This window comes from Haliotis cracherodii, unplaced genomic scaffold (assembly GCF_022045235.1).
Source record: "Haliotis cracherodii isolate W230 unplaced genomic scaffold, xgHalCrac1.p SCAF_12, whole genome shotgun sequence".
Taxonomy (NCBI): domain Eukaryota; kingdom Metazoa; phylum Mollusca; class Gastropoda; order Lepetellida; family Haliotidae; genus Haliotis; species Haliotis cracherodii.
Window position 1 is genome coordinate 27,203,288 of NW_027266267.1, and position 72,089 is coordinate 27,275,376.

The 72,089-nt window shown below is 39.7% G+C and overlaps 3 protein-coding genes and 1 long non-coding RNA gene across 5 annotated transcripts; 3 read left to right on the forward strand and 1 right to left on the reverse strand.

Moving 5' to 3' along the window:
• Positions 1 to 1,168: 1,168 nt before the first annotated feature.
• Positions 1,169 to 10,550, reverse strand: LOC139457738 (hepatitis A virus cellular receptor 1 homolog). The gene is made up of 5 exons (XM_071239089.1): positions 10,481 to 10,550; positions 5,146 to 5,466; positions 2,677 to 2,973; positions 1,760 to 1,882; positions 1,169 to 1,362 (listed from the first exon to the last, which is right to left on the reverse strand). The coding sequence occupies exons 1-5, from the start codon at positions 10,548 to 10,550 to the stop codon at positions 1,280 to 1,282; spliced, it is 894 nt and encodes a 297-aa protein (XP_071095190.1). The 3' UTR covers positions 1,169 to 1,279.
• A 3,260-nt stretch (positions 10,551 to 13,810) lies between these two features.
• Positions 13,811 to 24,934, forward strand: LOC139457739 (uncharacterized). 2 transcript variants are annotated; one of them, XM_071239090.1, is made up of 4 exons: positions 13,811 to 14,028; positions 18,019 to 18,354; positions 22,695 to 22,988; positions 24,329 to 24,934. In XM_071239090.1, exons 1-4 carry the CDS (start codon positions 13,974 to 13,976, stop codon positions 24,481 to 24,483), a joined length of 840 nt encoding a protein of 279 aa, XP_071095191.1. In that variant the 5' UTR covers positions 13,811 to 13,973; the 3' UTR covers positions 24,484 to 24,934. The 2 variants fall into 2 exon arrangements, with proteins under 2 accessions (XP_071095191.1, XP_071095192.1); XM_071239091.1 differs by having other exon boundaries at positions 18,019 to 18,306.
• Positions 24,935 to 51,490: 26,556 nt separating this feature from the next.
• Positions 51,491 to 55,554, forward strand: LOC139457741 (uncharacterized). Its single transcript, XR_011652626.1, has 4 exons — positions 51,491 to 51,588; positions 52,546 to 52,742; positions 54,301 to 54,404; positions 55,362 to 55,554. It is a non-coding gene; the product is annotated as an uncharacterized lncRNA (long non-coding RNA).
• A 3,184-nt stretch (positions 55,555 to 58,738) lies between these two features.
• On the forward strand, positions 58,739 to 68,223 carry LOC139457742 (uncharacterized). Its single transcript, XM_071239092.1, has 6 exons — positions 58,739 to 58,778; positions 63,967 to 64,040; positions 65,208 to 65,513; positions 66,480 to 66,598; positions 67,216 to 67,384; positions 68,114 to 68,223. The coding sequence occupies exons 1-6, from the start codon at positions 58,768 to 58,770 to the stop codon at positions 68,221 to 68,223; spliced, it is 789 nt and encodes a 262-aa protein (XP_071095193.1). The 5' UTR covers positions 58,739 to 58,767.
• Positions 68,224 to 72,089: the final 3,866 nt, after the last annotated feature.

The following is a 72,089-nucleotide window of genomic DNA, read 5'->3' on the forward strand; positions in this document are numbered from 1 at the left end:
CCATTGTATTCCAGAAAGAGCAAATAAGGTATTGTTAGTTTTGTTGCAGTCACTTGACGAGTTCTGTTAGAACAACAATCAACAACCGAATATGGAGCTGACAAACCAATCAGACTGAATATAGGATTCGAACCCACAATTTAGATTTATGGAAAAGCCTACAGTACAGTAACTCTGCACAGCGCAGTGAAGAGCCTTAGAAGAGGTGGCCAAAAGCGTCCACTAAATATCTCAATTGTGTACATTTAGTAGTTCAATGTTCTGACATAGCAACAACGTTAACACACTGTGCACTTGTGTCCAAAACATGATAGACCGCCTCCGTGGTCTAGTGGTGGAGCAGAAGGTCCGGGGTTCGATCCACGGCCGCGTCATACCAAAAGACGTTAAAAGATGATACTTGTTTAATTGTCACCCTGAATGGCGCTCAAAATTAAGGGGCTAAAACAAGGACTGGGCGGCTCGGAGTCAGTAGACAAGAACCATAAAGTCGGCATTAGTCTGGACTAGTACAAGCAGCCATATGCATGTCGCTATATAAGTATTCTTGCGACGTTAAACCACATTTCACCTTATCTATGCATGTTATCCATAAATGCAGGGATGCATTGATTTTCTTATCGTTATGGGCGCACGGGTTGATCCTCACATTATCAATCACTTTATTTTACGGTCAAGACTCGATTATTCACTGGTCGCCGATCGTCCTTGATCATTGCATGAAAAGAGAGTCAGAAGTTACCTTTAACATTATATAGCTGAACATCTAATAGTTGTGTTGGGTAGTCCTGTGCCATGCCTGTGAGTGAGTGAGTGAGTGAGTTGGTTTTAACGCCGCTTTTAACAATATTCCAGTTATATCGCGGCGTGTCAGCTTATTGTGGGAGGAAAGCCCGAAGTGATGCAGGTCTCAGACGTTTACCACTTCGGTGAAACCCACGAGCACGGGTATGGTGCTGACAAACCTAGAAACATAATCGGGGCGAACCAGGATTCGAACCCACAATCATAGGTTTCTGGCGTGCCCAAGGGGCCATGCCTGTGAAGCATACCCACTTGATGATAAGGGATGGTAATCAGCATCAGAAATAGAGACGAGAGAAATGGATTGTGCAGTGCACGGTTTTATCAACAAAATGTTAGTCCAGCTTTCGGAGGAAATGTTGAAATACGACATATGTTGTTGGATCCATGGCACCGTTTTCTTCCCGATAAAAGGAAAATTGAAACCTAACCGTTAACCTTCACATCGGGTCCTGCCTACGGAAGTGGCACCTGCCTACACAGATTCGACATCCAGCTGCACAGCTTGGTTAAGGTAAAAGTGGTTTGTTTCTTCCGACTGCATGATGGCTGCACTTTCTGAAACAAAATCGCCCATATCACCCTCGTCATATAGAGCACACACACACACACACACACACACACACACACACACACACACACACACACACACACACACACACAGTGAGTGAGATCGTTTTACAGTATTCCATTATATCAGGGCGTGTCAGTATAATATGTGAGGAAAGCTCGAAGTGATGCAGGTCTCAGACGTTTACCCCTTTGGTGAAACACACGAGCACGGGTCTGGTTCTGACAAACCTGAAAACATAATAAGGGCAATCTGGGATTCGAACTCGCAATCGTAGGTTTCTGACGTGTCCAAAGGCGGTAACTCTGCATCGCAAATTGCGGCGCCTTAGACGACTCGGTCAACACACAGACACCTACACACCTACACACACACAACACATACCTTCCTTCTGTTTGTTTCTACGTTTTGTCCACAATATGAGGATGGCTGCTGTGAGGACAATAGCTACAGCAGCGCCACACACTGATCCAGCAACCAGATAAAAGTGTTGTACGTCAGGGTCTCCTGTAGGTGCACAAACATCATCTTGAGAATCTTGAAGTGATGATGTGGGATGAGAGCTCTCCAACATACAGCTTAACTTAAAATATTAAATATATTCTACGATGGATAGAAGACGGTACGAATCACGACATCGTGTGACATGTGAGCTATGATCATATAACTGTGAGGTAAGTGAATATAAGTGCATCCACCACATTTCCAGGCCTCTCATTTCGGTAAGCCTACACGAACCCCTGGATCCTGTAGCTCTTGCTCCCTTACCATTCGTCACCACTCGCCCCTTTCCGTAGCCTGCAAGAAGAATCGCTATTCGGCTTGTCCAGGAATAACACGAGTTGGTCACGAATGGCTATCTTACATTACTTGTCTTTAATGTCATTAACATTTTACCGACAAATCAAACGCCGAGATAAGGAAAAAATGGAAATGGGTAAGGGAGGTGGACACAGAGACATCCTTTCAGTCAAAAATATTTTTGAGGGCTTTCTTTAGCGTGTCAGTGAGATTTTCAGTGGTGAAATTCTCGCAAACGCTATCGTTGCCAATGAGACTGGCTGCCCGGTTGTTCATATCGCCAACCAAAAACTGAGGTCGAGTTGTGTCTCGCATTCTGATTGGTCCGTTTGACCGAGTAGCGTAGCAAATCAAACTGGCTGAAAATCAAGAGCAGGTAATTTGAGATTGGGAGAACCACGGGAAAGGAACTGAAATGGGAACCCTAAAGATATAGAAGAATATGTAAATGTGATTACAGTTTAAGGCTAAAACACATGATTAATTTCCGTGTTTTGTACCTTTCCCGTGTTCCTCTGTAATATTGTTTCCAGCCGTGTGACTTGTGTTTAACTTTGTTGGCGGAGTGTGATCAGGGCTGGTTGCAAAGGGCGACCTTCGTGTAGATAGATATGGTGATTCATGTTTTGCTGTCAAGGTTGATCTGCTTGCAGAGGTCGACGGTGAAACATCATGTCTGACTGTGAACGTTGCCCTGCTTGTGGAGGTTGTGGGGAGGGAAGATGTCGGTATAGATGTTGAGACAGGTGTTGTCGGCAATGACGGCGGTGATTGCAAAAATGCTGAAGAATTCATTCCTGTCGAAATGCATTTAAGAACGTGTTTGCTCTTTGTTGCCAAAATATGTTAAAATACCTGAGGCATTTGTACATACTTACTTAGGGTCCACAAGAATTAATACTACAGTCAGATAATCGGAGCGAGTCGGGATGATTCAACGTTAAGTTTGTATTAATAACTGTGAGGGTTTCGGGTACGAGATTAATAAAAGGCTCATCAGGTGATCAGGTTCAGAGACATGACTGCGTGGTTGCATGTCACTGTATGCCAATTGCGTGGACCAACGCTCGTCATGTCTGTCACTGGATTGTCTGGTCCAGACTCGATTACTTACGGACCTTCGTCATATAGATGGGATATTGCTGAGTGTGGCGTTAAATAACAGATAAACAAATAATGGTTATTATGCATTATTATGCCTCAACGGGAAACTGCCCAATCAGAACTTCTTCCACAATATGAGTCTGTGTACCGTTAGTGACAACCATCTTGGATTGTTTAACACTCACCTCACATATTTCACATGAAAATTCTGGTACGGAAATTCATTAATTGTGCAATTTTAAAAAAAAATGACGTTCGTGACTATATTGATAAAGATTGTAGTTCAACAAGGTTTGGCCTCTAAGGTTTGAAGAGTAGTCTCCCTTTGAACCTTGGCGTCACGGCTGTTAGTAACACGTTTTTATTTTTATATGACCTGTGCGATAAAGATACCTAATTATATGATCTTAGTGAACACATTTCGGCATAATAAATCTGTTTGGTGTCTTAATTAGTTGCCGTATACGGTGTCATATTAGGTTAGCAGAAAAACATTGTGCTCGGCTGACGAAAGACACCATAACTAACAAGCATGAAATACTCCTATCCCCCGCCAATATGACACATCCGGTTGTGTGCAATGCATTAGCTCCTGTGAACTATGTTGACTAGGCCTTTTGTAAATGACCTAATCTGCAGCACTCAGTTACACTGTTGTATTTGTAATGAGTTGTGTTTCTGCATGAAGTTAGTCAGTGAATGCAACAACTGTGTCCATGACACTTTTGGAGGAACATACACTCAAGCAATGCAGAACTTACCAACAAGAAAGGAAATGTATTCAATACTGCGAGATGACATTATGTGCCAAGTTTGGTGAAGGAATATGGTCCGGTTTTTTTAAGATCTGCTCCGGAAACGAAATGTGACGGACGGACGGACGGACGGCTCCGATTCCTATATCCCCCTTCCACTTCTTGGCGGGGTGTAATAATATTACAATGATGTAACATAGAAGCACTCTAAACGTATACCTGTTTGGATTTGGATAATACAGGTCAGGCAAAATATAGTCTTATAGTCTTATTATCTTTTAAAGGTCACATATGTATGTATTCATCTTCAATCACTTGGTTACAAAGTGGACATACACGTGGACATATTGATCCCAAACCAGCTACCTTCATCACCTTTCTTAACATTCCTGTTCCAAGTCTCGTATAACCGTTACGTTGGAAATGATCAATCACAGAGTGAGAGTGAGGGAGTGAGCTGGGTTTCAACGCCGCTTTGAATGGTATTGCTCTTATATCGCGGCGTATCAGCTTAAGGTGGGAGGAAATCCCGAAATGATGCAGGTCTAAGACCTTTACACTTTGGTGAAACCCACGAGCACGGGTATGGTTTTGACAAAACCGAGAAACATAATCGGGGCGAACCGGGATTCGAACTCACAATCATAGGTTTCTGGCGTAACTAATGGACTCAACTCTGCACGGCGAATTGCAGCGCCTTAGACGCCTGGGCCCCCCGTGCTCCCAATCAAGTCCAGAGGAGACAAGTACAATGACAGTTTGACACAAAACCCTGATCCCCATCAACTCTTCCTATGATACGAATGGGTCAACAGGCTCCTGGTCACCTATAGCGGACACAGGTCGATATATTCTTTAAAATGTCCAGGAAATTTCATTATCATACTCATAAACTCATTTAACTACACATTCATTTCGATATTTGTTTCTTAGACATTTCAGATCTCTCGCTCATAGGCTTCACCAATGTGGTAACCGTCTCAGACTTGCATCACTTCGGGCTCCCCGAACATCATCTTTCGTGATATAACTGGAATACCGATCTTTTAGTTGGTAATGAGCAATAGTTGCTGTGTTTGTAACAGACAAAATATTTGAAGTGTCACTTGCGTATTGTGATGTTGTTGCTTTCCCCCTCCACCACGCACCACCACACAGATCCGTCGTCGAGGTGGGAGTCAATCGTGAGGGTCACGTTGTGTTGGTGGACGTCGCAACTGACATTGACCCGCCCTGACAGATACTCGCTGTACAAATCTTTGTTCAGTATGGACGTATCGTACAAAGATGAAGAAGATGGGGCTGTGAAGAAGATGAGGTCCCCGTTACGGAACCAGTAGTCGTCGCGTGCGTCCCCCGTGTTGTTGCAGGTCAGAGTAAGGGGCTCCCCGTGTGTGGCTACTGAGGGGGCGCTTGTCAGCTCTACAGAACCTGGTTAGGAATACACATAAGTATTGCCTGTTGAAATACGACATAAGTTGGTGAGCCAAACAGCCAAATTAACTAATGAAATATGACCACGAGAGGCGTGTGGCTCCAATATTACTGTAAAATCAAGAGTGATTGTGGCTGCCACGTTACTATTAAATGCTTGTGGTCCCCATAGTACTGTCATAGTGTAAACACTCGCTTAATAATTCATATCAAAATATGCTTAAAGCGTGCAGCCAGCTTATGTTAAATAACTTAATCGTGTCTCTCGCCTTACCCCGGTATACTGCGCTTACGGCATACAACTAAAGGTACCGTATGACATTGGCCATCTATCCCCTTAAGTATGACACTTGCAGTATGTCCAAAACCTGCAATTCCTCTATTATATTGATGTAAACCCCTAATATTAAGTTATCATTACCCCTGATTGTTTTTATCGGATATTTTGGTTTCTCGAACCGAGAAAACTATGTTTGTGTTATTCATTCTCTTTTTCATCTGGTCTTTGTTGTTGTACAAGAAAAGAAAACCAAAATAGTGCTGATTGATGTATCTTGTACCGAGCCATATCTGTAGCTGGTGTGTGTCTGTGTAATTGTTCATTTCTATTGAGACCCACTGTGTCTTTGTGTATCATACTGACATTCCATGTCGATTGACATATCACAACATAGACAAGCAGTGGGTACATTGACAGTTCATGTTAAATACTCATTTAAGTTTCTGTTTCTTGCACTTATTTCCATATTTCGATGTTTGTATAATCTGCGATTACCAATTTTCTTTATTTTTCTTCTCCTCTGCTGTGGAGATGTTCACCCTCATCCTGTACCTAAATACCTGAACGACTTAAATATTATAATTTATAACCTATATGTTCGTAGTCTTAGGGAGAAATGAAATATTTTTTATGCACAGAATTTGGGTCGTACGATGTAATTTGTTTGTAAAGATATTCGAAACAATGACATACAGATCCCCATTTAGAAAAGACAGAACAACACGTGGTGGTGGGGTTGCGGCTTATGTTAAAAATAATCTATGCGCTAAAATTATGGGAAATTTAGAACTTGCCGAGCTTGAAGCGATATGGATACAGGTTAAATGTAAAACTCGAAATTACTTAATTGGTACATTTTATATATACCATGCTGATAAATGTGTCCATTATTGGAATTTAATTGATGAGTCAATCGGGAATGCTGTTGATCTTAATATGTTTACTATTGTTTCTGGCGACTTCAATCTAGATATTCTATGCGAAACCACTCAAAAGATTGAACATTCACAAACTATGTACGGATTAAAACAAATAATTACAGATCCTACACGTGAGTGAGTTGGGTTTAACGCCGCTTTTAACAGTATTCCATTCATATAACGGCGTGTCAGCTTAATGTGGGAGGAAATCCCGAAGTGATATGCAGGTCTCAGACGTTTATCAATTCGGTGAAAACCACGAGCACGGATATGGTGCTGACACACCTAGAAACATAATCGGGTCGAACCGGGATTCGAACCCACAATCATAGGTGTCTGGCGTGCCCAAGGGACGCAACTCTGCACAGCGAATCGCGGCCACCCGTGCCCCAGATCCTACAAGCATAACCCCTAATTTTAAAACTCTGATTGATTTAACGACATTGTCGGAGGTATTGGGAGTAACATACGCCTATTTGCAGATGATACGTCCATATATGTCATCATTGAAGATCAACTCTCTGCAGCAAATTGTATCAATAATGATTTTGCAAAAAATTCAAACTGGGCCCGAAAATGGCAAGATGATTTAATCCCGATAAGACCAAAACTAGAACATTCAGTCGCAACGTCGATTCTGGTTTTACACCAAATTTATACATGGAGCGTACTATTATTGATGAAGTACAAAGTCATAAACATTTAGGAATTACTCTTTAATCTGAGAGTTCATGGAAAATACAGATCAAGGAAATCATTAGAAAAGTTAGTCCAACGATCAACAGCCTAAAGAGTTTTAGATACGGTCTAACAAGAAATACGCTTGTAATTATGTATACATCGTTTGTCCTACCTAACGGTACGAACGAACAATCATTGTTACTCAAGAATTTATATTTGGACGCACTGATGGGGTCGGTTCGTGGTACCAGTCATGTTAAAATTTATAACGAAACAAATTTTCGATCTTTAACATGTACAGAACGAAGTCACTGCTTCAAATTGATTACATTTTACAAAATGAAAAACGGTATTTCACTGTATATCTCAACAATCTCACTCCAAGTCAAGTCTCTGATAATAGCAATTATAACCTTCGAAATAGATCTAACATACAAACAATCAAATGTCGAAACTCAGACCTACGCTAAATCGTTTCTTCTTGATACGATTAACCTGTGGAACACTCTACCCGATGAAGTAACTGATGCTCGCTCATTAAAAGAATATTTATCCTTAATTAATTGTTCTGATACAATTATTAATAATTTAGACTTAAATACGGTCATAGATCATGCCAAATTGTCCACTGTCGCCTTACGCTGATAAGTTTAGACGACATGTATCAGGCATACCAGACTCCACTTGTTGGTATCACTTTGAAGACGCAATTCACTTTTTCTATACCTGTCAAAAATACGATAATATCAGAAACACTACGTATTTCTACACACATGGGTATGATTTAAAAACGATATTACATGGCAGTAGTTCAGTCAGCAGTTCTACAAACATGGCTATTCTTTCAATCAGTTCACGATTTCATTGACAAAAGCAAAAGATTTAAGTAGCTTCATTTTATGCATGTAGTAATGGAAAGACGCATTATGTTATTCCAGAGACGCCACTTGCTTCGATGTATTGGCTTCATGTATTTCATTTGTGCATTATATACCCAGCTGTTAGTTATTACCTGGAGAGATATTTACATAAGCAAGTGTTACTTTTTTACCGATCATTTGAAATAAAAATATGTTTAAATCATCTAAAAATATAAAAAATAGTATTCAAAATTATATAAAATACACAAACGTATCTTTACAGTCAAACCTCGGACATCTCACATAAATGGCAGTAACTCACTTAGGTTGTAAAAACATGCCGCGAGACATAATTCAGACATTAGATGTTTTGGGCATAATAGTCACCGGATGCGGGTCGGAAAGCGCATGTTAATTTACCAATTTAAGAGTAACTGTTAGTCAGCTTGGTATTCCGAGCGCTGGTGTAAGGACGACCTCGAGCAGGATGTGCCGCTCGTAGGAAACGTTCTGAGGTTGAGCTCGCCTCATGTGTGCGCACATGCCTGAGTTGGAAGGTCCGCTCATCGCCGTGTTTGTGTTGTCAGAGCAGGTATTCCGCTCATTGTGTATTTGTTGTTCATTGTCTATATGCATAAAACGTTCCGGGACTGTGATGTCGATTTTGTCATTGATTCCCCCAAGAGCTACTTCTCCGTCATCATGCGCGTTGACAACTTAAAAATTCATATAACAATATAAAAAAATATTCAAAATTTATAAAATACACAAACGTATCTTTGAGATTGACACGCTGATCTATAACAATACAAGTCAAATAAACGACAGCCTTTTTGTTTGTTACCTCAATCCACTATAGGTAGACATAAGTAAGGTAACCTATGATAATATTGTATCAACCAGTGTTTTATGATTATTGTTTCAGATTGTTTTAATGGTTGATTTAAAAAATGTTGAATGTGTGTTATGATCATTGCCTTAGATATCTCGAACATTGTATATTTTCAACTACAGATAGATAGATAGATAGATAGATAGATAGATAGACAGATAGATAGATAGATAGATAGATTGTCTTTATTTCCTCCAGTACTGAAGATACGTTATATAAGATACATTGCGTTGGTTCATTGTCAAGTTTTGTTCAATGTATTTTTGAATCTTCGATAACGTTTGAACACTAAAGTAATTCCAACTATATGTGTCAATGTGAAGTAATTTCGATCACCAAAATATGAAAATAATTATTCCTGATCAACATCTTGATAACCGTTTGATAAATAAGAAATCTAGTACAAATATCAGCAAACATCGTAAAGTAAAATATGTCATGAATATGTGCAGATTCATTGCAAGCAGTAATGCTGGACTTATTTAATAGTCAGTCAGGACATGATGAAATACCCGTAACTTAATGTTTGTAGCTAAATGCAAAACGCTCGTATTCTGATACTTTTTGTGTATAATGTATTTATGTATGCTTATTGGATATGTTTATAAGAGAAATTGAAGCGAAATGCTATTGATTTATATTCTGCCATCATGAGAAGTTATGTAATTAGAAACCAAGACGTTATGGCAGTCATCTGTAATAATATAATTTAGAAATATTTATATGATTAATTGAATTGAAATGTTTATTGATTGGCACACTGCTTCTAAATAAATCTTGGAACGTTAGCAACTCTGATATAATCATTTATCCTCAATTCATCTATTCTATTTTAAGGAAAAATAAACGTGAGACAACACGTTCGCAGTAATATAAAATACTTTAGGTTCCCATGTCTCGATAGAATCATGAATGCTTGTGGTCCCAATATCAATATAGAAGCATGGACGCTTGTGGCTACAATATGAGGCATACATACAGATACATACATGCATACATGTGTGACATACATACATACACACACACACACACACATCTGACATACATGCATACAGATTTGACCTACATACAAAGACACACAATATTTGGCATACACACAGACACACGCACACATATATTTGACATACACACAGACAAACAGAGAGAAACGGAGAGATATGACATGCATACAGGGACGTGCATACAGATTTGACATACATACATTGTGATACATACATATAACTTGACATACTAGTATACAGAGACACACACACAGAGATTTGACATACATATACTACTTCACAAAGAAAAACATCAAACATCATGTAAACTTCAAAGTTAACAACGCTAACATACAAAACAAGATGTTCGACATGAAATTATTTCAGGTATTACTTACAAGTTGCTAGCAGGAGAAGCTCCCCGAGTAAGAGGAGGGATAAGGCACACTGTAGGTTGAAGACATCCATTGTTACACCTGCAGATGGTTTTCATCAAGGTGAAACCAGTGCACTTGAAATGTGGAACACCGAGATAGATACGTAGTTATGTTGTTGTGCGAGACATACCCACCGCACCACAGTAGGTTATCCGCGGTATGTGAAGGTATATATACCCGTTGTGTTGATGATACGGAGACAATACCATTTTCACTATCCAAATTACATATGTTCTGAAGGCAGAGTTCGTTGTACAAGTCCAACAGAATCATTGGCCTGTGTGTATGGTTCACTATCAAGCAGTGATAACACCGGGTGTTCGCACAAGTGTGAGTGTACCCTGCTCCACCAGTGGGACCCGCTACACACGCACACGCACACACACACACACAATGAAAACGCTAAAGGTGATTAGCTCACCTGAAATTCCAGCAAAACATTCGTTGAATTCACATTGAAATGAAAGGTGGTTGGGACTGCATCACCACTTAAGAATAAACACAGTCCAATAAACGCAGACAATTCATATTGCTTACATAATGTGATACCAAATCAGAGAAATCCAAACTACAACGCAAGCATTCCAAGAACTCCAGAAGTTTCTCACAAAACACTCCTATCTCACAAAATATATAGCAACTGCCAGTTGCAGCATAGGATATGTTAGTAACAGAGTGTTCTGGTTATCATAAATTTCAATTCTGCAATATTTTCATTCTTTTTATACACTGGAACAATACGCTGATTGATAGAGGGGGGCGTCAATATCACAAGTTGCCCGAATGTTTGGCAAATCATAAAGTGTAGTTTCTCCTCTGTAGGGAAGGTACCGGGTGGGGTTTCAATTAGACCTGTGAGTAGCCGGCCTTAAAAACGACAGAAAGACAAGATTGTCTAATTACATTAACTGTATAACGTAACAGATTCAAATGTGCTCCTGTTATCAATATACAGCAATAACAGGGAGGCGAATGTCAACATTTACCGTTGAATACCGTCTTTACACAGCCCACCTGAAAGCAAGGCGTCCTGTGAAGGGTATCATCCCAACAGTTTACCATAGGCGGCAAAGATCGGGATTGGCAAGGCAACAGAAGGGATGGGCTATGGGCCAATGGCGTTACACAATCCTTACAGACGAATCAACATTTTGTCTCCCAGGGAAACATTTCTTGACCATGATCGGTAGGGGGCGGTAGTGTCATGGTGTGAGGCGGTATCACCGATGGCAGGCGAACAGATCTGGTTATTGTGAATGGACATTTGACTGCCCAGCGATACGTTGACGAAATTTAGCGTCCTGTCGTTGTTCCAGTCGCTCGAATTTCAGGCAGAAAGTTTCAACTGCAAGACGACAGTGCCAGAACACATTGTGCCCAGGTCGTCACTGATATATCCGACGAGAGGGCATACCTACTTGGACTTAAGGGCATGGGCTGACACGCTAAGTCCCGTGACATAGCCCCAAAAGAGCACCCGCCAACATGGCCAAGATTGGAGCAATGCCAAGGGCAACAATACACCAGTTTATCAAATATTGATCTACACGGCGAAAATAATTTAAAGACATTTATCGTCATTATACCTTCACTAATATTTCATCAGTTCCCTTATTTTTGTCAGACATATAGATGTCTATAATTCTATATTCTATATATATCCAACAAGCTGAAGTGATGATTTCTAAAAAGAGTCCATGATATCAGTTATGATATCAGTTATCAGTTATGATATATCAACACTCCGACTCACGATGAACAAGGCTGTTGTCAACAAGGCTGTTGTGAAGCCGCTTCAGCCGGGTCACAAACCTTGGACCGTACTGGCATCAACTCATATAAACAAATGTAACTTCGATACATTTTCAAAAGGTATACGATGTCAGCATAGTTTTTATGTCTATTAATGAAACATTGATTGCTTGTGTCCATGTATTTCATGTTATTAAATTTATTGACCCAATAGTTAGGTTATCTACAACGAAAGAAACAGGAATGAAAGTTAAGGGTTAATTAGGTACGTTTCTCAATATTCAGTTTTTGTTCAATGTTTGGTGCATGGCAGACTATAGCTTTTAATCACAGTTGCTAAACTTTACACTAATCGACATAATAGCCCTGTCCTTAAGAATTTTAAATAATTGAAGTCAAACACATTTGCAGTCTCTAAAGTGAATGAGTGAGTGAGTTGGATTTAACACCGCTTTGAACAGTATTCCGATTATTTCACGGCGTGTCACGTGGAAAGAAAGCCTGAAGTGATGCAGTGTCTGAGACGACTACCACTGTGTTGAAACTCACGAAAGATCAAAGGTATAATGCTGACAAACCTAGAAACATAATCGGGGCGAATCTGGATTCGAACCAACGAACATAGATTTCTGGCGTGCCCAAGGGACGCAACTGTGCACAGCAAATTGCTCCCTCGTGACCAGGCTTTTGGGGGTAATTTGAACATCGAAGTTGGTGTCCATGGCAGTAAACGTGCAGAGCTGTCGTTTGTCATTGCATTGTGTAGATGTGAGTTCCATCGAATCGAAGCATTGTCGGGCCGGTAATAGGCTCTTTGTGGCCCTATTATACATACCTTAGAATTAACACGGATTAGATAAGTTTAGAGCTGTTCTGCATTTAACATTATAGACGGCGTAAGGGACCGACGATTTCATTTTTCTGGTGTGTGTGTGTGTGTGTGTGTGCGTGCGCGCGTGTGTGTGTGTTGGTGGGGTTGGGGTGGCTTAAGGCTGAATTGGCCCTGAAAAAATGAATCATGCCACAAATATACATAGGTTCATAGTTTTAAGTTAAAAATATCTGGTTTTGCAGGTGAAGCTGAAAATATATCTTATCTTGATACAAATACCCAGCCTCCCAAATAATGGAATTCTTAACACACTTCTCAAATGCAATGTTAAACAAGATTAATGTTTGCGCTGAGCTCGTAGCATTACATAACGCTGAACAGCCGTCATATTGATAATACGAAGTTTCCCGCTAACCTTCTGGAAACATTATTTCTATTCATTAAGCATGTAACGGTTGACTTAACGTCGAGGTAGTGGAGTTCACCTACGTGCAGATGACACATCACAAGAGGTATATGTTTGATAACGATGTGTGAAGCAGAATATGTCAACACTTGACACAATTTGAGTGTTGCGTTCATAGAAAACGTGTATATGTTTACATAGACAAGCGTAGGCGCATGGCAAATATGAGCATACAGAATTGTTGTATAATAAGCTTCTCCGAAATGAGAAACAAAATGTTATCATTTGCTACAGATTCACATTGGATGACGAAGAGCTCTGGTGGTGTTTTAGGAAAGCGTTTGCATCAAGAATCCCTACCCGACATCTAACATGACAAGTTTCCAGATCTAGATAGATGTGTGAACATTATGGTGTCGATCAAGGAGCCTGTATAGTCGCGTGTCTTTCACTAAATATACAACATGTGTGTTAGTACGCTAATACTTGTATGGAGTGTACTAGCGATACTTACAAAAGGTAAGTGTGTGGGTGCTTGCGTTTAGTGTGAGATTAGTGTGATTTACATTGGGGACCTTCATTCATGGTGCGATGGCATTCTTTTCCAAAATAGACGACAAAATATCTTTTTTTCATTAAACATTTTTTGCTGGACATGCCGTCTGTCTTGCAAATAGACATGTTATTCAGAATTGCTACCACCTGTAACAAATGTTATATTTGGGATAACACTTTCTTGGTACAGATTCTCGTACTTTTTTGGTCCGAGTCCCGTCCGGAATTCGAACCCACACCGCCAGAGTGAGGCACCTAATCGCCAGTACACAAAGTCGGCGATCTAACTCACTCAGCCACCGAGGCTTCCACAAAAAATGAAAGTCCAACAACTGGTTGTCAAGATCACGTACTTTGAGTACCCCTCTGACAAGTGTGAATATGCACGGCTCCGAAAGCTATGAACACACAATGCCATTTAGAAAGTGGTCAAATGTAAGATATGTACAGTTATATTTTGGGATATATTGCTACCATCTTTCGGATAAAAACATGAACCAGATCCATATAACAAAAATACTTTCACTAATTTTTATTACTCAATGAATCCTTTTTAGTAGAGTCATATCCCTGGAATCCGTGACCACTTTGTTCCTACCTTTTTTCATGATGGACTTGTTTAACTGGCATGTTTAACTTAAAGTTTAGCCCCCATGACCCTCTGGAAAATGACGACTAACTCTGCCAGAACGCAAAATTCAAAATGGCCGTCGACGTCATTTTTAATAGCATGAAATAGTATATCTCTGGAAGAATATCAGCCACAGACACATATAAGGTGTCTAATTCCACTAATTTGAACATGCTAAATGAATGTTGAATTCCAAGATGGCCACCGGAACATATCATATATCTCGAATACTAGATGGGCTACGAGAACAAATGAGATGTCTTATCTAACTAATTTTAACATGATAAAACTATTGGAATGGTTAATTTTATCCTTGGGATCATATTTATCTCAATATTCAAAATTGTCACCATATATGAATTTATTTGGGTGTTTGAAATACTTATAATTATATGAGGAGGTAAAACTGTACTAAGAACTACAGAACGCAAGTAAAAAGATGCTTTGGAAACTCCTTACACTTATTCACTACATGAGTCATTGCATGATCTCTCATCACTGCCATCATCAGAATCACTAGATAGATCACTGTCATTATCGTCTGCTGGTGAGATTGCAGGTACGGTAATTGTTGAAGGTAAAGCAGGCTGTGTGTAATGATCAGGCAGGTAAAGGCCAGGATCACAATGCCAACCATGACCTATTGGAGAGGGGTGCAAATATACCAACTAGTTTACCCGTTCAAAGTGATGGCGGAGACTGTCCAAATCAGGGGAAATACCTGAACCCTTAAACCTCTTGTAAATGGCATAGATGAATGACATTTGGATGTGGAAGGGTGCAATGAATGGCAAAATTTTGCTGAACTGAACCGCCTTCTCACTTTTCAAGTCCAGTAAGAGCAAGTCGACCGGATAATCACCTACAATGATTGCGGAAGGCATCTTTTTTCATTAATTGACTTAGCAAGTTTGCACATCACATCATAGAGGATGGTCTTACTAGGAGGGTCAGAATATGTCATGTGGTATATTGCGCGGCTCTTGACATGGTTGTGACATGTTAGCATGAAACCCTTTTTAACCAGGCACTTGCTGTTCTTCTGGCTTTGGTCTTGAGAGGTCATCTTGGGCTCTGGCCAGTGCATGAATAACACCACGTGTCCTCTGAGTAGATGTGTCCAAAAGAATACTGTTGTTATCTGTCTCTGTCCTGATGGGTGGCTCTCCACGCTTAACTGTCTTGTATGGATCAATCTTCTGCATTTCACTTCCAAGTTCCTTGAGAGAGGCAGAGAAAGATGAGGCCAGTTTTGCACTGGGAACTGGACGAGTTTCATGACTCTCCAACGGTTTCGAATCAAAAGATTCTGGTTGAACAAACAACATGTTAGTGCGGTGTGGTTAATCAGCACCAGTGAGTGTGTCACTATTGAAGTCATCATTGTCTACTATAGCCACAGCAGTTTTGCCTTCAGAAAGCTCGAAAGGACAATTCAATGAATGCTTTAGGTCAGTCGCTACCCAGAAATCCTGCAGCATAAGAACATCATTGTAGCTGATGCCAAAATCATCTTTGTGCATTACATCAATGATCTCCCTACGTTTTGTCAGATCATGTAGCATGACTGACATTTTCGTCTCAAATGCAGCGTGTTTTCTGGTGATGTAACTTGTGATGACAGAAGCAATTGAACGGACAGTTGGACAATCATCAATGACAGCCATCTTTGGATGCTTCTTCTATCTCCAATTCATGGATGTATGGAGGCCAGGGGTCAGTGTTAATGCTCATGACTTGCTCCTTGAGTCGTGCTGCAACATTCATAGCTAGCTGATCATTGCTGACACCAAGTGAATATATTGCAGCCTCAACATATGTTCCTCCTGCTGTGGTGTGATCATAGACCAGTTCACTCTGATTCTTCTGATTGCGTTGACGAAACCCGATGCTTTCACAAAATTCTTTGATCAGAAGATCTTGAAGTAGCTTGATTTAATTATTGAATTATGCCCAAAATTTGAGATGATGCCTTAGTAATCATTCAGGAGACTTTGTACGGTAACGAATTCATGATCTTTGAAAATTACTTCATGAACATGATTGAAGAAAATACTCTGTGCTTCTCAGAGGTTCATCCGTTGAAGATGCTGAGCGCTTTCATCAGTGATATCCTTATGGTCACTATTAGCACTACAGAAGCTTTATTTAGATCTATTACTACAATGCAGTGACTAATAGGCACCTGAATCCGAATCAAATATAGCAAAATGTTTTCCTTGGCATCTGAAAATAATATATCCTTTGCAGAATTTATTATAACTACCTTAGCATTAAGTTATTTGCTTTAACATTCACAATCAGTTTTTGGTCTTTGATGTTGTGCTTCAAACAAATTGTTGAGGTCAAACAGATAATTTCCCCTCAATCCTTAGATATTGACCAATATCACATTACAGTGGTATTGGATGAAGATGACAGATAGATAGGGCATATACAACTATGTACATTTAAATTCATACCAAGATCATTACTATCGGTTAATCATTTCTTAAGGTATGACAATACTATACCCAACTGTTAAAGAAACGCATTACTAAAAAACCCAGCACAATTAATGTTTAATACTTTAGCATGATCAATTTTGGTCGTTACTAATAGTTTTGTTAAATTCAACATTTCAGCTTTTATCACCTACAAAAATATCTTTCAAGCTCATATAGTTTCCAAGATATAACCCTTCAAAATTATCCGGCACGCGCATGCGTTTCTTTTGTAGTTGTGTATATACCTTATATCCTACATTGTTGGTGACCATCGAATATTGAGATAAATATGATCCTAAGGATAAAATTAACCATTCCAATAGTTTTATCATGTTTAAATTAGTCAGATAAGACACCTCATTTGTTCTTGTAGCCCATCTAGTAATCGAGATATGATATGTTGTTTTTCAAGATGGCAGCCGGCGGCCATCTTGGAATTCAAGGTCAGAATTGCTTCTAATGTAAAAAATAACAATTCCAATGGATTTAGCATGTTCAAATTAGTGGAATTAGACAACTTATATGTGTCTGTGGCTGATATTCTTCCAGAGATAAACTATTTCATGCTATTAAAAATGGCGTCGACGGCCATTTTGAATTTTGCGTTCTGGCAGAGTTAGTCGTCAGTTTCCAGAGGGTCATGGGGGCTAAATTTTAAGTTAAACATGTCAGTTAAACAAGTCCATCATAAAAAAAAGGTAGGAACAAAGTGGTCACGGATTCCAGGGATATGACTCTACTATTTTGTAGAAGTCATTACAAGTTGAGAAAGTCATGTTGATAAATATCCTCATATTTAACAAAAACATAACAACGTTCTTTTATTTTCGTATCAAGCTGATAGACCGTTTCTGACCATTGACCCTTTAAGGGTTGAGAAAGGTTCGACCTTCACATTGATATGCACGACGACAGAAAAATATATTTGGTACATCAACTGGAAGAGAAACGCCAAGGATATTTTCGGCTTGGGCCCAGATACGGGTTTGGCCAAAACAAATGATGACTTCGAGAGCTTGAAGGATCGAGTCGTGTACAGCATAAACCCAGGGAAGCAGTACAATGTGACCTTGACCTCTGTAACGGAAGCGGATCATGGGTCATCGTGGACGTGTCGGGTCAGAGGTGAAGACAGCAACTCGGTACTCTTGATGGTTGGAGATCTGCCTTTGGGTAATTTACAAGCATTGTCGTTCTGGTTTGGCTTCTGAACTCTGTCTTTGCAATGTGAAGTGATATGGGGATAAACGTCGCGTTCATGATTATTTCACTAATGTAGGGACGTGCCTGTACGTGTGTGTGGCTGCTTGTACTGGTACGATTTTACAGTGCTAGCCCACTGAGATACCATGCCGCAGTTAAACATGGATACCCCACTCAGACACAGACATACCGATCGGTCCTTGCTTGGCCCCGTAATGCCAAGCGCAGGTAGGGTAACAAGTACAATCTTTCAACGCCTTTTCGTATGACGTGGCCGGAGATCGAATCGTGTACAACATTCCAATTTCTACACACAGTGCAACCAAATTGCATAACATTCAACTAGAGTTGATTGTCTCTCCAACAGAATGTAAATTCAGAAAATTGATAAGGCATATGAACCGCCTCGCCATCGAAGAACGTGCTGGTATTCTAAGTTTGCTATTTTTTTTACATTAACTGTAATATTGAAGCACACGCATGTGGCAAGGAAAGTCTATCAAGCGCCCTTGTTTGAAATCTAGATCTCCAATAATTCATATCATTGTAAAAACAGGTATCCTAACAATGATACACATATGTCATTTATGTCAAAGTATACAGTAATTCATTGAGAATTGTCCGTGAGTGTAATTTACCGATAAAAATCCCGTTGAAATGGTCTGGGTTTTCTTTCCTCAAAACAAAATTGAGGGAAGTGGTCGTGATTTCGAAAGAGTTCATGCGCAGACTGTTTCAAAGATTGTGTTACAATACGAACGACACTTTGGATTATGTACCTTGAAGAAATCCCGGTTAAGCCCATATATGTTTCAGTGTCATTCGTGATAAAAACAAGTTCGGGGTGATTGACATCGGACATTTTCAAAGGACAAAATATAACAGATGGCGAAACAGCTCAAACAATCCTCAAATTGACATCGCTCAATATCCGACATTATCATTAATATTTTATTGTATTATTAACAAGATAAAACTAACGTACTGTCACTCAAGAGTAGCTACACGTAAATTTAATCAAAGTCGTCGAAACGTTTTTCATTGGCAGCGAGTCTATTCGACAAACCTATATTCGATCACTCGTAACTCGAGCGCCATGTCATACATCGATTCGTTGTACAATCACGCAGGCCGCTTATGTTTTCTTCGGGTGTTATGATGTGTTGTTAATAAAAAGATAAAAAGCTTGAAACGTGATGTAATTGGACAATTTTAATACTTGAAATCTCAGGTAGTGTGGAGTGGGCTTTATTTAATGCAAGGAAACGATAAGCTAACCTTCGCAGGTGAAAGAAGGAAATATTATCATTAAAAAAAATGTTCTTTGATATTTTTTTCTTTTTATAAATTCGACTTTACACCTTCGTATACATGAACATTTAAAGACATACGTGATAGTTTATTTCAAGTAAAGTTCCCATTTCATTCTATTCTACAAAAGAAAACGTATGACATAGATAATGGTCATAGGTGAATGAAACTATTGGAATTATATATCACAAAGGGGAAAGCAGAATATGAAACTGTTCTTAGAAAATAAAACTTGCAAAATCGTTAATATAAAATTAATGGTTTTCAGTCATTTTGTTTTTCCCTTTTGGCCTAGCTACAGCATGGGGGAACAGATTATGTTGAATTATGTGCCACGATACTTGTAGAACCACCTTTATATATTTCCTTAACAAAAACATTAGTTTTGAGCAAAGGATAATATTCTCGCGCATGGGCCACACTTTTTCGCCCATTGTCGAAATATTTCAAAGTTTAAGTTTTCGACAACATTTGTTTTTATTTTTTCTTCCTTAGTATGAACCTAGGAAAACAGCATGTTGAATTTTGGAAATACCTTTGACCGAGACCGGTCACAGCATGGAGATTTTCTGGACAAAATGGTTTCCAGAATTAAAATGGGACGTGTTTATGTTATTTAAACTTGTTCAATAAACACAAGAATATGCATTCATCTTGCTCCTTGACAAGATGTTCTTATAACAAATGTCATTAAGGATACAAATAAAACACAAAAACACAGCGCTATCACTATCCCCTACCGCGGGGCACAGACGAATTTTGTCTGTTCGCATAGTAGTGACCAATGAGGAAGTTAATGTCAACAATAAAAAACAAAACAGTCCTATAAAGCCTAAGACGAGATAGGCACTAGGGTCGCTTTATGTCATCAGACAAAATGATGAAATGTGATATTAATACACACAAAAGTCCCTTTCACTGGGAAAAAATAATTTATATGACCAATTTTGGAACTCAGTCTTGACAAGTATCAGTTAGATAGGCATGCAAACTTTCATTCCTGTCTATTCAGAAGTTTCTCAGAAAACTTGTCCCCATTTGATGCAGTATGGACTCAGTTGGAAGTCTGTAAAATATAATTTACGATACCTTTTTTCTGAACTCACATGAGATGGTGACCAGTGACATCTGTGTGTAAATTTCATTTCTCTTACTCAAATAGTGTTTGAGAAAAATTACCCCCATTGAGAAGCGGACGGAAATAAATTAGACCTCATATCCATTGCAGAATGTTTGAAAAACGAACCCTACTTATGATAATATATTCCATTTTCTGAGTAGATATATAATCATATTTGATCAAATATACCATACATAATTAGATGTCAGTTACCTTGTCCAATCACAGCATGTTACATGTACACTAGACCCACGAAAAATACTATTTCAGTAAACTAATCATTGCGCCATTATCAGTTTCAATGGAAGGAAAAACAAATCGAAATCGAACTATCCAGCACATCGAATCCATAAGCGGTTAACCCAAATGCGAAAAGGTATTGCTGTCATCATTGTAGAAGTTATGTTGATATTTTCAGTAGTTGTATTGTGTTTGTATCGCGTGTACCATCGACAGCAACTAGGGCTAAGGTACAGATTACACACAACCAAATGTTTTCCCATAGACTTCTAGAGTACCGTTATATCTTTTTTAAAAATAACTAGGCATTCAACAGCCATTACATTTACATATATGCACAGTATGGCCTTAAAGCTGCATAAAAAACACAAATTTTGGCTAGGTTAGTCAGCTCCTTTTCCGAGTACAGGAAGCTGAACACACCAACCCCAGTTCCGCACCAAATGTCGCCTACTTGAAAATATTTGTGCTCACATAAAGCACAAGTCATCTTGTTAAAAAGTCAGCACCAAATATTGAAAAATATGGGCAGTTTTAATTGCTGGATGGATGTACATTTAAAAGACATAAAAATCTTACACAATATCATCCAATCACAGCCTGCAGATGTCTCTTGATCTGCGCTGATTGCTCCCCTACGAAAACCGCACTGTCACAACCAGTTCTGATTAGGTGTAGTAGAACCTACCACATGTGATGCCGACCTCAACACAATTTGTTTACAATCACGTTTAGATGTCGTGGCCACACTTTTGAAATCTCTTCTTGCGACAAAATGTGAAAAGGTTAGGCTGTTTCATTCGCACGGTTAGGTAGTTTGATCAATCCCACATGACTCTTCGCCATTTCATATGATAAAAAGCCGCAGTTATTTGTCTAAACGGGCGAGCATTTAGGACAACTGGTAGACAATTCGTGGCACAGCTATGATGCGAATGTGCCCTGTCGATCACTTCGGGCTTGACCATTCAATGTTTATGTGTTGATCATGAACTTCCTGCCTTTTAATAAACATTACCTTGCTTTAATGTTCACGATCATAGCTATCTTTCCATATCTTAGATTTGAATATTTTGTGTAAATCAGCGTCATAAACAGAACGACAATCTGCATTCGCCTGAAGTTCAAATATTGCAGCAAATGGTCACAATCCATAGCACTGTATTAAATATGAGTTACAGGATATTAAAGCTGAGATGATTAGGGTGATGATGGTTATAATTTTTGCGCACTCGGTGTTTACCATCTTAATTCACAGATTAAAAGGGACATTTTCACGGGACTATAAATGGTCCCGTGGCACCAAGAGGGTTAAAACTGAGATGATTGGGGTGATGATGGTTATTACAATGACGTCACAATCAAATGACATCACTAATCTCTGTGCCACTAAAGCTGGTTAGCTGTACATTGTACGCTGGTGACACTGGTTAATACTATTTGCAAACCTTTATAGTTGGATGAATGATTTTGGAGGATACATTGAATCTCACACTTGTGTCATTTTTTATCAAATATATGAAAACTCGTCGATGAGGCCGCGTTTTAAAGCTTTACCGGGTCGTCTTCATATAGTCGGTATAAAAAGTAACTCGAGTGAGAATCACTATGTATGAACCATACACTTGTACACTGACAGTTTCAACAACGGTTCCACCATCAACCATGGCTACTTCAACTAGTCCGACAACAACCATGACAACAACGATGAACGTGACAACTTCGACCAAATCGTCGACGACTACAAAACCATCATCTACCACAAAGACACACGTGGCTACATCGACGACCGTGGCATCAGAAACTACAGCAGAACGTTCAACTACAGCAGAAAGTTCAACTACAGCAGAAAGTTCAACGTCAACCGAATCAACAGTACAGACCTTTTCCAATGGAACGTCCACACCTATGACAACTATCCCAATTGAAAGAGGTGAGTGAGACTTGCCCCAAATCCATAAAAAACAACAAATATTGGAGGGAGACTATGTTTCACGATAAGTCCCCCATTTCCAGACGAGGTCATAATCCTTTGAAAGTAGGACTCTAAAACTTAGGACTTATTGCTTTGATCTATGTCAGTGCCAATTATCTTGCTGGCTTCCATTTACGCATCGCTATCTCTGTTCCTTTACCTATCAGCGCTAATTACCCCCGGCCTCCCGTTTACCCATTGTCCATTGCCATTTACCTATCAGTGATAATTTAGTCCTGGCTTCCATACTGTCAGCGCTAATTACTGTAAAGTGTTGGCTGCTAATGTCTAATGCTAATTGCCTTTCAACGTCAATTATCTGTTTGGCGTCCCTTGTCAAGTTTCCACCTTTATTACTTTTGTTGTTCTTGTACAGTCAAGTCCCGCTAATCCGACATGGTTGGTTGCATATGATTTTGTCATATGACTTCTATACCTGTAAAAAATACCATAATATCAGAAACACTATGTACTTCTACACACATGGGTATGATTTAAAAACGGTGTTACATGGCAAAAGTTCAGTTAGCAGTTCTACAAACATGACTATTCTTAAATCAGTTCACGATTTCATTGTCAAAAGCAAAAGATTCGAGTAGCTTAATTTTATGCATGTAGTAATGGAAAACTGCTATATCTTATTTCACAGACCCCACTTGTAATGGCTTCATATATTTCATTTGTGCAATTAGTATGTTTATGTTTAGCACTATTTTACATATAATCTGATATGTAACCAGCTGTTGTAAAGTTATTACCTGGAGAGGTATTTACATAAGCAAGTTTTGCTTGTTTACCGATCCAGATTTCTTTTGAAATAGAAATATGTTTAAACCATATGATTATGTCGGATTAACGAAATTAAGTAGTATCATCGTTTGTGATCGAAAATCGGACAACTACACGATAAATAACGATACAAACGCGTAATAAAAAATAAAAAATAAATATTCATATTGTTATGTAACATTGTTAGCGGAATATGTTTTCTAATCATGCAACTTATAAAACTCAACACAAAACTGATAACGTAAAGCTTAAGAAAGCTTTCTAAGTGGCTAACTGGGACTTCCTGTTAGGCAATTATTGGATTATTGGAATCCTAGATTCACTAACCCCCCCACCCACTCCTCGGCCACACAAACACCACCACACCACACACACAGTGCTAGCTTAATTTGCATCATGTAATAGTATTGTGTACATGCCATGATAGGCAGGTCGAAAACAAAATCCCAAATCACTGATACAGTTGATTGTTATTACAAAACTAGGTTTAGTCTTGTTTCTCATTTCAGCCGCCCGGAATTCAACGTCTCCCGCTACCACCAGCGGCCCAAACTTTGACTTCGCCTTGATAGCAGCGGGGGTCATTGGCGTCATCATCCTTCTGGCCGTGGCCTTCTGCATCGCTGTAGTCGTCAGAAGACGCCTGAGAGATTCCTACATGTGATGGTCACTGAACCACTGAGACATTTATGTGATGCTCTGATCAGACGTTCATTATTTACTATTTAGTGCTACTGAGGAGGTGCGTATGTGTGTGATAGCTAATGGGAAATGAAATGTTCCCACCGGCTTATGTTGGTTTTTTTGTTTGTTGTGTAACGCCGCACTCAGCAATATTCCAGCTATATAGGCAGCGGTCTGTAAATAATCGAGTCCGGACCAGACAATCCAGTGATTCGCACCATGATCATCGATCTACGCAATTGGGATACGATGACATGCATCAGCCAAGTCATCAAGCCTGACCACCTGATCCCGTTAGTTGCCTCTCACGGGAAGCAAGGGTTGCTGAAGACCTATTCTGACCCGTATCTTCCCTGGTGCCACAAGCTTGCGAATATATCTTACAATTTAACAAAACATTTCGGTTATAGAATAGTTAATAAATAAAGAATATTAGCCGAGTGTGTTTTCGTGTCGTAAATATCATATAGTCGTAATATATATTTTATCAAATATATGAGCTTTGTGCCAGCGTATTATACACATTGTTTTAAGTTCCTTAAGACATATTGCTATTCATTACAATCACTTTAGAAACTAGTTTGGAATACAAAGCCTGAATGAGCACCTCATTTATGATATAATACCATGTTAGCCATGTTTGTGTAACATTCGTCCATCGACAAGCCACTGACGAATGTTAAGCGTAAATATTTCAGCAAACAGGCATCAAATCGATGTACAGAGCTTACGAAAAGTAGATCTTCCCAGGTGTTGAGAGATACATGTTCTTGTCCCCACTCCTTTTGCAGCACATCGTCCAGTTCCGCTGCCATAGCGAGTGGCCTTTAACGTCGTCTCCCGATCATGTCTCACACGTGACCTATGGGGAAGATGTCAGGACGCATGGCTGGACATTCCTGTCTGGTGTTATTTTGATGCCCGGGTGTGTGTGTGTTTGTGTGTGTGTGTGGGTGGGTGGGGGTAGTCAGTTGTGATACGTGAACTGTGTGCACGAGCGTAAATCGGCATGACGCGCTAACGACACAACTATTGGCGCCTCTATGTTTTCTCGGTAGTGCTGTCCAGAGACCCTTCCGTGGATAATTAGTCACAACGATCTCTCCCAATATCAACTTCCGGTTACTGTTACTTCTATTTTCTGGCCGCTGCACACGGCAAACACGTACGGCAGTTGACATTCTCACGATCTTACCAAACTGAGAAAGACATGTTTTATTGACTGCACTGATTGTACAAACTCCCGGACGTCTGATGAAACCTCCAGGACGTTTCCGGACGTCTGATGAAACCTCCAGGACGTTTCCGGACGCCCTCGGACGTTAAAGGGGCACTGATCTAACGCAATTCCCCGGGACTGGTTGTTGCCTTTGTTATTGTTTTTTCCCAGTGAGTACCCGGATGTAGAGCAGAAATCTAGACTAGCTCGCGACCTCTGTTGCGCCATTCGTAAGCGCATTAGTCACTTTTATGGATACCGGTAGTAATAAGAGCGTATGGTCACATTGATCAACAAAATGTAATACAGTTTTCGAGATAATAAGGAAATGTAGGCATCTTAGTGGGTAGCATCGGTAATCGTGACGAAGTTTTGATAAGTCACTTGCTTGGTAATTTTGCGATTTTCGTTTACACTATTTTGACTTGCAACACAAAGTAAATATTTCACCTGAGCATTGCTTTTTTTATAGTGTGTATATTTTTTTACTGTCAAAATGTGTAACATATTTATTAAACGTCTAAATATTCAGTTATTTTACAAAGTGACTGAAAAACATTTCCATCTGTATTATTATGATAACGAATTCCAAACATTTTGATGTTTAATGTCATCACCAAGAGACTGAAAATGTTACGTTGAAAGTACATTTCTATGTTGTTTGGCTTCTAATCCTACATAATAATCTGTTGTGATGTTTGTAGGCCCTTTTGATCGTCTTAATCAATCTGGACAGATTTTTTAGTCAAAATGACTGAAATATTTACACATTTTAAAAATTGCCTGAGAATCACATTTCACAAATTGACGGTAATCTATACACGCTTACAAAGGAAATGACCTGTGAAAACAACGTCTATCGCGCATTGAAGAATTTCCCAACCAAGACGTAGAAAAACAAGAACGAATCGGTTCAAATGAAGGAAAACAAAATGCAAATACCATAATTACAACTTACCAAATTTATGTGTATAAATAGGCAGCTTCCTTATTCGAGGAATGTATCCGTGAATATCCACACAAAGGAATAATATCCCACTCGTCTGCAGCTATACAAAATAACTTATTCGATGTCACGTGTCTCTGTAACTATCAAATATTCTAAAAGATATATATCGTTTCGGGTGTCAAGTCTCAAGGGTCGGCTGAGAAAGGCCACGTGACAACTATTTTCATTACGTCGACGGTTCCTAAAAAAATCTATTGAGTTTGATAACAATGAGCAACCAATCAACGCATTATCAGTTAACCCTTTGAACAAATTGTATGTTGTTTTTACATCGGCACTTCACGCCATGATATGAGTGTATTCCCTTTGTTTTAGTAAACCTAGACATGTAAACACTCACTTTTGACATATCCACTGTGCAAGATAACAGTGATTAATCAATCAACGTATTTTCTGTTGATCCTTTGATGACTAGGAACGATCCGTTGATTTACAAAAACAAGTAAATCAACTGATCATTCATCTCTTGCTGGGCTGCCACGTGCATATTACATAACCTCACTTCAAACCTGGATTTAGATTGAATAATTACCCCAGACACAATAAATGCCAAATGAGAACCTTTGTCAGGTAATCTAAGTGGTGCTACCACTAATTGTACCTGTAATAAATTCATTAACTGAGCATCAAGTGAATGACGACAAATACACAAGTGTAGGGTTATACGAGAAAACGTGTATGACAACAAGGGAGTAGTAATCGTATTACACAATCCGAAATCCGAAAATGCTTTCACTGCATGGATACTTTTTTTAGTATTAAGCTATAACCATCTGGGTTTTTTCCAAATGACGACTTCCGATGAGCTCCGCCGTTCTTTTTGTCTGTTTGTTTAGGCTGAAGAAATTTTTTAACATGCGCCCTTTGTCGAATCTTTATAGATCACAGTTAACCAATCAGTGTTTATGCAAAAATGCGTAAAACAAATATTGCCTCCAAGTTTATTTAGCTGTCCTTGCAGACGGTAGCCCAGTCTCTGGTCACGCTCAGTTGCGTTGCGTATCATCCGGGTACTCACGGGGGAAAAAACAATAACAAAGGCAACAACCAGTCCGGGGAATGGCGTTAGATCAGTGCCCCTTTAAATAGTAGGACCCAACCAGACCACCGGCGATTCCCCAAGTTGTTTGCTCTAAGCACTATTGGCGTCTGGTTAGATTGTGTTGATTTGGTAATGGAGGGACAACACCTGGTTGCCGAACACCAACACCTGATGCAGACCCTTTCTTATCTGATCAGTAGCATGCACCCCGGGGGCCTGCAACAGTGAACAGCAGTGATTGACTGTGTGGGATCCATTTATTAAAGCCTGTATGGTGATTTAACGATCCTTGACTTCGGTTTTTTTACCTAGGGCGATCTGTGCGGAGCCCACCATTGACATTTTGTCTGGGTGGGTGGGAATAATAAGTACAGTCTTATTGAAGCGGGTTTTTTGGGATGTGTGCGTGCGTGCGTGTGCACGTGTGAGTGTGTGTGTGTGTGTGTGTGTGTGGAGGGGTGGGGAAGACGGAATGTTTACCTTTTAAGTTTTAGAGTACTACTTTCAAATGATTAGGACCTCGTTTGAAAAGGGGGCCTTATCTTGAAACATAGTCTCCCTCTAATACGTGTTGGTTTTATAGATCTGGGGTAAGTCTCACTCACCTCGTTTAATTGGTAAAGTTGTTCATGGGAGTTAACGTTCCCTGGTCAAAGTACTGGATCCACTTTGGTCTTTTACTTTATTTCGAAAACTTTCTACGGTGACTGCACGGTTTGTATTTTTTTGCGTAGCTACGCGGTGACTGTTGGTAAAATTGCAGCGTAGCTACGCGGTGACTGTTGGTCAAATTGCAGCGTAGCTACGCGGTGACTGTTGGTCAAATTGCAGCGTAGCTACGCGGTGACTGTTGGTCAAATTGCAGCGTAGCTCGGCAGAAACTCTGCGGAGTATCTGCGAAACTAATTGCCCTTTTATGGGACCAATTTGTTTAATGACCCGTGGGCGTCGGCACAAGCGTAGTGTTGGAAGACAAGTTATACTTGCACATTGGTGATTGGAAGCAGAAGTCTGACTGTCCCGAGAGCATGCGAGGCAAGGGAGGTAATAAACTTCTTCGACAGTATCGAACCTTCAAGTTTGACTTCGGAGCTGAATCATACTTGAGACGTGACATACCAAGGAGCCACAGGCGAGTCCTCTCCTTGTTCAGATGTGGAGTAGTAACCCCCCCCCTTCCAGATAGATACTGGACGGTACTGCAACAAACCGGTTGAAGAATGAACCTGGTTAAACTGCCCGGGTTCTGTGGAGGATGTGATGCATGTGTTACGCCACTGCCTATAAGCATTTAACAATAGATCTGTTTACACTATGTTGTCAGTTTTATCCTGATTTTATTATGTCTTGCCCGAATATTTTGAAAGTTTGTGCCAAACCCTGCAAGTGTGTTTTCGATTTTGGTAGTACGTGTGTGTATAGATAGTACGGATGATTACATTGTGTATTATATTTTATACTAAATATTAATTACGTCTCTCATAATCCCGTAAGGGATGACGCAATCTATATATTGTTGTTTTTTATCGGCGTCTGAGGTGAGACGAAAATAAAATATTCTGTCTGTCACATTACATATGGTGACTGTTTTTGACTATTCATATTCTAACTAATTTCATTCATAATACCACACCATTAAAGTTCTCCTGGAAAGTTAAAGCTGACTTCACATGTTAAGTACAATAGATTGAACGAGAAGAAATAATGAACTACCCATTGATCATTCAGTGAATGTCTCTTTTAGCCGCTCCGTTTGTATTGTGTGCATTGCAAAATAAGGATTTTGTCTGTAATCTTGCAGATTTAGACACATAATGTGTTCATTCGAATTAAAAACGAGAATAATTGATTATCATGAATATATATTATGTAGTTAAAAAATAGACATACACATGTACACTGTAAAAGAATTCACTTTGAAAGTCGTACACGACCTTCGCGAGCGAGTTGAATGATCCAGGCCCATTGGAACGAAATGTAGAACGGCTGTATAAGTTTTCAATTTGGTAAATACATGTAGGTTTGTTAAAATATGATTATGTGGAGACACATTGCACCGACTACAGCACACATGTCGGCTCTTTGTTCAAGCGGTAATATACAGGGAATGCGATGTAACAACTCTCTGTGAACTAATTACATGTTTGGATGTCATCAGTTCTGCGTTCTGAGATACAGTGATGTAAGTATCGACCACAATTAACAATGCATGTAGATATTAAAGTAAAAGAAGTAAACTCTCTGCTAATGTATATATGCTAATTATTCGATGGGGTAAGAATCGTAAAGTATATGAATGGACGAATCAACTATTCATGCCCGATGAAAAAACTGCCAGATTTTAGTAACAGTACTAGTGCTATTACACGACAAGAGAAAATACTAACGAGCAGATTAATTAGAGAAAGTGACCTCATGTAAATCAGAGCTGTCCATAAAATGCCAATCATATTAATAGGAGGCAACCAGTTTAAGTTTTGTTTGTTTGTTGTTTAACGCCGCACTCAGCATTATTCCAGCTATATGACGGCAGTCTGTAAATAATCGAGTCTGGACCAGACAATCAAGTGATTGATGTGATCAAGTTGTATACAAATTTATTTCAACTACTATATGCTGCTAAAAGCTCTCAATAAAAGTGCCAATCATATTAATAGGAGGCAACCAGTTTAAGTAACAAGTTGTATTCAATAGTATATCAATTACAATTTGATAGAGATACGCGTTTTTAAGGAGCGTACACACAACTGGTGAATAGTATTTCTCCGTGTGTGAAAGCGATAGAGATATATTGTCACATGTTGTACAGACATGGTATATCAGTGTACACGTTAAAAGACTCGGCCATATATGACCTACGAGTCATAAAAACAACGAAATCACAGATCAAAGTTATCTGCCTCTGGGTGGCGTAAGACGTGTTTCGATCGTCTCCCTCACGATTGAAAACAAATCTGAAATAATCGGCTCACCAAGTGACCATCCATTGAAAATAACGGCATATTTGTGTGAAATTCTGTCCAAAGATCTAAAGGGGTAGTTTTATCTTGGATTTGAAAGTATTGAAGGCCTAACGTTGGAATATGGCGAATATGAATGAAGATGTCGCAACCTCGTGTTGTTGAAGGTGAAGAATGTCTATGTCCACCTTCAGCTGCCTATAAAGCGAAAACATGTAATACAGACACAAATACTCTTGTGTCAACCAACGGTGAACTCATGGATGCAACTTCGTGCCCGTTGTCGAGAGGAAATAGTCCAGTCGTCGTTACGAACGTACGACAAGCAATCACAAACGAAGAGCTTCTCACTGCAATCAGCGGTATGAGATCTTTTCCCAGTGAACAGTTGGCAGAAAATGAAAACAGAGTTTACACAACGGCTGACCGAAGTTCTTAAGCAGGAAACGGAAAAGTTGAAAAAAAGACCTTGACGCCAAAATTGTTAGTTTTAGTGAGAAGATTAGGCTGGTTTCTCAAGAAAATACCAATCAAAGTAATATGAAGGAAATAGACACTGCCGAAAAGAAATTTAACGTTCTTAAGACAATGTTCGCTGAGGTGGTTAAGAGGTCCGGTAAAGACAGAGACTGAACGTAGCATTGTTTTGAGAAATTTACCTGTTGACAGCCTTGAACCGACAGACAGGTCGAGGAAAACCCCCAACTGGTGACATTGAACCCAACTGGTGTCAATACCCCTAACTGATAGAATAAACTGGCCCTGTGTGGCTATAAAAACAAGCGATTTTTGTCCGTGCGTTGTCTGTTCAACTTGGCGCATGAAGGTGGGTATAAAATACACATGATGTCAATGTTCATTACGAAAACTTGTTTCATTCATCGATTCTTATAACATTACCCCGTTTGTTGCGCAGGTTATTGTGATCCGAGTACCCCTCCGCCATTTGGACACACTCCATGCTTTAAATCAGTCCAAAAACACTACATTGAAAGTAAAAATTACCTGAAATGTACTTTGTCAACCCCGGTCTCTGTCCACCATGCTCCCTCCCCTGCTGCGCCACCTACAGTCCTGACAAGGGAGGTAACGCCCAAATCGTGTGCCAACGCCCACTAAAACTATGGAAGACAATACATCGTCGCAGAAATGAATGCAGCGTTCGTAATTTGGACACATGGTTTTACGGCGCTTGCCTTGGATTTAAAGATTGGAGTATTATTTTCCAATGTCCTTTTTCTTGCCAACAATAAGCCATGGAAGAAAACAAATGTAAGCAATATAACATTGTAATACTATTTATTGTAATGTTAGAGGTATATATCTTAAAATTTCAACATGGGCGGAAAATGCAGTTGCAGCGAGCATGAAATCTTTTCTCAAATTCAATATTTCCAAGGGTACATAAAAATCAAGAAAAATCGCCAAAAAAGTTGAAGAGGAACTAAAAGAGCTAAAGTACCTTCAGCCCAGATCAACCTACTTGTGCACTACCTGTGCGAAGTATACAACTGATTAATTAATCTCCATTCCTGAGACAAACTGAATGAAAACGTACAAAGTGTTTAGGATGATTTGTCCAATGATAAACTGTCGGAGTAGGAACTCACTTGTTTATCACGTGGCCTTGGCAGCTACATCAATTCCCAATTAGAAGATGACATAAAAGAAGTTGGAGATCAATATAAAATCTTCCCATTTTTATGACAATTTAAACATTCAGGACTGGGTGAAAAGAAGAAATGTCCTCTTGTTGACATTCTTATGTGCATTAGTTTCTCACACAGTTGAGGATACCGTTTTCAGTCTGTCAAGTGAGCAAGATGTGTTGAATTCCTTTATTTTGCTGTGCTTCCCACAATCATCACGCCGATATTTCAATACTCACTTACTTCATATCTGGTAGCCAACACTATGTTAATGTACTTAGTTCCACCTCACCCTGTGGTTCCTATCCATCACTTACATCCTGGTTGAAGGTTGGCACTGAAACACCTCTCGTAGCCCCTAAAAAGGCTCTTTAGCAGTTTTCTTTGATAATAACCAAGTCATTGGTAGATCCTGGCATGTATCAATAAATCATAGACCAAAATGCAGTGTCATGACAAATATTATGTACATAAATGACCCCAGCAGTGAAATCCAATGTTGTCCCCAATTATCACCAATCGCTTGGTTACAAATATGTAATTATAATTTGGGCGATGATATGGCACAGGCTTTGGATGATGCTAGTAATATAAGAAGCTTCATTATGAATTGTCATCACCAGTGAATACATTCTTGGAAAGCAGGTTGGAAATAGTTGACAGCTTGACATGTAGAAATGGTTTGTTCAGTGACAATATTGAGGAATGTCCTCAAACTGTTCTGGATAAAATATGTTCAGATAGTGACTTCGGTAACAGTAGAAAGTGGCTAGTTCTCGGATGCGATGGTTCTCCCTTCAATTTATTTTGCCGAATGCTTTCTAAATGTTACAAATGTCAAGTTTGTCAGGCTATTGTCTAAAAGGGCTTGCATGGTTTGAGTAAACACTGTGGTATTGATCACCCCATTGATAATGCTGTTGTGGATTCCAGTCACCCACTTTACAGGCATATTCTGGTTGTACCTGGGGCAGGACACATTGAGATGAATGGTTTGAGGGCTATTTTAAAATTTCTATAGTGGCCATGTTTACAACATGTTGTAAAGTTGCTTGGCTTCTCTTCTCCAGCTGCTGTAAATATGGCTTAGTCAGCCACCAACCACCACAAGTCTTTGGAAATACTCGTTACATTGCTATATGGTTCACCGACGAACTTCTGTATAGTTTCTTACTGTCAAAGGCATCGGAGCATCATTTGTGCATTTCATGCTTGGCTGAAGCAACATTAAAACCCCAATGTCGAATTCGTGTCCAGCATTTTGTTTGAACTCATCATTCCATTATTCATGCATCGGTAGAATAGGTCTTTAGCAACCCATGCTTGCCGTAAAAGGTGACTATGCTTGTCGTAAAAGGCGACTAACGGGATCGGGTGGTCAGGCTCGCTGACGTGGTTGATATATGTCATCGATCCCAATTTCGTGGATCGATGCTCATGATATTAATAACTGGATTGTCTGGTCCAGACTCGATTATTTACAGACCGCCGTCATATAGCTGGAATATTGCTGAGTGCGGCGTTAAACAACAAACCAACCAACCAACCAACCAACATCGTTCTGCTGTTAGGAGAAACAACAGCCAAGCAATGATACACAGCAATGCACGAATAACACCTCCTATGAAGAACTCATTCTAAGAGATGAAATTATGAGATTACAAGCTCCACCAGAAATTGTCACGTATCTTCATCAGTGTGAGGTAATTTCTCCCTCTGGACATCACAGTAAAGGTGAAGGTGATGCTGTATTGGAGAATCACAACAGAAAAGTGAAAATGTGGATGCCTCCAGGTGTACCCACAGATGATGCATGGCTGAGAAGCTGCAGAAATCTACCCAAATTGGAACACATATATACACATGAATAACTTAACCATAATAAGAATGAAGTAAATTATACTATGCCGTTATGTACATAATGGTGTATAAGTGTTATTTTATATTCATAGCAATCTGTAGTAAAAGTATGTACTTTTAAATGTGCACAAGCTCACATATGCAAAAAGTATTATGCAAAATAACAACTTTCGTTTTTTTAGTAATACCTGTAATGCACAATTATTTTTTTATGGGACAAAAATAACAAAATTCATTATATTAGTCTTCATTTTATTTACACCTTACAGTTTTATGATCGAGGCATAGACAGGTGATGTTTAGTAAATCACCAACTTTCCTTACGTAAATGCCGATACATTCACAATGCACCCAATAGTTGCAAATCGATTTCTTATCGTCACAACCAATCCACTTGGCATTATTGTCCTTAGTGCACTTATAAACTATGTCACAAATAGGACAAATAGTTTGGTTATGACTGCTTTGTTTCTGTTTACGTCTTTTGCTGGACCTTTTTGGGGGATGTGGTGTTAGTTGTGGTTTCAACCGTGGGAGTCCTTGATTGGGGTTAGTGGTAGAAGTCGAGGGTTGGGGGTTTGAAGTCGAACATACAGTGTTGGAAGTTGGAAGTGTTTCAGGAGATGTTTGGGTACTGACATGAGAGGGTTTTGAAATTGGTGCAGCCAGAGTTTGCGATACATGTGTGGGTTTCATTAAAGGAATCGTTTCATTGTTAATTGGAATACGTGTGTTAAGCTGGGAAAAAAGAAAGAAAAACATTGCTCTATGCATATTTCCGGTACATTAAACCTACATAATGTGTTTTAAGTTGACTTAAAACTTGGTAAAATTGATCATAGTATATCACAACATATGAAATACCTTTGGGACCCTTTGATACCCCGGGGTGGCCACCTGATGGGGATCACTTGCATCCGATCCTTTTATCTCCAAGTAGGCTTCAGCCCCAGTCGTTGTATGTAAATCAACCACCTAAAACATACTCTATAATCAATCATTTTGGATCACAGTACCATTTCAAACAGTCACTGACAATTCCCTGTCGTCGGTGATAGCAGGGTGGAGATCCTGGCCCAGACAAAGCAAGCATTTAGAGACAAGCCCTTGCACACCGCACGTAACTGGCCTGGACGAAAATCACGTGTTAGATCCTGATGTTATGCAGTGGCACGTCATTGCAACAATCAACAGGAGAAAATATAGGTATTTACATATACGCCATCCTCTCTGTCTCTCTCTCTCTCTCTGTCCCCCCCCCCCTATTTATCTATCTATCTATCTATCTCAGACACACACACGCACACACACACAGATATTATTTTTTTGTTTATTAGGAAAATAGTGACATTTATTTCCTAAATTATTTCAGAGAAATAATGATTAAGGAGAACCTTCTAGAAAAGGGTGGAAGACCCAGACTGAAGAAACTCTTCATTACGCCACAAGATCGCAGAGAGTCGGAAAAGCCCACCCACAATAGCACAATTGGTGGAACGCATCCAGAAGACACTTAAAGGCATTCCGGTTTGTTTTAAGGGTTATACAGACGTATCAACATGTGGCAATTTTCAGTAAAATAATTTCTTTAAATTCCATAATTGTAGTTAACATCATAATGTACTATGATATATGCCTTTGGAAAGCCATAAAATTAATTCATGATGTAGAACCTTCATTTACGGAGTACTGAAGACATCCACTACCGGTGGAAAAGAACCACACGCAACAGAAATGCGTTGAGTAATTTCCTTACGGAAATTGACGATTATATAGAGGAGGAGGTGGAGGCAGACAGTAACAATTACTTACACCCTTCGTTAAGGTCTGTAATTTTTTGTTGAAACTTTTGGACCTTTTTAAAGGATCAGAAAAAAGGTCCCACCCCCACCCTGAGGCCCTGTCTGATGGGCATTACCAACATTGCCTTTCTTTTTTTTCTTTTTTTTTGGGGGGGTGGGGACTTCTGCAATTGATTCCTCTTTGTTGATTGTGTTACGTTAACATCCTAAAACAAATGTAAACCACCAAACTTTATTTTATACTTCTTTTCATAAATAACAAATACATTTATTGGTAATATGTATACGTGTATATTCAACAGTTAAATGTCCCTAAAAACATTTATGATGTAGCAAAAAGAAAATGAACTGCGTACACTTATGACCACTTTTAGCAATGCAGCGGGAAGTATTTCAAATTTTGTCCCGTTTAATCTTCCATAGATTTACTGACGCCAAGACCCGATTTGAGCGTTACCTCTCTTGTCGGGACTACAGGTGGCGTGGCAGAGTAGGAGGTGAGGTTAGGTGAAATGGGGTTTCACGTCGCGTCCAAGATTATTGCTTTGTTTGTTTGTTTTTATACGCCGCACCAAGCAATATTTCAGCTATATGACGGCGGTCTGTAAATATTCGAATCTGGACCAGACAATCATGTAATTTACAGCATGAGCATCGATCCACGCAATTGGGATCGATGACATGCATCAACCAAGAGCCTGACCACCCGATCCCGTTAGTCGCCTTTTACGGCAAGCATGGGTTGCTGAAGACCTATTCTACCCCGGATCTTCACGGGTCTCAAGATTATTGCAGTTATATAGCGGCGTGCGTGCACGTGTATGTGTGTGTGTGGCTGCTTGTACTAGTCCGGACTGATGCCGATGTATATTTATATATAATGTACTATGATATATCAAGTTGGAAATCCATTAACTCAATTCATTATATAGAACATGATTTACGGAGTACTGATGACATCCACTACCGGTGGAAAAGAACCTAACACAACAGAAATGCGTTGAGTAATTTCCTCATGGAAATTGACGATTATATACAGGAGGATGTTGATGAGCAAGACCTAGGTCAGTAATAATTCTGCCATTGATTTCTTTTTGTAGATTTTGTTACTTTTCTATCCTAAAACAAATCTTACCAACATAACTTTATTTTATACTTTTTTTCATAAATAACAAATCCATTTATTGGTAATATATATACATGTATATTCAACAGTTAAATGTCCCTAAAACATTATGATATAGTACAAAGAAAATGAATTGGGTACACTTATGACCACTTTTAGCAATGCAGCGCGAAGTATTTCAAATTTTGTCCCGTTTGGCCATGGTTTTCCATAGACTTACTGACGCCAAGGCCCGATTTAGGCGTTACCTCCCTTGTCGGGACTGCTGGTGCCGTGGCAGAATAGGAGGTGAGGAGAAAAAATTGGGTTTAACGTCGCTTCCAAGATTATTGCACTTATATAGCGACGTGCATGCACGTGTGTGTGTCTGTGTGGCTGCTTGTACTAGTCCGGACTGATGCCGATTTATAGTGCTAGCACACTGAGATACCATGCCGCAGTTAAACATGAATACCTCACTCAGACATAGTGTACTGACTCCGAGCCGACCTGTCCTTGTTTTAGCCCCTTAATGCCAAGCGCCAGACAGGTTAACAACAAATACCATCTTTTAACGTCTTTTGGTATGACGCGGCCGGGGATCGAACCCCGGACCTTCCGCTCTCCGGGTGGACGCTCTACCATTTAACCACGGAGATGGTCGGGCAAGTAGGAAGCATGGTGATCAGAGAGAGGGGTTGACAAAGTACATTTCAGGTAATTTCCGACTTTCAATGTAGTGTTTTTGACTGATTTAAAGCATAGAATGTTTCCAAATTGCGGAAGGGTACTCGGATTCACAATAACCTCCGCAACAAACGGGGTAATGTTATAAGAATCGATGAATGAAAGAGGTTTTTGTAATGAACATTGACATGTTTTTTATACCCACCATCATGCGCCAAGTAGTACAGACAACGCACGGACCAAAAATCGCATGTTTTTAAAGCTACAGAGGACCAGTTTATTCTATCAGTTCTATTGACACCAGTTGGGTTAATTGTCACCAGTTGGGGGTTTTCCCCGACCTGACAGACCCTAATGTCAGAATGTCAGTCACACACTTTGCAACGGATTGAAATTGAGAGATGCTCGTGCAACGCGTGTAATTCGGAAGAAACGGGACGACAACAAACCCGGCGTTGTTGTGGTCACACTTGATACTGTTGGTCAGCAGAGGAAAGTAGGCCCCTACTCCAGATTAAGTGAGTGAGTGAGTGAGTATGGTTTTACGCGACTTTTAGCAATATTCTAGCAATATCACGGCGGGGGGACACCAGAAATGGGCTTCACACATTGTACCCTTGTCAGGAATCGAACCCGGGTCTTCGGCGTGACGAGCGAACGCTTTAACCACTAGGATACCCGACCGCCCCTCCAGATTAAGAAAAGACTTAGAGATACTAAAGACTTCTCAAGAGTGTATGTGGACGCCGCTATGTCTCCTGAATAACTGTTGTCAAGATCGAATATGCAGGCCATGATCAGCGAGATGGGGAAGGAGAAGAAACTTTCATGGCAAACGAAGTGTTTCTGCCAAGGAGTAGGACAGGCTGCGGCCTGGGTTTTGGGATTGTGGAGGATGGACAAAAGGTGAATCAAGTAATAAACAGTTGAGGGATTCTTTTCTGCGTGATTTGGACTATGATGTTTCCGGTGTTTGTGAGACTTTCTAAAGCATCGAGAGAATATAGTGGTAGACGGATAGACTTGGATCGCGAATAACCGGCGTGATATAGAAGTATGAGCCAAACGAGGATCTGGAGGGGTGGGTGCCTTTTCAAGAAAAACTCAATTTTTAGATAGTTCATTGTTGACATTTTAGACACTGATCACGATGATATTATTTGGTTTAAAACTTTAATTCCACACAGATGCTGATTATAATCTTATGTTATATATGTGCTATTTGCCTCCCACTGGGTCGAGTAGACAACATAACGCAGAACAATATTTTGAGACTTTGTTGGGGCAAGTGGGTACCTTCCCCCAAGTTAGTGCTGTCCCTCACAAAAACAAAAGGTAAATCCATGTATAAACCCAATTGGTGTGAGGTCCTCCAATCCAAAGGGGGTTCTGTTTGTTTATCCGAACAGGATTTGTTGAAAAGAAAATCAGTTTTAAAAGAGAAACTGTTAAAACAGAAATATGTGTCTGAACGGAAAGTGTTTGATAAACTGCATCGTAACTATAAACGCTCGTATCAAATGCAAGAACAACAGCGCTTGTTTGATAAATATAAACATCATGACAGCCCCGAATTTTGAAAAGTTTTTGGCTAAATAGGAATTGCTGGTGATAGGCTTAACTCTATCTAATGGGAGGTAATTCATGGCGGAAGCGTGATCACAAACAAGCAGGATGTTCTTAATATTTTGAATTTAAATTACAGCAGTTTATATAATGCTGATCCATTAAATACGTTTGATGATGCTCATTTTCAGAAAAATATATCTGAAATTAACAGCGACACAGAAGAATATCCTCCCTACGATGCACGTGTCCTAAATGTACCTACCAGTATCTGGTGAAAAGGTTGTAAACAGGTTGGGGATACCCCTGAAATGAAGGAAATGGGCCCACCTGAGGGAAACACCCCCAACTGAAAAAAAGGTGAAAATTCCACCTTGCGGCGTCTGAACAAAACGTGGCAAGATGGTAAGTCACTTTTGATCAGTACGGTACTACATTTCCACTATGCAACACATCCCGACACGAACACGTGCCTCGGCTCTTTCGCTGATAAACATTTATAAACAGACATTTCCTTGTTTTACAACACATTTGACCTGTCACATTGCTATTATGCTGCGATACAAATCACAATTGACATCAGAAGAGCATTAATATCCACTCTCAACACACACTTCCCTTCCGGAAACGACGGGCGCTCATATCACTCGCCAACTGCGAAAAAGCACTCGTCGTCAGAGATTTCAGAAACCATGGTGGACCGAAAGGGACATAATTCTAATACAATGATAAGGCAGTTAACCCTGCACGTATGTCATGATTTAGGGATAAAAAATGAAAGCGTGCATTGGAAAGTTTTTATTCAAATAAAACAATGTAACTCCACAAAGTTAATGAAAGAACATATAAAAGTACAACACACTATTAACTGCATTGGGTACACTGGTGGTTAAAGCATTCTCTCGTCACGCCGAATGGGTACAGTATGTGATGCCTATTACTGGTGTCCCCCCGCCGTGATATTGCTGGAATATTGCTAAAAGCGTTAAAACCATACTCACTCACTTCTGCATTGGCAGGTTAAACGTCAACACACACGTACAGGTAATAAACATTTTAAAGCTGCATGTTCATCAAACAGATGTATTACCTATGAGGGCAAACATATCGGGGTTCATAAATTCATATGCTCCCTAGGGTCATATCACGTCACGAATCTGGACCAGACAATCATGTGATTTACAGCATGAGCATCGATCCACGCAATTGGGATCGATGACATGCATCAACCAAGAGCCTGACCACCCGATCCCGTTAGTCGCCTTTTACGGCAAGCAAGGGTTGCTGAAGACCTATTCTACCCCGGATCTTCACGGGTCTCAAGATTATTGCAGTTATATAGCGACGTGCGTGCACGTGTATGTGTGTGTGTGGCTGCTTGTACTAGTCCGGACTGATGCCGATGTATATTTATATATAATGTACTATGATATATCAAGTTGGAAATCCATTAACTCAATTCATTATATAGAACATGATTTACGGAGTACTGATGACATCCACTACCGGTGGAAAAGAACCGAACACAACAGAAATGCGTTGAGTAATTTCGTCATGGAAATTGACGATTATATACAGGAGGATGTTGATGAGCAAGACCTAGGTCAGTAATAATTCTGCCATTGATTTCTTTTTGTTGATTTTGTTACTTTTCTATCCTAAAACAAATCTTACCAACATAACTTTATTTTATACTTCTTTTCATAAATAACAAATCCATTTATTGGTAATATATATACATGTATATTCAACAGTTAAATGTCCCTAAAACATTATGATATAGTACAAAGAAAATGAATTGGGTACACTTATGACCACTTTTAGCAATGCAGCGCGAAGTATTTCAAATTTTGTCCCGTTTGGCCATGGTTTTCCATAGACTTACTGACGCCAAGGCCCGATTTAGGCGTTACCTCCCTTGTCGGGACTGCTGGTGCCGTGGCAGAATAGGAGGTGAGGAGAAAATTGGGTTTAACGTCGCTTCCAAGATTATTGCACTTATATAGCGACGTGCATGCACGTGTGTGTGTCTGTGTGGCTGCTTGTACTAGTCCGGACTGATGCCGATTTATAGTGCTAGCACACTGAGATACCATGCCGCAGTTAAACATGAATACCTCACTCAGACATAGTGTACTGACTCCGAGCCGACCTGTCCTTGTTTTAGCCCCTTAATGCCAAGCGCCAGACAGGTTAACAACAAATACCATCTTTTAACGTCTTTTGGTATGACGCGGCCGGGGATCGAACCCCGGACCTTCCGCTCTCCGGGTGGACGCTCTACCATTTAACCACGGAGATGGTCGGGCAAGTAGGAAGCATGGTGATCAGAGAGAGGGGTTGACAAAGTACATTTCAGGTAATTTCCGACTTTCAATGTAGTGTTTTTGACTGATTTAAAGCATAGAATGTTTCCAAATTGCGGAAGGGTACTCGGATTCACAATAACCTCCGCAACAAACGGGGTAATGTTATAAGAATCGATGAATGAAAGAGGTTTTTGTAATGAACATTGACATGTTTTTTATACCCACCATCATGCGCCAAGTAGTACAGACAACGCACGGACCAAAAATCGCATGTTTTTAAAGCTACAGAGGACCAGTTTATTCTATCAGTTCTATTGACACCAGTTGGGTTAATTGTCACCAGTTGGGGGTTTTCCCCGACCTGACAGACCCTAATGTCAGAATGTCAGTCACACACTTTGCAACGGATTGAAATTGAGAGATGCTCGTGCAACGCGTGTAATTCGGAAGAAACGGGACGACAACAAACCCGGCGTTGTTGTGGTCACACTTGATACTGTTGGTCAGCAGAGGAAAGTAGGCCCCTACTCCAGATTAAGTGAGTGAGTGAGTGAGTATGGTTTTACGCGACTTTTAGCAATATTCTAGCAATATCACGGCGGGGGGACACCAGAAATGGGCTTCACACATTGTACCCTTGTCAGGAATCGAACCCGGGTCTTCGGCGTGACGAGCGAACGCTTTAACCACTAGGATACCCGACCGCCCCTCCAGATTAAGAAAAGACTTAGAGATACTAAAGACTTCTCAAGAGTGTATGTGGACGCCGCTATGTCTCCTGAATAACTGTTGTCAAGATCGAATATGCAGGCCATGATCAGCGAGATGGGGAAGGAGAAGAAACTTTCATGGCAAACGAAGTGTTTCTGCCAAGGAGTAGGACAGGCTGCGGCCTGGGTTTTGGGATTGTGGAGGATGGACAAAAGGTGAATCAAGTAATAAACAGTTGAGGGATTCTTTTCTGCGTGATTTGGACTATGATGTTTCCGGTGTTTGTGAGACTTTCTAAAGCATCGAGAGAATATAGTGGTAGACGGATAGACTTGGATCGCGAATAACCGGCGTGATATAGAAGTATGAGCCAAACGAGGATCTGGAGGGGTGGGTGCCTTTAGATAGTTCATTGTTGACATTTTAGACACTGATCACGATGATATTATTTGGTTTAAAACTTTAATTCCACACAGATGCTGATTATAATCTTATGTTATATATGTGCTATTTGCCTCCCACTGGGTCGAGTAGACAACATAACGCAGAACAATATTTTGAGACTTTGTTGGGGCAAGTGGGTACCTTCCCCCAAGTTAGTGCTGTCCCTCACAAAAACAAAAGGTAAATCCATGTATAAACCCAATTGGTGTGAGGTCCTCCAATCCAAAGGGGGTTCTGTTTGTTTATCCGAACAGGATTTGTTGAAAAGAAAATCATTTTTAAAAAAGAAACTGTTAAAACAGAAATATGTGTCTGAACGGAAAGTGTTTGATAAACTGCACCGTAACTATAAACGCTCGTATCAAATGCAAGAACAACAGCGCTTGTTTGATCAATATAAACATCATGACAGCCCCGAATTTTGAAAAGTTTTTGGCTAAATAGGAATTGCTGGTGATAGGCTTAACTCTATCTAATGGGAGGTAATTCATGGCGGAAGCGTGATCACAAACAAGCAGGATGTTCTTAATATTTTGAATTTAAATTACAGCAGTTTATATAATGCTGATCCATTAAATACGTTTGATGATGCTCATTTTCAGAAAAATATATCTGAAATTAACAGCGACACAGAAGAATATCCTCCCTACGATGCACGTGTCCTAAATGTACCTACCAGTATCTGGTGAAAAGGTTGTAAACAGGTTGGGGATACCCCTGAAATGAAGGAAATGGGCCCACCTGAGGGAAACACCCCCAACTGAAAAAAAGGTGAAAATTCCACCTTGCGGCGTCTGAACAAAACGTGGCAAGATGGTAAGTCACTTTTGATCAGTACGGTACTATATTTCCACTATGCAACACATCCCGACACGAACACGTGCCTCGGCTCTTTCGCTGATAAACATTTATAAACAGACATTTCCTTGTTTTACAACACCTTTGACCTGTCACATTGCTATTATGCTGCGATACAAATCACAATTGACATCAGAAGAGCATTAATATCCACTCTCAACACACACTTCCCTTCCGGAAACGACGGGCGCTCATATCACTCGCCAACTGCGAAAAAGCACTCGTCGTCAGAGATTTCAGAAACCATGGTGGACCGAAAGGGACATAATTCTAATACAATGATAAGGCAGTTAACCCTGCACGCATGTCATGATTTAGGGATAAAAAATGAAAGCGTGCATTGGAAAGTTTTTATTCAAATAAAACAATGTAACTCCACAAAGTTAATGAAAGAACATATAAAAGTACAACACACTATTAACTGCATTGGGTACACTGGTGGTTAAAGCATTCTCTCGTCACGCCGAATGGGTACAGTATGTGAAGCCTATTACTGGTGTCCCCCCGCCGTGATATTGCTGGAATATTGCTAAAAGCGTTAAAACCATACTCACTCACTTCTGCATTGGCAGGTTAAACGTCAACACACACGTACAGGTAATAAACATTTTAAAGCTGCATGTTCATCAAACAGATGTATTACCTATGAGGGCAAACATATCGGGGTTCATAAATTCATATGCTCCCTAGGGTCATATCACGTCACGAATCTGGACCAGACAATCATGTGATTTACAGCATGAGCATCGATCCACGCAATTGGGATCGATGACATGCATCAACCAAGAGCCTGACCACCCGATCCCGTTAGTCGCCTTTTACGGCAAGCAAGGGTTGCTGAAGACCTATTCTACCCCGGATCTTCACGGGTCTCAAGATTATTGCAGTTATATAGCGACGTGCGTGCACGTGTATGTGTGTGTGTGGCTGCTTGTACTAGTCCGGACTGATGCCGATGTATATTTATATATAATGTACTATGATATATCAAGTTGGAAATCCATTAACTCAATTCATTATATAGAACATGATTTACGGAGTACTGATGACATCCACTACCGGTGGAAAAGAACCTAACACAACAGAAATGCGTTGAGTAATTTCGTCATGGAAATTGACGATTATATACAGGAGGATGTTGATGAGCAAGACCTAGGTCAGTAATAATTCTGCCATTGATTTCTTTTTGTTGATTTTGTTACTTTTCTATCCTAAAACAAATCTTACCAACATAACTTTATTTTATACTTCTTTTCATAAATAACAAATCCATTTATTGGTAATATATATACATGTATATTCAACAGTTAAATGTCCCTAAAACATTATGATATAGTACAAAGAAAATGAATTGGGTACACTTATGACCACTTTTAGAAATGCAGCGCGAAGTATTTCAAATTTTGTCCCGTTTGGCCATGGTTTTCCATAGACTTACTGACGCCAAGGCCCGATTTAGGCGTTACCTCCCTTGTCGGGACTGCTGGTGCCGTGGCAGAATAGGAGGTGAGGAGAAAATTGGGTTTAACGTCGCTTCCAAGATTATTGCACTTATATAGCGACGTGCATGTACGTGTGTGTGTCTGTGTGGCTGCTTGTACTAGTCCGGACTGATGCCGATTTATAGTGCTAGCACACTGAGATACCATGCCGCAGTTAAACATGAATACCTCACTCAGACATAGTGTACTGACTCCGAGCCGACCTGTCCTTGTTTTAGCCCCTTAATGCCAAGCGCCAGACAGGTTAACAACAAATACCATCTTTTAACGTCTTTTGGTATGACGCGGCCGGGGATCGAACCCCGGACCTTCCGCTCTCCGGGTGGACGCTCTACCATTTAACCACGGAGATGGTCGGGCAAGTAGGAAGCATGGTGATCAGAGAGAGGGGTTGACAAAGTACATTTCAGGTAATTTCCGACTTTCAATGTAGTGTTTTTGACTGATTTAAAGCATAGAATGTTTCCAAATTGCGGAAGGGTACTCGGATTCACAATAACCTCCGCAACAAACGGGGTAATGTTATAAGAATCGATGAATGAAAGAGGTTTTTGTAATGAACATTGACATGTTTTTTATACCCACCATCATGCGCCAAGTAGTACAGACAACGCACGGACCAAAAATCGCATGTTTTTAAAGCTACAGAGGACCAGTTTATTCTATCAGTTCTATTGACACCAGTTGGGTTAATTGTCACCAGTTGGGGGTTTTCCCCGACCTGACAGACCCTAATGTCAGAATGTCAGTCACACACTTTGCAACGGATTGAAATTGAGAGATGCTCGTGCAACGCGTGTAATTCGGAAGAAACGGGACGACAACAAACCCGGCGTTGTTGTGGTCACACTTGATACTGTTGGTCAGCAGAGGAAAGTAGGCCCCTACTCCAGATTAAGTGAGTGAGTGAGTGAGTATGGTTTTACGCGACTTTTAGCAATATTCTAGCAATATCACGGCGGGGGGGACACCAGAAATGGGCTTCACACATTGTACCCTTGTCAGGAATCGAACCCGGGTCTTCGGCGTGACGAGCGAACGCTTTAACCACTAGGATACCCGACCGCCCCTCCAGATTAAGAAAAGACTTAGAGATACTAAAGACTTCTCAAGAGTGTATGTGGACGCCGCTATGTCTCCTGAATAACTGTTGTCAAGATCGAATATGCAGGCCATGATCAGCGAGATGGGGAAGGAGAAGAAACTTTCATGGCAAACGAAGTGTTTCTGCCAAGGAGTAGGACAGGCTGCGGCCTGGGTTTTGGGATTGTGGAGGATGGACAAAAGGTGAATCAAGTAATAAACAGTTGAGGGATTCTTTTCTGCGTGATTTGGACTATGATGTTTCCGGTGTTTGTGAGACTTTCTAAAGCATCGAGAGAATATAGTGGTAGCCGGATAGACTCGGATCGCGAATAACCGGCGTGATATAGAAGTATGAGCCAAACGAGGGTCTGGAGGGGTGGGTGCCTTTTCAAGAAAAACTCAATTATTAGATAGTTCATTGTTGACATTTTAGACACTGATCACGATGATATTATTTGGTTTAAAACTTTAATTCCACACAGATGCTGATTATAATCTTATGTTATATATGTGCTATTTGCCTCCCACTGGGTCGAGTAGACAACATAACGCAGAACAATATTTTGAGACTTTGTTGGAACAAGTGGGTACCTTCCCCCAAGTTAGTGCTGTCCCTCACAAAAACAAAAGGTAAATCCATGTATAAACCCAATTGGTGTGAGGTCCTCCAATCCAAAGGGGGTTCTGCTTGTTTATCCGAACAGGATTTGTTGAAAAGAAAATCATTTTTAAAAAAGAAACTGTTAAAACAGAAATATGTGTCTGAACGGAAAGTGTTTGATAAACTGCATCGTAACTATAAACGCTCGTATCAGCTGCAAGAACAACAGCGCTTGTTTGATCAATATAAACATCATGACAGCCCCGAATTTTGGAAAGTTTTTGGCAAAATAGGAATTGCTGGTGATAGGCTAAACTCTATCCCATGGGAGGTAATTCATGGCGGAAGCGTGATCACAAACAAGCAGGATGTTCTTAATATTTTGAATTTAAATTACAGCAGTTTATATAATGCTGATCCATTAAATACGTTTGATGATGCTCATTTTCAGAAACATATATCTGAAATTAACAGCGACACAGAAGAATATCCTCCCTACGATGCACGTGTCCTAAATGTACCTACCAGTATCTGGTGAAAAGGTTGTAAACAGGTTGGGGATACCCCTGAAATGAAGGAAATGGGCCCACATGAGGGAAACACCCCCAACTGAAAAAAAGGTGAAAATTCCACCTTGCGGCGTCTGAACAAAACGTGGCAAGATGATAAGTCACTTTTGATCAGTACGGTACTACATTTCCACTATGCAACACATCCCGACACGAACACATGCCTCGGCTCTTTCGCTGATAAACATTTATAAACAGACATTTCCTTGTTTTACAACACCTTTGACCTGTCACATTGCTATTATGCTACGATACAACTCACAATTGACATCAGAAGAGCATTAATATCCACTCTCAACACACACTTCCCTTCCGGAAACGACGGGCGCTCATATCACTCGCCAACTGCGAAAAAGCACTCGTCGTCAGAGATTTCAGAAACCATGGTGAACCGAAAGGGACATAATTCTAATACAATGATAAGGCAGTTAACCCTGCACGTATGTCATGATTTAGGGATAAAAAATGAAAGCGTGCGTTGGAAAGTTTTTATTCAAATAAAACAATGTAACTCCACAAAGTTAATGAAAGAACATATAAAAGTACAACACACCATTAACTGCATTGGGTACACTGGTGGTTAAAGCATTCTCTCGTCACGCCGAATGGATACAGTATGTGAAGCCTATTATTGGTGTCCCCCCGCCGTGATATTGCTGGAATATTGCTAAAAGCGTTAAAACCATACTCACTCACTTCTGCATTGGCAGGTTAAACGTCAACACACACGTACAGGTAATAAACATTTTAAAGCTGCATGTTCATCAAACAGATGTATTACCTATGAGGGCAAACATATCGGGGTTCATAAAATTCATATGCTCCCTAGGGTCATATCACGTCACGAGACAACAGTGTATTGTTTACGTCATCCGGACTGCACCGTTAACGTCATGTGAATGATATCGTGACGTGAGGTCGTCGCAGCTGAAGATTAATGACTTGATTCGACAAAATGTGGTTCCGCTGCTGGCCTGCTGTCTTAAATACTAAAATTCGTCTCTGTATGTAGACACACATGCCTAAATTCCTCTATTTCTTTCGCTCTCGCTCGGGAAATATCGCAATTTAGACACTCGTGTCGTAAACATAGTATGACATGAACACTCATATAATATCCTCTATATAGGATTGATTGTACTTACCCAGCAAACCCGTGAAGATCCGGGTTAGAATAGCTCTTCATCAACACGTGGTTGTCGTAAGAGGCGAATAACGGGATCCTGTGGTCAGGCACGCTGACTTGTGTGATGCATGTCATCGTATCCCTATTGCATGGATCGGTGTTCATGATGTCAATCACCAGATTGTCTGGTCCAGACTATTATTTACAGACCGCCGTATATAGCTGGAATAATGCTTAGTGTGGCATTAAAAAGCAAACAAACAAACAAACAAACTTACCCAGCACAGTATAGGCAGGTTCCTCGGGGTGTGTGGCTGCTGTAGCTGCTGCAGATGCAGCTGCACCTGAGGACGTTATGACGTTACTGTAATCTTTCACTGAGATGAAATAATACAAATATATACACACATATTTAATGGGGACTGTGTGTTCATTCACTATGTATACCACAGTACCGCTATTAAGTAGCGATAATTCAGTGGCTGCGATAAGCAATGCAATTCTCCAAGTGAAGATGTGACCAATAGATAGTGTCAAGATTGCATCCACAATTATAGCAGCGTGGAATGTGTGAGTGAGTGGGTAGTAGAATGCCTTGTTTTCATCATGAGTCTTGACATGCTTCACAAGAGGATCACCAGACAAATAAATGTGTGCATACGTGCGCATTACAATTCTATCATGAATAGCCTCCGGGTTAATTAAACAACGCCCTCTCATTATAATTGGTAAATATAAGCGATTGAGGGAAGAGCGAGGATGCTGGGATCTATTGTCTGACATGATTCTTCGTGTGAGTTCGTCCAATCAACAACACAGAAAGAATACGAAAGGACGGGTACAGCATAGGTATTTGTGGCTTTGACTTTATTTTGACCGTTCAGCTCTGGATGTGTGAGTGAGTGGGTGTGTTTTTGTCAAAGGTAGCATTCATCCAGATACATCACAACAGAGCGATACTAACTGTGTCAGACCTTGCAGTTCAGTTGCCGATACCTTCTCTATGATGTCACGGTGACACACAATCAACCAGGTCACACACTGCTGCCCACACAGTCCTCATACGCCGGCTTGTGAATTGGGCTCCAGCTGTAGTGACCTATACAACCCGACCGCCTCCGTGGTCTAGTGGTAGAGCGTCCGCCCGGAGAGCGGAAGGTCCGGGGTTCGATCCCAAGCCGCGTCATACCAAAAGACGTTAAAAGATGGTACTTGTTGTTACCCTGTCTGGCACTCGACATTAAGGGGCCAAAACAAGGACTGGTCGGCTTGGAGTCAGTATACTGTGTCTGAGTGGGGTGTTCATGTTAAACTGCGGCATGGTATCTCAGTGAGCTAGCACTATAAATCGGCATCAGTCCGGACTAGTACAAGTATCCACACACACACACACGTATATGCACGTCGCTATATAAGTGTAATAATCTTGGACGCGACGTTAAACCCCATTTCACCTCACCTCACCTATACAACCCGGGATTCCGGATACACTAGGATCGTAACAATGTGATCGCTTGGACATGTTGACGGTCACCACAGACAACTGGTTTTGTAGACCATGTTGTTTACAACCGTAACAAGAACACGTAACACACAGCACGATAGAAACTTGATGTTGAATACGTGGGAACAAAATATAACATGATTTCTCCTTTTTGCAACCAACGGTTTCTGGAGTCTTTTTCACTCGCCCTGGAACCACGGAAGGTGCATCCATTATTTAACGATCTAAGTAGTACCTGTAGTATGTATGTAATGCCTCATAGAAAGAAAGTGAGTGAGTGAGTGAGTATGGCTCTACGCCGCTTTTAGCAATATTCCAGCAATATCACGGCTGGGGACACCAGAAATGGGCTTCACACATTGCACCCATGTCGGGAATGGAACCCGGGTCTTCGGCGTGACGAGCGAACGCTTTAACCCCCACCCCCATAGAAAAAATTACCTTGATCATAGCTGTGTGTAGGTTGGCTACTGGGCATGTTTGTGGTCGACTAGCTGAAGTGAGTGACCTCTGTTGCATCGCTATTGGCGACACATGAACAATTATGTGAATAGTTAACGTTAGTTATTCAAAGAGTATCTACCGCATCCGTGTAGTGGGTAAAGAGTCTGCCCGGAGAGTAACCACCCCCGCCCAAGATCGCTACATCCGACTGCGCCACCTTCGTGAAAGGACGACCACAGCCATCTCAACCTCATCGCAAATACCCGGCCTGCGCAGAATCTCCAACCAGACCGTACGAAACCGTTTAAGAGTAGCAGGTCTACTAACAAGACGTCCTGTTCGACGCGTCATATTGAGTCGACAACATCGTCAACAACGACTGCATTGGTGTCGTCAACACAGGGTATGGCCTCAACCGCGATGGAGAGATGTCAGGCAATGCGACGAATCATGAGAACATTACGCCGGAAACTGCGTACAGGAAGTGGTCAGGTTTGGCTGGAGTAGCGTTATGTTCTCTCCACAACATTTTGGCACAATACCGTGTACGGTTACTCGTATAAATGTATTTTTATTCCTCACACAAATCTGGCTTTGCGTTTCTTTTTTTGAAGAGTATATATGAGGAATGGTACATTGCAGTAGTTTAATTATAAAAAAAATATGTTGAATATTTCTGAGTGCTGCAGTAAACGACGAAAAAAGCATGTGTTCTAAATTCTCTTCCTTCTAGCAATTGGTGTGTCCTTTTTTGTAATATTTTAAAAGTCTCCAAATCATGTTTTGTTAATATTGCTGCGATTATCAAGTTAGATTTAATAATAATGATGTTGTGTGTATTGTGTACATGATAACATACGCAATTGGTGAGTGTGTTGGATCTAACGCTGCTTTATACAGTACTTCAGTTATACCACGGCGTGTCTAGGTTCTACTACACCAAATCAGTACCAGTTTGGATAGTGCGGTTTTCGTAGGGAGCCTTCAGTGCAGATCGAGAGATATCTGCAGGCTGTGATTGGAGGATATTCTGTAAGATTTTTATGTCTTTCAAATGTACATCCATCCAGTTATTAAAACTGACCATGTTTTTCTATATTTAGTACTGTCTTTTTCAACATGATGACTTATGCTGAATGTGACCACAGCTATTTTCAAGTAGGTGACATTTGGTGCGAAACTGGGGGTGGTGTGTTTAGCTTCCGGTACTCGGAAAAGGAGCTGACTAAGCTAGTCATTTTTATTTTTTTTATTGCTGCTCTAAGGCCAAACTGTGCACACACGTACAGGTAATAGCTGTTGAATGCTTAGTTATTTTTAAAAAAATCATAACGTTACTATAGAAGTCTATGGGAAAACATTTGGTTGTGTGTAACCTGTAGGGTGAGTGCACATTTCAGTAATTCATACTTTACATGCTTTTCTGTTTATATTTCACCATGGATACACCATGGAGGCAAATTTAAAAATAATGACAGTGAAGTTGGGGACATTTTGGGTTGAATGGAGCATTTGGATGGGCTGGAAATGAATGTTGCTTCGTATTGTGGTCTAACTCAGCACGAACCCCCCAGGGTACCTCTGTCCAACAAACCCTCCTCCTGCCTTCTGAATTTGTTGAAACTGATGAATTTGACAACAAATTAGGATAAAGTCACCACTGCCACAACAATTTCTGCCTTGTGTCAATCGCTTGCCAGTCAAGTTACGCGATGCCGTTATCTTGAATATGAAGCATGTACACTGCTGACAGCAGAATATGTCAAACATCCCCTTATTTATAGTAAACAATGTAGCATACCAATATGTCTTTCTGTTAGGTGCTCTTGTGTGAATGAATGATGCTATTTTTCTATTAAGTTTCTTAAAACAGACTTATTTTTCACTCATATAACTTTCAAATAATTATTTTGTCCCCTCAAGAACTGACTCCTGGCTGTTATATCCAAACTGGTTTGCCATTTGATATTGTCTGAACACTTTTTTCAGCTTTTCACATGCCTGATGTTGACTGGGGAGGTATATGTGCACTCACGCAGAAGAAGTAGGAGTTTCGACATCATATTTGGCATTTGGAGAAGCTGATCCGAAGTCCGGTGTTGGCAGTGTGTGATCGACAACCCTTGTTTTGCCTCGCTGCGCTTTATTACCTTGTAGAAGTTGTGGAACTTGGACATGTAGGTACAGTAAGTACATTTAAGAACCCCAGTCCACTTGAGGCCCCTCTGTTGCTCACTATCAAGTGCCATAATAAGATCACCCTCATGCACTAGACATTTCTGACAGTGCTCCCTTAATGCCTCATTGTGCAGTTTTTTAGTTTGCAAACATGAAGTAAGGGCTATACACCAGTCCCAGAACCTGCTTAGATGAAAATAATATCCACTGGCTCTTTTGGAATGTAACATTATGGTTCTGAAATCATCTTTAAAGAATGTGATAGTGTTCGACAAAACTAAATTATCTCCCCTGTTCAGTAAAATGCATTGTATCTTTCATTCCCCTATAAACCCATAAATTATTGGAGAGAAACACTATTTTAAGCTGGTATTGCATGACACTGTTAATTGTGAATAAAAAGAATTACATTTATGTCAGGATAAGCTGTACATTTTCAAAATTATATGGAATTTTAACTTTGTTTCATTGAAACTGGCAAATAACTGAAATAAGCAAGTTTAGCCACCTTGAAACATTAAACAGTAAGAATGTTTGATGTCCTGTGAGTATTTTAAAGTCTTAACTAAATAAATCAATAGAGTTAAGTGTAATTTCCTTCCATGTTGTGGTTTCAACAAGCTTTTTTCTACTTGAGGGTCCATTTCAATTTCTCGGCTTTAATAGGCGGTATGGTTCACTGGTCAGTGTTTGAGATTGCTGTTAACAATGCACCCCTTTACTTCCTATTTTCTGGTAAAGTTCATTATCCAGCCTTACATATATGATGACTTTAAAGCTGCTTAATGTGTCCCTTGCTTATTGTTGGCCTGAATTCCATGCTCTCTGTCCAATTTTGAGATTTTTTTCTGATTCCTTTCCATGTGTACTTATGTCATCAGCCTATATCATAGAGGATTATACTTTTCATTTTTGGAGTATATGAAAGCACAAACATTTGTGATAGCCCCTCCATAGATGATTTACCAAATGCTGACAGCCATTTGAGTGTTTAATTATATAAACAATGGTTGGTGTAAGTTCGAGCAATCTCAAACAATATCAATCGCATCATGTCATAAGTGTCAAAACCATATTCCATGAATGTAGCAGACTCTGCTATGTTCTGATGATGTCAGCAAAGGAAGGCAAACAACAGACCACTACTCATTTTTAAATATGTATTGTAACTGGTTTTGAGGTTTAAAGATTTTTTCAATTTTTTTAGTCGAAAAAATATTTTTGGGTGATATGATCTATGCAGCCTCAATCATTTATAGAATTGACCCCTGACCACCATCTTTAATGAAATATAAATGAACTTCCATGGTCAGTGCATGAAAGTAAAAACTTCTTTATTAATACAGAAATACCTTTTGTAAAACATTGATGAAGTGTACATCATTAAACTCTCACAACTCTTTCTGTGCATCAAAACTATGTATTCTGGTGCCATATAGACATGCTGGATAGGAACAAGTAGTGAAGTTTAATCCAATTTCCATTTTTTTTCTGAGAAGCTACATATATATACAATATATAAATCACAGATTTGACAAGTGCAAATATATTCTGATTTGTCTACAGGTTCTACTACACCAAATCAGTACCAGTTTGGATAGTGCGGTTTTCGTAGGGAGCCTTCAGTGCAGATCGAGAGATATCTGCAGGCTGTGATTGGAGGATATTCTGTAAGATTTTTATGTCTTTCAAATGTACATCCATCCAGTTATTAAAACTGACCATGTTTTTCTATATTTAGTACTGTCTTTTTCAACATGATGACTTATGCTGAATGTGACCACAGCTATTTTCAAGTAGGTGACATTTGGTGCGAAACTGGGGGTGGTGTGTTTAGCTTCCGGTACTCGGAAAAGGAGCTGACTAAGCTAGTCATTTTTATTTTTTTTATTGCTGCTCTAAGGCCAAACTGTGCACACACGTACAGGTAATAGCTGTTGAATGCTTAGTTATTTTTAAAAAAATCATAACGTTACTATAGAAGTCTATGGGAAAACATTTGGTTGTGTGTAACCTGTAGGGTGAGTGCACATTTCAGTAATTCATACTTTACATGCTTTTCTGTTTATATTTCACCATGGATACACCATGGAGGCAAATTTAAAAATAATGACAGTGAAGTTGGGGACATTTTGGGTTGAATGGAGCATTTGGATGGGCTGGAAATGAATGTTGCTTCGTATTGTGGTCTAACTCAGCACGAACCCCCCAGGGTACCTCTGTCCAACAAACCCTCCTCCTGCCTTCTGAATTTGTTGAAACTGATGAATTTGACAACAAATTAGGATAAAGTCACCACTGCCACAACAATTTCTGCCTTGTGTCAATCGCTTGCCAGTCAAGTTACGCGATGCCGTTATCTTGAATATGAAGCATGTACACTGCTGACAGCAGAATATGTCAAACATCCCCTTATTTATAGTAAACAATGTAGCATACCAATATGTCTTTCTGTTAGGTGCTCTTGTGTGAATGAATGATGCTATTTTTCTATTAAGTTTCTTAAAACAGACTTATTTTTCACTCATATAACTTTCAAATAATTATTTTGTCCCCTCAAGAACTGACTCCTGGCTGTTATATCCAAACTGGTTTGCCATTTGATATTGTCTGAACACTTTTTTCAGCTTTTCACATGCCTGATGTTGACTGGGGAGGTATATGTGCACTCACGCAGAAGAAGTAGGAGTTTCGACATCATATTTGGCATTTGGAGAAGCTGATCCGAAGTCCGGTGTTGGCAGTGTGTGATCGACAACCCTTGTTTTGCCTCGCTGCGCTTTATTACCTTGTAGAAGTTGTGGAACTTGGACATGTAGGTACAGTAAGTACATTTAAGAACCCCAGTCCACTTGAGGCCCCTCTGTTGCTCACTATCAAGTGCCATAATAAGATCACCCTCATGCACTAGACATTTCTGACAGTGCTCCCTTAATGCCTCATTGTGCAGTTTTTTAGTTTGCAAACATGAAGTAAGGGCTATACACCAGTCCCAGAACCTGCTTAGATGAAAATAATATCCACTGGCTCTTTTGGAATGTAACATTATGGTTCTGAAATCATCTTTAAAGAATGTGATAGTGTTCGACAAAACTAAATTATCTCCCCTGTTCAGTAAAATGCATTGTATCTTTCATTCCCCTATAAACCCATAAATTATTGGAGAGAAACACTATTTTAAGCTGGTATTGCATGACACTGTTAATTGTGAATAAAAAGAATTACATTTATGTCAGGATAAGCTGTACATTTTCAAAATTATATGGAATTTTAACTTTGTTTCATTGAAACTGGCAAATAACTGAAATAAGCAAGTTTAGCCACCTTGAAACATTAAACAGTAAGAATGTTTGATGTCCTGTGAGTATTTTAAAGTCTTAACTAAATAAATCAATAGAGTTAAGTGTAATTTCCTTCCATGTTGTGGTTTCAACAAGCTTTTTTCTACTTGAGGGTCCATTTCAATTTCTCGGCTTTAATAGGCGGTATGGTTCACTGGTCAGTGTTTGAGATTGCTGTTAACAATGCACCCCTTTACTTCCTATTTTCTGGTAAAGTTCATTATCCAGCCTTACATATATGATGACTTTAAAGCTGCTTAATGTGTCCCTTGCTTATTGTTGGCCTGAATTCCATGCTCTCTGTCCAATTTTGAGATTTTTTTCTGATTCCTTTCCATGTGTACTTATGTCATCAGCCTATATCATAGAGGATTATACTTTTCATTTTTGGAGTATATGAAAGCACAAACATTTGTGATAGCCCCTCCATAGATGATTTACCAAATGCTGACAGCCATTTGAGTGTTTAATTATATAAACAATGGTTGGTGTAAGTTCGAGCAATCTCAAACAATATCAATCGCATCATGTCATAAGTGTCAAAACCATATTCCATGAATGTAGCAGACTCTGCTATGTTCTGATGATGTCAGCAAAGGAAGGCAAACAACAGACCACTACTCATTTTTAAATATGTATTGTAACTGGTTTTGAGGTTTAAAGATTTTTTCAATTTTTTTAGTCGAAAAAATATTTTTGGGTGATATGATCTATGCAGCCTCAATCATTTATAGAATTGACCCCTGACCACCATCTTTAATGAAATATAAATGAACTTCCATGGTCAGTGCATGAAAGTAAAAACTTCTTTATTAATACAGAAATACCTTTTGTAAAACATTGATGAAGTGTACATCATTAAACTCTCACAACTCTTTCTGTGCATCAAAACTATGTATTCTGGTGCCATATAGACATGCTGGATAGGAACAAGTAGTGAAGTTTAATCCAATTTCCATTTTTTTTCTGAGAAGCTACATATATATACAATATATAAATCACAGATTTGACAAGTGCAAATATATTCTGATTTGTCTACAGGTTCTACTACACCAAATCAGTACCAGTTTGGATAGTGCGGTTTTCGTAGGGAGCCTTCAGTGCAGATCGAGAGATATCTGCAGGCTGTGATTGGAGGATATTCTGTAAGATTTTTATGTCTTTCAAATGTACATCCATCCAGTTATTAAAACTGACCATGTTTTTCTATATTTAGTACTGTCTTTTTCAACATGATGACTTATGCTGAATGTGACCACAGCTATTTTCAAGTAGGTGACATTTGGTGCGAAACTGGGGGTGGTGTGTTTAGCTTCCGGTACTCGGAAAAGGAGCTGACTAAGCTAGTCATTTTTATTTTTTTTATTGCTGCTCTAAGGCCAAACTGTGCACACACGTACAGGTAATAGCTGTTGAATGCTTAGTTATTTTTAAAAAAATCATAACGTTACTATAGAAGTCTATGGGAAAACATTTGGTTGTGTGTAACCTCTAACGCTGCTTTATACAGTAGTTCAGTTATACCACGGCGTGTCTAACACTGCTTTATACAGTACTTCAGTTATACCACGGAGTGTCTAACACTGCTTTATACAGTACTTCAGTTATACAACAGCGTGTCTAACACTGCTTTATACAGTACTTCAGTTATACCACGGCGGGTCTAACGCTGCTTTATACAGTACTTCAGTTATACCACGGCGTGTCTAACACTGCTTTATACAGTACTTCAGTTATATCACGGCGTGTCTAACACTGCTTTATACAGTACTTCAGTTATATCACGGCGTGTCTAACACTGCTTTATACAGTACTTCAGTTATATCACGGCGTGTCTAACACTGCTTTATACAGTACTTCAGTTATACCACGGCGTGTCTAACACTGCTTTATACAGTACTTCAGTTATATCACGGCGTGTCTAACACTGCTTTATACAGTACTTCAGTTATACCACGGCGTGTCTAACACTGCTTTATACAGTACTTCAGTTATACCACGGCGTGTCTAACGCTGCTTTATACAGTACTTCAGTTATATCACGGCGTGTCTAACACTGCTTTATACAGTACTTCAGTTATATCACGGCGTGTCTAACGCTGCTTTATACAGTACTTCAGTTATATCACGGCGTGTCGGCTTAATATGGGAGGAAACAAGAAGTGATGCGTGACAAACCTAGAAATTTAATTCGAACCCACTATCACAGTTTTCTGTCTTGCCCAAGAGGACGCATCTCTGTAGAGTCACTTTAGAAATAGCGTGGGAGGTGTATGTAACATATACAAGACATACCGGGCATAAGTAATTTAGAATAAAAGATGTGGGAGAGTTTGTGAAATGTTTTTAAATTGATCACTTTTTTGAAAAAAATATGCTCCTTTGAGGTTTTTTCGCCCTCTTCCCTTTTTCTCACAAATAAAATATTATCATATCTAATATTGCAACAGTCACCTTCCTGGTCAGCATGTATATAATTGTAATAGTTAGAAAGGCTATAAAATGACCAGCAAAAGACATTAGACTAGATTTAAAAATCCACTATAACCAATAGAGATTTGAACGTATTGTCCGATATTCTATCATCATTGACATTAATATTTGCCGGACTAAGCAACAGTTAGAGTTATCCCCCCTCCAGAACTTGTTCACAACGGACGTCTGCTACTTGCGCTGAAAGGCCAAGCGGGTGATGTTTCTAAGGTGAGACTGTCAATGTAGGTGATTATACCTTTACTTTTTACTTTTTTCTGTGTGGCTTCTGACCACAGCAACCCATGTTTGTCGAATGAGGAGGAAATATTATTGTGGAACACCGGCAAGCCAGGCTCGGTGACGACTGCATGTCGTCGCACAATCTAGCCTAAATATATAGTATCAAGTCCAGGCTCGATTCTTTACAGACCGCCTTCATATACAGTGTTAGAAATTGGCACTAGTCCTGTAGTCCTTACCAAACTTCCCAATAGTAAAGGTATCATAAGGACTGGTAGATATTTGCCATTTTTAGAGGTTTTGCTATATGTTATCATTATAAGGACTAGTGGACTGAAAGTGTTAGTTTCTACCGCTGATATAGATGACGTATTGCCGAGTGTGGCATGAAACAAAATTCAAACAAACACAAATTGTGCCTCTCGTGCTAGTCATGGTCAATTGGATATGTGTGTAGAGGCCTAAAAAATGTAAAAAAAGGTCTTAATATTGACCTATTGCATTCAGATTTTACTCACAAGTCTGTAATGAAAGAGTTTTAAAAAAAAGCAAAAAAAAGGACTATGGACAAGGGATATGACAAGTATATTGTGTACTACAGCCTGTTTTTAAGGAAGGGGTGTAACTCTAAATGAAATAAGTTGTTGATATTTTATTCTAAAATTACAGTAACTAGGCCAAAAGACTGTCATATCTAACAAATCACATACTCACATGGCAAAGATGCTAATGAGGTTAGGTAGTAGAAATTTTAAGGTTTCATGTGGTTGTTATGGTGATAATATAGTTAAGTCATTCTTCATAAGTCAACACTTACAGTATAACAAAAACAGATATTATTAGAATTATTAGTTTTTATTTGATAAGAATCTACTTAACTTTGAGAATTGTCAGATACCCAGGGAAATACTGTTACAAATCTCTCATATTAGCACCCATTGCATTCAGATTCTTCTCAAACGTTTTAAGTGGGATTTACTATCATGAGCTGAAAGGAAATCTTAGAATTCTGTTAATTGTAGTTTGTTTATAAGCGTTATCCAATTTCTGGTTGAATGGATATGTGTAATAATATTATTAAAAATCTCTCAAAATTAGCATCATTGAACAATGGCATTCAGATTCTTCTGACAAATTTCAAATGTGATTCACAATAATCAGTTGAAAAGGAAATCTTAAAATTCCATTAATTGTAGAATTTAAAGGTGCTGTTTAAGGGATATGTGTAATAGTAAAGTTAACACGCTTTCAAAATTAATGCTTTGGAGGCTTTGAAATTCTGCTCACAAGTTTGAAATGTGAATGTCTAAAATCAGGAAAAAGGAAATGTAGATCTTAAAAGCGTTATGGCAGTTCTGGTTGAGGGGATATGTGTAATAATGTCTCAAAACCTCTCTCAAAATGAATATTATTGACCCATTGCATTCAGTTACTGCTCACAATTTTGATATGTGACATACTATGAGCAGTCAAATGGAAATCTTAAAATTCCATTAAATGTAGATGTTAAAAGTGTTATCCCATTTCTGGTTGGAAGGATATGTGTAATAATATAGCTAAAACTCTCTCAAATTTAGCACTATTGACCCATTGCATTCAGATTCAGCTCAATAGTTTGAAATGTGATTTAACTATCAGCAGCCTAATGAAAATCTTAAACTTCCATTAATTGTAGATGTTAAAAGCATTATCCAACTTCTGGTTGAGGAGATATGTGTAATAATATAGCTAAAACTCTCTCAAAATTAGCACTATTGACCCATTGCATTCAGATTCAGCTCACAAGTTTGAAATGTGATTTACTATCAGCAGCCTAATATAAATATTAAACTTCCATGAATTGAAGATGTTAAAAGCGTTATCCTACTTCTGGTTGAGGGGATATAATGATATAGCTAAAACTCTCTCAAAAGTAGCACTATTGACCCATTGCATTCAGATTCAGCTCACAAATTTGAAATGTGATTTACTATCAGCAGCCTAATATAAATATTAAACTTCCATTAACTGAAGATGTTAAAAGCGTTATGCCACTTCTGGTTGAGGGGATATATGTAATAATATAGCTAAAACTCTCTCAAAATTAGCACTATTGAGCATTGACCCATTGCATTCAGTGATGGATGTTAATTTTGAAGCTTGTTCAGGTTTTCTTGAAACTGCTCATATCTTTAACATTCTTTTATATTAAAATGTTTAAACTGGATTTTATGATTAACTGAAGCAGGAACGGAAATGTCACCGATTCATAGCTCTACTGTAATAAAGAAACGGCCAATTGACGACTGACTGAAAGGTTGTGATATAATATCACGCTGGCCGATAGCCCGGGTGAGTTATAATTGATAAAATGGTTTCATCACATTACTGAATGTACTTCCGATTCACGGAATACTTGGCATTGTGTCCGCCCTCCAGTTCACATAACTGTATTTATTTGTGGCACATTTGGCTGGTTAGAGCCTTTCAGTCGGCATGTCCGCGTGTGTGGACTGCATATGTATCCGTTTACTGTTTGAAACCGAGAAATAGCTTTGAAGGTTTCATACAGGACACAATTCTCCGAATTTTCACAATATTCTGAAATTGAGACACGGAAGTTTGTATGTTCATTTACGCATTCCAAGTCCTTGTAACCAGTCACGACATCCTGCTCTCTTGAACAACACATCTCTCTTCGTAAGTTAATCGAATTTTAATTCCCGGCTTCAGTGTTCTAAATTCCCACACATTTCCCTAGACATACAGTGTGTATGTGATACACTTCTAGTCGTCAGGTTAACACCTCGCTCCTTCAGCAAATCTACAAATCTATGTTTAAAAAATTGTCGTGTGTTTCCCCATCCCATCGCGAACATCATGCTCATATTCAGTGAAGACGGATATTGCTTTAATGAATCAGTGTATGTCATGGTTAAGAACAACAGGCTTTTTTATGGATAATTTTGTTAGAAACTTAGCATCACATCATTTAACAATTTAGATCTATCTTGTGACTGCCACTTGTGAGGCCAATTTTCTCACTTCCTGATTCAGTGAATCATATATTGATAATCATTTATCTGTGTGTATGCCCTTTCCACTGAAAAAACGTGTCACTAAAGTTCTTTAAAATATATAGTTATTTAAAACTTGTTAACGCGGAGTTAATTGTGGTGTGTCCGAAAGATATGATAGGCAGTTTATAGGCAGCACTGATTTAAAGGGATTACGTAGTCACTTTCTGTTATTCAGCTGTTATTCTAATTATGACCGCCTCCCAGGTTTAGGTGATAGGGCGTCTGTGGTCGGTGATTCGATCCCCAGCCATAGTTTTTGTTGTTACAATGCCAGGCGCTCGGCATTAAGGGGATAAAACTAGGATTGGTGGGCTCGGAGTCAGCATACTGTATCTGAGTGGGGTATCCATGTTATACTGCAGCATAGTATCTCAATGGGCAAGCACTATATCTATAACACTGACATTAGTCACGATTAGTACACACATATAGTGCAATAATCCTGAACGCGACTTTAAACACCATTACACCCCACCTCATCCGCTGTTTAGACTGTTCAGGACATGATAAATATTTGCAATATATTAAAGGAACATTATAACTCAAATAACTTTATAGTGAGGGAGTATGGTTTTACGCTGCTTTTAGCAATATTCCAGCAATATCACGACAGGGGACACTAGAAATGGGCTTCACCCATTTGTACTTAAGTGGGGAATCGAACCCGGGCATTCGGCGTGACGAGCAAAACGCTCTAGTCACTGGGCTACACCACCGCCCCTTAAATCATTTGGCTGGTAATATTGACTTATCTGATGACAACTTTTTCGATTCTGACCTCGATCAACTAATTGCTAAAAACGACACTAATTAATGAATGGTATAACAATACCCGGTACAGTTGTGGGTCGATATTTACCTGTATCCATAATGTGTTATATCTTACCAATAGAACCATAATGCTATGTAACCAGTGGTAGAAACTAACAGTTTTAGTCCACTAGTCCTAAAATGATAACATGTACCAAAACTTCTACTAGTCCTCATGATCCCTTAATTATTGGGCAGTAATTGGCAAGGACTATAGGACGGTGCCAATTTCTAACGCTGAATGTATTATCTCAGAACGCAAAATTGACAACTGACATTTTTATAGGCTGATAATTATTGTTTGACGGGCATTTCTTAGAAGATGTCGGATGACAAAGTAGACACAATCTATGTAAGCAGCTTCTGAGCAATTGACTTCATGTATAATGGTTTCCTCGTCATGTGTTCGCTGTCCATCAGGGGGCACAGGTGGCCCAGTCGTCTTAGGCGCCGCGATTCGCTGTGCAGAGTTGCGTCCTTTGGGCACGCCAGAAACCTATGATTTTGGGTTCGAATCGTGGATCGATCCGATTATGTTTCTAGGTTTGTCAGCACCACACCCGTGCACGTTGGTTTCACCGAAGTGGTAAACGTCTGAGACCTGCATCACTTCGGGCTTTCCTCCCACACGCCGTGATATAACTGGAATACTGTCAAAAGCGGGGTTTAAACTCAGCTCACCCACTCACTCTGTCCATCATGTTGTTACCTTATTACCCTTCTGTTGTCGATATTTAACCTGCTCATGTTAATCTCTCTCATTTATGCAAATTATCGTCACTGTTTATCCTTCACCTATTATAAATAATTCTGTACCATGTACAGTCTTGCTTGACAAAGGTATAAGGATCTATACCGAAACGTCGCTATTACATTATGATAAGATAATTATTGCATAACATTTCTTGCAAATTCCTGCAAATCGGTGCAACTGATTGTATCGACAGTCACATCTCCCATCAATCAACTCTGTTGAACAAACATACAAGCATTGACTATACTTTCCGAAGACAGTTTGATTTAATGACGCACTCGAAGGTCGTATATATGTCATTTAAGGTGAAGACACACGACATCATGATGTATCTACTGTATCTGTATGTTTTAAAGGAAACACATATCAGTGTATGTGTATAACTTCCACCTGCATTATACATTCATGATAATCAATATAATTGCTATTCCATTGCCATTGCGAACGTTTTCGCATGTATCTTCACAAATATACTATAAAAGTCTGTTAGGATATACAAGAATTCATTCAAGGTTAGAACATATATTTTGTCATGTGTTTTTTTTTCTCCTAGGGCGGAGTGTAGGATGAATATGATCCCCTCACTGACACATGTTCTTGTGATGGTTCTTGCATTACAAGTGGAAGGTGAGGGTGTTAACCTTCTATTGTTCCTACAGTTGGAGACATTTCATGTAATGAATGCGTTCGTCCAAAGAATTTATTAGGTTTCATAAAGCTTCATAATGTTTTTTCTCTAACTACAGAGGCAGGTAGGATTTTAAAATGTATTTATTTATAAAAAACAAAAAGCACTGACCCAGGTTCAATATAAAACAGTAGATTTTCATCAGAAGGTCATCTGTTATCAATGCTCGTATGGCCACCATTAAAGTCCGAAACTGGTTGGCAGCGTCGTTCAATGGAAGCAATCAGATCCCGAATTGCGGGCAAGGGAATGTACATGTTCACCAACACTGACTGCAGTGCTTGTGTCAACTGTCGGAGGTTCTGTGGTTGTTAGCAACCCATGCATCCCTAAAATCGTGTGGTCAGGCTCGCTGACTTGGTTGATGCGTATCGTATCCCAATTGCGTGGATCGATGCTCCTAATGTCAGTCACAGGATTGTCTGGTCCAGATTCGATAGTTTACAGACCGCCGTCTTATAGTTGGAATATTGCTGAGTGCGGCGTTAAACAACAAATAAACAAACAAACAAAAACTGGCATGAATCACAGTCGCTGATTCAGTGCACCCCATAAATGTTCGATTGGGTTTAAACCTGGAGACCCGGAGGGCCATGGCACGACCTGGATGTTGTGATTCCTGAAAAAAGGCTGTTGCACGTAATGTTATCAAGCACTGTTTAATAAAGGTGTATTATTATCAAACGGCTGATCTCTTCACATTGAGAGTAATACATATATTATCGTATTTTGTTCCCGTAATGCAAAGTTATCTTGTTAATTAGATGTATCTTACATTTATCAAATATCACTATAGGTATATAGACTAATCGGTTATTGTTATTACAAATACGTCTGAGCCATTACGTTCCACACCTTCAAGCACATGTTCATACTCAAATGCAAGAGTATCTCAGATCATATTATCACACACCGTGTTGGGAATTTCGAAGCATACTTCTGGTGAAATGACTGTTCAAACTCAAACGAAAACAAAATATGATGCATGATTTTCCTGTTTACCCAACCACCCATGACAGCAACATGAAGCTACCCTGTACTGCCATATGATTATTTTCATCAGTAAAATTTGCCTTTGAGCATAACCATGACTGCAATGTTCACAGACGCAGCAGAAACAAGTACATCCTGCCCTGAAGCTTCATGCATTGGTCAGGCTATCAACATCACCTGTGACATCGCGGGGGTATACCAGTCTATAGGGTGGTCCCGGCCGGATCATATTGAAGTGGTAACATGCCTGCGGAATCCTGATAGATGCTATGTAAACACTCAGAATTATGAGGTGGTGTTACGCTCTGATGAAAAACACATACTTCGCATCAAGAACTTCACGACACTTGATTCAGGTACCTGGATTTGTCGTGATGGCACAGACCCACTCAGGAAGACTTGTCACGTGACTACATATGGTAAGCTGAAAACTTAAACTGATCTTGTTGTCATGGATTGCGTATTGATACAGATTATAGTCTTGACACGATAGACCAGTGGGATAATTGTATATTGAATTGTTAAACGATGTTGGAGATAACTGAATTTAGCAAATCTGTGCGCATGAATATGCTAAATACAATGTCACCTCTGGGTTGCTTTAGTGTACAATGAAACTCATTGCATTGAAGCATGGAACATGTATAACCCTTTAAAACAATGTGTGCCTTCATTTAAAGATGCTAGGCTGGGGCAGTGCCTTGTCTCTCTGTCACCTCAAATGTTGGTGTATGTCAGTCTTTCAGTTGACGCCCATGATTATCCTCATTGTGAAATCAAATTTTTACCAGGTAGCCAGTGGTAAAATCAAGAAGTCAAGCCAGTATTAATTGTAGGTAGCCAAAAGCATTTCAAATGATCTTTTATCAAATAACTATTATAATATGGACAAGTCATAGCACTAGTTTTGGAATTGTATATTAGTGGAACCTGTATTTGAGTTTTGTTACTTGTGACTCGGGCAATAATGCAATTTATGTTACCAGGTTATATAGGTATAGTCTTGCTTATCCAATGAACAATTGTGAACTGAAATATAATACTAATACCATTAATATTTTTGTATTTCTGTTCATTATCGACTTTAGGAGGAATTATTTGCCAGTACAATTATTAATTAGTAGATATTTCTTTCCAAGATCAGCTGTTATTTCTTTTTGTGTCTACATACATGTTGCAATAGAATTTAATCGCCACAAGATGCTTTTCAGGGTAGCCATTTGGCAACCTCGGAATTTTAGACAGTAGACAAATTGAAATTTAGGTCGCATTGGCTACCGTACTAGTGGCAACTTTGAGGCCTGAAATGTTTCTTTGAAGTGATATCTTCCAGATATGTTTAACCTGTATTGATTGTATTGGATTGCCTAATACGTATGTTTCAGAGGACCTAGGGGATGCTGTATCAGGACTCAAAGTTAACTGTGAACCACTTCTAGCTGATACGTTTCGTTTTGCGGACGTATGTACTGGATTAAGCGCAGACCCACGAGTTAACGTCACGGTGAGCAACCCGTGACACGTGTTTTGCATCATACTCCCGAATGTTTACAGTTATGCTGTATTACATTTCACACTCCAGAAAATTTGGATTCTATTATAGCCTTATTTGTTTTTTTCGATTAAAGATCAATACCCATGAACGTATTATAAATGTAACAATGAATGTAGACAGGTATAATTGTATTTAGTGACGTAAGAAACGATAGATGTTAATTGTGCCACGTGATATTATTTGTTTACAGTATCATGTGTGTGTCGAAAGAGCCGAACAAAGCTGGTGGTCAAAATGTGTATTGGTCCTTCATAGTGATTGAGTGAGTTTAGTTTAGCTCCACTTTGGACAGTATTTCAGTTATATCATGGCGTGTCAACTTGATGTAGCAGGAAATCCCGAAGTGATGCAGGTCTTAGAAGTATAATTATTTTATACTACTTTGGTGAAACCCACGAGAACGCATATGGTGCTGACAAGATAGTGATGACAGCAATGCTAAAAATATATTATCAACTCACTCATAGTTAACGTTTATCCATCAATTGATGGAGAAAGATATAAAACGGATTTTGCAGCGTTAAACAATATTTTTACGCTGTCAGTACATTAATTTCTATTTTCAGTTGAAAATCTACGAAGCTGAACATACATATGATGAGTTGGCTGGCGATGTTTCCATTCCAGTAAACGATGTAGCCCAAAATGTCACTGTAACATGTTCTGTGATTGGTCCGGGAACAAACTGCCTTGACCTACACCAACGACAACAGACAGCAATATGTTCACGCCCTGGTAATAAATAAACGTTAAACCTTGTATTCTGTAGACAAAGTTTATTTGCCTTGCCAAGCTTGTGGAGTGCGCCGTATTGGTGTAAACGTTTAAGAGTGTAAGTTGGCTGACATTTGAGTTTATTGGGAATAGTTCAACTGTTGAAAGGCGAGGCCTATTTGTCACACATGGACGAATGCATCTCCTGTCATCAGCCTCTTACATGGCAGATTATAATTGAATGGGCCGTTTTTGCTTACAGAAACAACATAAAGACTATTATATTTATTTACATATTGACATTATTTTTTTTTATTAAAAGCAATGTTTATGGAAATGAGATTTATTTTTTACCTGGAGATATAATCATAATATTTATACGCAGAATCAACAGAAAATTAACACTTTTTTTATATAACTAAAACGTAGCGTTTTGAAGAATTGCTACCATAAGTTAACATGAAAAATCAAGTTGGCTTACATTTTATTTGGTATTACTTTGTGGATGCATGCACTTATCACGCGAGTGTGGGGGGAGGGGGGTAATTTTGGAGAGAATGAGTGAGTTGAGTTCTATGCCACTTTCAGCGTTATCCAGCAATATCACGGCGGTGGGACACCAGGAACACAGTGGGGGAAAGGAATCCGGTTCTTTGGCGTGACGAGCGAACGGTACAACCGCTTCCCTACGTCCCCTAATATTTTGAGGAATTGTTACCATTACAAAATCCGCTTTTTTCCTAATTGTAGGTAAACCTGCATTAATGCGTGACAGTTCGACTGCATGTGAAGAGGAACCCACGTTGGGTGGTGGAGTGGTCATCGCTATTGGTGTGATGCTGGCTGTTGGAGTCCTGTGAATTAGTTTGGCATACCACTTCAGATTGAAGATCAGATGACTTGATTAACAACAGCGTGAGAATCAACACTACTCCTTGTACTAGAGACAATAAAGTCTCTTTAAAAATAGCATCTTGTTAAACTTGTCTCTCCTCAGGGATACATACCTACATAGACGAGTGAGTGAGTGAGAGTAATTCAGTTACATCACGGTGTGGCAGCTGGATTTGGGAGGAAAGCCTGATGTGAATCCTGTCTTAGACGTTAGCAATTGAAATGTTCGAAAAGAACATTTTACGATTTACGAGACATTAGGTATTATGTGTCATGAATTCTGTACGATTTATGCAACTTTAGTTACTGTATACGTTTCACCATAATCCTGTTAAAAAAAAATTGCACAAGAAAAGGGTTTTCTGATGACCTAAACGAGGCCCCGTATATTATTTGAATAAAGCCGTATGTGACGCTGATATTAGTCCATAAGCAAAGATGCCTCTAACCAGTGATCAATACGACCATCTTAACACACAGCACGAAATTCCTTGTTTGGTTTGTTAGTTGTTTAACGCCGCACTCAGCAAAATTCCAGCTATGATGACGGCGGTCTGTAAATAATCGAGTCTGGACCTGACAATCCAGTGATTGGCATCATGAGCATCAATCCACGCAATTGGGATAAGATGACATGCATCAACCAAGTCAGCGATCCTGACCACCCGATCCCGTAAGTCGCCTTTTCCGACAAGCAAAGTCGCCTTTTACGGCAATAAAGGTTGCTGAAGACCTATTCTACCCCGGATCTTCACTTGTCGAAATGGCTAGTAACAGTTGTACTTCGAAGTTCTGGGGATGATCGAATACATGTCGAAATATCCGCAGTATGGCACAACAGAGGTTATGATGATAGTGCTGACAGCGCTAATATATTTTTGGATTATGCAGGGACAATAATGTTTCCTCGTTATAAACGATATATCGAGTGTTCAACGTGTAAATGACACAGGTGGCCCAGTCGTCTAAGGCACCGCGATGCGCTGTGCAGAGTTGCGTCCCTTGGGCACTCCGGAAACCTATGTGGGTTCGAATCCCGGGCTCTCTCCGATTAGGTTTATAAGCACCATACTGGTGCTCATGGGTTTCACGAAAGTGGTGAACATAGGAAAACTGCGTCACTTCGGGTTTTCCTTCTACATTGAGCTGACACGCTGTGATATAACTGGAATACTATTAGTAAAACTCACTCCTTCAACATGTGTTAGCGACGGTATTTGTCAGACAACTTATATTAGTGTCTCCATGCCACAACCTTTAAAGAACAATCGAGCATGCTATTTCTACCAAGAGTGTCACGCAACGCTTGCTGTTGTTTTATCATGGTTCCAACATTCATGGCCTCATCAGTAAAACTTTCAAAAGTTTTTATGTGTAGGACATTTCCAAATGTGACGCATCAGTGACAAAAATGATGTCCGATGCAATTCCCTATATTGACTTATACTTTGTGTTCCCGTATTTTTTCAGGTGAATAATTGACTTGCCTTTGCATGTGTTTGTGACGGGCTTGTGACACCTGGTGTCATCACTATTTGATAGTGATTGATAAACACATGCTTATGCTGGGAATCGTACATTGGACACTGCTTTCGGCAGTAATTCTTATTAATATAGAAATATCTTTGAGGCTTTTATTCATGTTTATATACAACTTACGGGCTAAAACAATTCAACAAATTGCTTTCAAATAACGCCAATGCAAATATTGCTTTACGACGCTGTGGGTAATAATCAATCACTGCTGGGGACACAAAAAATGAACGTCTTGACAATGCCGGAAACAAAATAACTTGTCATTATGTTTAACAATACTGAATGAACTTTTCACTGGACTAGCTGGTTCTTCTGAAAATAAGTGTCTTCAGGTCCTTCTTGAAGACTGTATATCTTGAATAGCGGACCGAAAATATATTCTGAACAAAAATATCAAGTGAGGAATCGAACCCGGTCTTTCAGTTGACATTCCACCGTGTTACCCACCAGGCCACCCCACCCGGTAGCATGCTGTACGATGATGGGAGCACAACATTATATATATATATATATATATATATATATATATATATATATACTCGTCAGCATTAGATTCATGACCCAGTAGCAAATGCTGTAATGTACACATAGCTTGTGAAATCCCACCCGAGACATCAACACAGCATGCACACGTATGGCAGGCTCTGTGCCTCTGTGAGTGGAACTAGTGAGGACGTAATTTCCGCTTTACAATGTCGTGTAGATGATTATTGTGTGTTGTTTTAGAATTGCTGCTGGGTGGTCTATTTGTGTCTCTTGGTCGCATCTACATACTGTTGAGTGTCACACTGTCGCTTAGATTGGGGTGTGACAGGTAAAGTATTTTTTTGATGACTTGTGTAATCACAGGACACCCGATGTTCAGTTATTTCCCTTAAAGGTACCAGGATTCGCTGGTGGTAGGTTCTGCTCCAGCTCCAATTCCTGAGCCTTGGTTTATCCGGGATGGAGTTGACAAACTGATAACGTCTACTTCGGGTTCTTCTCCAACTTTGAGTTGACACGTAGGGATATATTCTCTGCATACAAAAGAAACGCAAAGTGATTTTAGATGTATATTTCATAGATCATATAAATAATCAACAGATGGTAATCGATTGTTCAAAATTGGCACACCCCATTGTCATTGCCCCAGGTTCTATAAGGCACCCATGGAACAGTAGATTTCCAAGATGAAGGTCCTCTGTTCTCAATATATCTCAATAATATCTACCATTGCAGTCCAAAATTGACTGACATCGTCGTCCCATGGAAGCAATAAGATCCCGAATTGTGGCCTGGGGAATGTTCAGCCACTCTGATTCCTGGAAAAGGCTGTTGTCAGTCTTGCCGTGTGAGGTCGGGCGTGGTATTGTTGGAAAATGACGTTCGCTTGTTGCATAAAGGGAAGAACGCATGGCCGAAGATTCTCATCCGTGTAAGGCTGCACCAAGTCTGTTCTATCAATGTATGAGATGGCTGCCCATATCATCACACTATCACCACCAAATCTGTCCATTTCCTGTATGCAGTTTCGTGCATAACGTTTAACGTCACGCCTGTAAACACGACGTCTTCCAGCCGCACGGCGAAGCATAAAACGTGACTCGTCACTAAACCAAACTTGTCTCCGCCGCAGTTGTGGCCATACGCTGTGACCTTGACATCTTGACGTTGCAGCCGACGGTGCAGGTCCGTCAAAATGACACCTCGAACTGATCGTCTATCGCGAATACCTTCAGCGCGTAAACGGTTCCTCGCTGTGTGGGGTGATATCCTGCTGAATCCTGGTATTGCCGTAGTTGTAGAGGTGGTCGTGGTTGTTCGTTTACATAAGTGACGTATGAATCTGTCTTGTGCTCTGGTAGTGATAGGTGCTCGACCGGATCTGGTCACGTTTTGTCCCGTGTGTACATGTGTGACAAACGCCGTCATATCGCTGGAATATTGCTGAGTGCGGCGTTAAACAACAAACCAACCAACATGTGTGACAACGGTTCCACGGTCCAATGGTTGGTGTTGGTACTACATGGAAAAACCTGTCTACAGCTAAAGATGAATTTCCTGTTTGCTGTCGGCGTTTGCGTTTGCGTTTCTTTTTTAGCAGACGCCAGCATAGACAATGGTTCCGTGTGGTGGTGTAGGAATGCTGTTACCAGGCAAGGCAGCAATAACATCACAATCAGTAAGTATACACATATAGTCATTACCATCGCTATCTTAAATAAAACAAAACCGTGTTCATACCAGAATTATATATACCATTATAAACCTATCTGGTGTTGTAACCATCTCCAAGACGACCTTTCTTTTGTAG

Excerpts from the sequence above, each read along its gene's own strand:
- LOC139457738 (XM_071239089.1), bottom strand. The coding sequence starts at position 10,550 with ATGGATGTCTTCAACCTACAGTGTGCCTTATCCCTCCTCTTACTCGGG. Across the intron at positions 5,467-10,480 it reads GCTTCTCCTGCTAGCAACTT|GTTCTGTAGAGCTGACAAGC; the intron begins GTAAGTAATACC and ends ATTCCTAACCAG. Across the intron at positions 2,974-5,145 it reads AAGCAACAACATCACAATAC|GAATGAATTCTTCAGCATTT; the intron begins GCAAGTGACACT and ends GCATTTCGACAG.
- LOC139457739 (XM_071239090.1), top strand. The coding sequence starts at position 13,974 with ATGTGTGTTAGTACGCTAATACTTGTATGGAGTGTACTAGCGATACTT. Across the intron at positions 18,355-22,694 it reads GGTTGGAGATCTGCCTTTGG|TTTCAACAACGGTTCCACCA; the intron begins GTAATTTACAAG and ends GTACACTGACAG. Across the intron at positions 22,989-24,328 it reads AACTATCCCAATTGAAAGAG|CCGCCCGGAATTCAACGTCT; the intron begins GTGAGTGAGACT and ends TTCTCATTTCAG.
- LOC139457742 (XM_071239092.1), top strand. Across the intron at positions 65,514-66,479 it reads TTGTCACGTGACTACATATG|AGGACCTAGGGGATGCTGTA; the intron begins GTAAGCTGAAAA and ends CGTATGTTTCAG. Across the intron at positions 66,599-67,215 it reads ACCCACGAGTTAACGTCACG|TTGAAAATCTACGAAGCTGA; the intron begins GTGAGCAACCCG and ends TTCTATTTTCAG.